This window comes from Cajanus cajan, chromosome 2, assembly GCF_000230855.2.
Source record: "Cajanus cajan strain Asha chromosome 2, NIPB_CcT2T_4, whole genome shotgun sequence".
In the NCBI taxonomy this organism is placed as follows: domain Eukaryota; kingdom Viridiplantae; phylum Streptophyta; class Magnoliopsida; order Fabales; family Fabaceae; genus Cajanus; species Cajanus cajan.
The window spans coordinates 49671812-49734719 of record NC_138518.1 but is presented as its reverse complement, the minus strand read 5'-3'; the positions used below and the strand labels follow the sequence as shown (position 1 = coordinate 49734719).

Genomic DNA, 62908 nt, shown 5'->3' with positions numbered 1-62908 from the left:
AACCTTATCGAAGAAAAACGACTGAACGCCATATGCCATGGTCAAGCCTACCAAAGGAAGATCAAAAAGGCTTTTGACAAGAAAGTCCATCCTCGAATCTACCATGAGGGAGAGCTGGTGATGAAGAAATTGCTACCAGCTCAAAAGGACAAAATCGGAAAGTGGGCCCCAAATTACGAAGGACCATACGTGGTGAAGCGAGCCTTCTCCGGAGGAGCATTGATTCTCACAGACATGGACGGAGAAGAACTTCGATACCCAGTCAACGCTGACATGGTAAAGAAGTATTATGCTTGAAGACGTTGCTTGCATCAGCCCGCTAGGATGAAAACCCAAAAAGGGCATCCTAGGCAAAAGTTAGGGCAAAACAAAAAGCCCGCCAGTACAAGGGTACTAGGCAAAACAAAGGCAAAATTATCCCCGCTAGGACACGTCCTAGGCAAAAATTAGGGGAAAAAGAATAAGATGCAAAAAGTAAAGCAAGCAACGATCACGTGAACTGAAAACCGAAAGGCGGTTCAAGTGATAATCTTCTAGAAGCAAGCGTCTTGCAGTATCTACACTCCTGGCTCAGGCATCTCACCCGAAACAACTAGGGAAACGGGAAGAGCAGCAATTACAAATATAATTGTTTAAGCCAAAAATGTATAGCCCACCTCGGCCAGCCATTCTTCAGAAATTCCCTTTGTAAATCTTTCTGTGTAAACATTTGTGAATATCAATAAAATATCCATTTGTTTCTTTTCTTTCTTGACCTTGTGATTATGCCTTTAAATTGATGTTTCTAAAAATTGTACGAAACTCTTAATAATCGGTCAATAAAAGAGGGGTTCCTGTAAAATCCATAATCTCCTGCATAAAGGCTCACAAAAATACTCCCTCGCGTCAATGACAGAAAGTCCTCCAAGAAGAAGAGGATAGGGAGAGCCACTCACTTTTCTAAATAAATGAACAAAAATAAAAATTGTATTGCATTTGTGCGTCACACACATTAGTTGCACATTCAAAGACCTTATCATGAGGCAACTGCATAAAATAGAAAAATAGAAAATTGCTTGTGTATGACAGCAGCAAGCAAAATACAAAGATTCAGAAAATCAGCAGCATCATACAGAATAATTGAGCCTGGAGAGGCTTGCCGAAAGAATACTCTCAAAATAACTGAGCCTGGAGAGGCTCGCCGAAATACTCCTCATCCTCCACACCAAAGAATAATTGAGCCTGGAGAGGCTCGCAGAAAGAATACTCCCTCAGAATAATTGAGCCTGGAGAGGCTCGCAGAAACAATACTCTTCCTTCAGAATAGTTGGGCCTAGAAAGGCTCGATTCCCCAGAGATATCTCAAGCTTACACTCACGGGCCAAATTCCCCAGTGAAAGCTATCAGAATGCGATCAGCGAAATCCCTAAAGGAGGCCTGATCATCCAAGAAAAATGTCTAAGGACTTTAAACTTCCCCAATGGAGGATAGCTTTCCAACTCAAAAGCGATGGGTGAAGCTAAGCCTGAAGAGGCTTTCTAAATAATACTCTGGGATGAATAAAAACTTCAAATCCCCAATCGCCTACTAAAGAGGTATTTCTACAAAAGGAAGACCAATAAACTATTCCCCAAGTGGAATTTGGCTCTCAGCCTAACAAATGAACGTCAAGATGATCTGCCTAACAAAAGAGGCCAATCAGCATCAATCCTCAGTGGATGATCGCCTATCCAAGAGGCATCCCCACAAAAGGGGAAGAAAATCAAAAAGATTAATAAAATTCCCCAAGCGGAATTTGGCATCCCGCCAAAACATCGAACATCAAGACTATCTGCCTAACAGAAGAGACCAGTCAAAAAAATCAACATGTCAACATCCCTAGCGGATAACAGCCTACACAGAGGCAACAAAATCCAAAAATTAAAAAGAGTTACCCGAATAAGGATAACCGGGATACTCCACCTACGTCAAAAGGACGTCAGCCAAACATAAGGCATCGCTCAACTCAGAGAGAAAGAGCATCTGTGTCTACACCCCAAGGAGTCAGAAATTCCCCATGGGTACCAACAATGCAACGCAAGTTGGGGCACAGGAACCTGTGAATGACTGCACATCCCGTAGACGGATCCCTGCATTATCCAGCCCTCAGTGGCACCAAAATCAAAATCAACATCCAGAATCCCCAGCGGATAACAGCCTACACAGAGGCAGCGAAAAATCAGAAAATCAAAAAGAGTTACCCGAACAAGGATAACCGGGATACTCCACCAACGTCGAAAGGACGTCAGCCAATCATAAGGCACCGCTCACATCAGAAAGAGCATCTTTGTGTCTATACCCCAAGGAGTCAGAAATTCCCCAAGGGTACCAACAATGCAATGCAAGTTGGGGCACAGGAACCTGTGAATGACTGCACATCCCCTAGACGGATCCCTGCGTTATCCAGCCCTCAGCGGCACAAAAATCAAAAAACAACCGTCGAAGCAGCATCGTGGACTGTGGAGACAAAATCATCACCAAATCCCTGGAAAGGAGATATTCACGCTACCCCGTCGTCACAAACACGGAGGTATGTAGCTTCCGGCTCGGGCAATGAGCGAAGCTATCTCTGGAAAAGGGGTACTCACCGCTTACCGTTGTCACAAAGGTACTTAGTTTCCGGCTCAAACAAAGAGTGAAGCTAAGCCTGGAAGGACGGTACTTACAGCTTCCAGCTTGGGCAACAAGCAAAGCAAGGCCTGGAGAGGCAAAACTCACACTGCTTACCGTTGTCACAAGGGTACTTAGCTTCCGGCTCGAACAAAGAGTGAAGTTAAGCCTGGAGAGACGGTACTCACAGCTTCCAGCTTGGGCAACAAGCAAAGCAAGGCCTGGAGAGGCAAAACTCACACTGCTCACCGTCGTCGCAAAGGTGCTTGGTTTCCGGCTCGAACAAAGAGCGAGACTAAGCCTGGAGAGGCGGGTACTCAACCATCAGCGTCATCAGAGGCGCGTTGATGTCCAACTTCCGGCTCGAGCGTCGAGTGAAGTTGACCTTGGAGAAGGTAAACTCAGCTACCGAGGATGTCAGAAGCGCCGAGGTATGCACCCACCTGGAGAGGCTACTCAACATTTTCCCACCGGAAGACGCTACAAGTCAGAAGGTCGGCACAATACCCGGACAATTGGGTCAACTCCTTTACTTGTCAGCCGATACACCAAGAGGCCGTCCGACTAAGTAAAGGGGGGGCAGCTGTAGACCCCTAAAATTGTCCGGGTCGGAAATAAAGCTTGAAGACTCTCGAAGACTGAAGGATAATCAACCAGAAGGACTCCTCGAAGGCCCTAGGAGGGTTCTCTGTAGGTCCAGAGGTCTTAGAATAGCTCAAAATAAAGAAGTGGAGGGAAAAAGCCCAATACGGCCGTACTGAACTTAATACGGCCGTATTGAAGCTTCAATACGGCCGTACTGAAGTCAGTACAACCGTATTGACACTTCAATACGACCACTGCGAACTCAATACGGGCGTATTGAAATTTCTGACTTTCAATACGACCGTATTGAACTCCAATACGACCGTATTGAAGTTCAAAAATTTCAATACGGCCGTATTGGCCCTGTAGGCCGTACTGCGCCTATTCCCTATAAATATGACGTCAATTGGACGTCATTCCACACTTTTCAACATAGTTTGAACCCTCTCCTTGAGTATTCTGGGGTTTTTGAGCAGTGTTCTGCCCTAGAAATCACTCGGAGAGTTGATCCGACGAAGTTCTTGAGCCCCGAGCCATTTTGCTTGAGGATCGAACCTAGTCGAGGGGAAATCTTTTGGATTCCCTTAGTTAAAATTTTGTTCTAGGAGAGCGAGGAGCGGGCTTGTAGAGCGAGGGAACGCCAAAACGCTTCCCAGTTCATTTTTTATAAAAAGCACGCTTCAAGAGGTTTCCCTTCAATCCTTCCTTTTACTGCTTTCTGTGTGCATATTTAAACTGTCATCATGTAGATAGTCAAATCATAATTGTTTAGAGTAAATAGGGGTAATTTAGTAATTTTACGCTGTTATTTTAGAAAATAATCTGTCATAGGGAACCCGAAAGGGGCGCTGTGGGGTGCTAACACCTTCCCCACGCGTAACCGACTCCCTTACCCAACTCTGGTTGTAGTGGCCAAAGTTGATTTTTAAATCAATTGCCTTATCCCTTTTTCCAATGTTTTGAGTAAAACATTGGTGGCGACTCCACGAACCCTCCTTTTATGAAAACCACTAGTCCATGGAGGGTCCCGCTTGGGATTAATATGGATTAGTGAGCCTTTTAATAAAATTGCTCGTTTGACGAGGTCTCAGTTTGAGAATAAGTCATTCTAGCAATCCACTATTTTTAAACAAAATAAACGAGTCCAACCATCCTTCGCGAATGCCGAAAGCCCGTTTCGGGCCGGTGGCGACAATAGGGCCACAAAATACATGCAAATGGAGGAATTGGCCGCGTTTCGGAGTCAAAACCGACCCGACCTTTTTTACGGAAAGAAAGAAAGTGATAAGGAGCCCCCAGATCCCGCCCCCGCAATGTGCCTGACCGCGAGAAGAACAACAGGGGGCCAAGATACATGCACTACGTGCCACTGAACACCAGCATGGCCAAGGTGTTGGAGCAGGCCTTAGCCACAGAAGTCTTGGTTGTACCCCGAAGAGCTATGACTTTTCCCCATGCGGATAAAATAAAAGCGTGCCATCACCGAAATCGAGGGCACACCACTGAGGAATGTTCTGCACTTTGAGACCGCATCGAAGACCTCGTCAAAGCTAGACATCTTCAAAGCTTCGTTCGACCTTCGGACAGAAGAAAGCATGACTACCATTCTAGTAAAAGGGAATACAGAAGAGAGAACTGAGACAGAGCACCTCCGAGGGATAGATCTCGTGAACGAAGCAGGTCTCAAGAAAGAAGCAACCGACAACAAGACCGAAATCAACCCAGGCGGGTGATAAACACCATTGCGGGAGGATTCGCATGAGGAGGAAGCACGTCCTCAGCCCGTAAAAGACACTTAAGGGAAATCAAGTCGGTAAACGCCGTAGGCCGGGCAGCTTCGATCCATATGTCACCTATTACATTTACCGACCGTGATTTCCAAGGAGTCGACCTAGTGCAAGATGATCCCATGGTCATCAGTGTGGAGATCAACAACTGTATTGTGAAAAAGACGTTTGTTGATCAAGGAAGTGAAAGAGTAGACACTCGGGGGATGATAGACCTATACACCTACTTCGGGGATGACCAGCAAAGGCGAATGATTAGAGTGAGGTACGTGGTGGTACATGCTAACACTTCGTATAACATCCTATTGGGTCGACCCTCCCTGAACAAGCTACGAACTATCGTCTCCACTCCACACCTAGCGATGAAATTCCCCTATGAAGAAGGAACTATAATCACTCTGCACGCAGATCAAAAGACGGCCCGCGAATGTTATCTCGCCATCTTAAAGATGCAGCCAACCTCGAAGCCGAAACGGGAAGTCAATGTCATTAGCGATGTGTGCCAACAGAAACTGGTCATAGACCTGGAGCTTGATCCCCAGATAGAAGACGAGCACCGCGTTGAGCTGATTGAGACGACAATCTCGTTTCAAATCGGGAAAAATGAAGAACATGTCACATACTTGAGTTCCCAACTATTGTCGGACGAAGCGAGAGACATTAAGCAAATTCTGGTGCAATACTCGGACCTGTTTGCCTAGATGGCGGCCGATATGCTAGGCATCGATCCAAGTTTCCATTGCCATCAGCTCTCCGTGTGCCGAGACGCTAAGCCCATCACCCAAAAGAAAAGAAAGATGGGGGGAGAAAGGGCCCAGGCGGTAAAAGAAGAGACAACCAAGCTACTTCAAGCGGGATTTATTAGAGAAGTTAAGTACTCTACTTGGTTGGCCAATGTGGTAATGGTCGAGAAGGCCAATGGCAAATGGCGGATGTGTACCGACCACACAGATCCGAACAAGGCATGCCCGAAAGATGTTTATTCCCTGCCACACATAGACGCATTGGTAGATGGGGTAGCAAGCCATCAAATACTTAGCTTCCTTGATGCTTATTCTGGGTACAATCAGATACCCATGTATCCACCGGACGAGGGGAAAACAACATCCATCATAGACTCGGCTAACTTTCATTACAGATTCATGTCGGTTGGTTTGAAGAACGCGGAGGCAACTTACCAAAGACTCATAGACAAGATCTTCCACTAGCAGATCGAGAAGTGTTTAGAAGTGTATGTAGACGACATGGTGGTAAAGTCTGACTCCATGGACGATCACATCAAAGACCTAAGGCAGGTGTTCGATGAGGCTATCATCGACATGAGGAGACCTCGCAACGTCAAGGAAGTGTAGCGCTTGGCTGGGCAGATAACATCACTGGTGCGTTTCTTACCATGCATGGCGGACAATTCTAGGCCAATAATGTCGCTGTTGAAGAAGGCCCGCAAATTCCAATGGACCGAGGAGTGTGAATTATCATTCCAAGATCTTAAAGCGATGCTTGCTACACCACCACTCTTGTCTAAACAGAACCCTCAGTCAGACCTCATAGTCTGCATAGTTGTCTCTAAAAAGGCCATTAGTGCCGCCTTGGTACAAGAAAGGAAAGAGCAAGTTCTGGTATACTTCGTTAGTAGAGTCCTGCAAGAAGCAAAGACTCGATACCAGCAGCTCGAAAAGATAATCTTCGCTTTGGTACATGCGGCTCGCCACTTATGCCACTACTTTCAAAGCCATAAAATAGTCTTAAGGACGGACAATCTGATAGCCGAAGTCTTGAGAAAGTCCGAGCTCGCAGGTAGAATGGTAGCATGGTCAATAGAGCCATTGCAATTTGACATTTAGTTCGAATCAAAAGGTCATATCAAAGCTCAAAGCATGGTTGATTTATTAAATGAGTTTCACCCTGAAACCGTGTCAAAAAAGGCAGTATGGACATTACACGTAAACAGGTCATCAAACCAACAGGGTAGAGGAGCCGGGATCATACTTAAAGGACTGGACAACATGGTGGTAGAACAATCACTATGCTTCAACTTCAAGACTTCCAATAATCAAGCCGAATATGAAGCCTTGCTAGCCGGTTTGCGTCTGGCAAGAGAATAAGGGATCACGAGAGTTAAGTGTTGGAGTGACTCCCAGGTAGTCACGGAGCAGATAAATGGAACATTTCAAGTCAAGGAGCCAATATTGCTCAAGTACTTCCACGCCTTCCAGAAACTCAAGGCTACCTTCGAAGAGGTCCACATAAGTCATACCCCTAGAGAGCTCAATACGAGGGCCAACCAATGGGCAAAGTTGGAAAGTAGTAAGAAGACGAACCAACTCTGTAGTGCAATACATCAAGAGCTACAAAGTCCAAACATTGTAGAGTCTAAGTGCTTAGAAATTCGGCAAGGAGACAAAAATTGGATGACTAACATCACCAATTATCTCTTGACGGGAAACATTGGCCGACCCACACAACAATTCAGTCCAATTTGGCCGACCCCCACAAAAATTGTAGAGCTCGAGACACCCGAGTAATGAAACACAATTCAGTCTCATTTACTTGTGTTCCCCCACAAAAAACTAGCACTCAAACTTGTCAGATAATAAATTCCCTCCCGAGTTCCTCCACTCAGCTAAGGACGAAAAAATGATTCCCTCCCGAGTACCTACACTCGGCCAAGGAAGTTAATTCCCTCCCAAGTGCCAACTTGGTCAAGGAAGAATACATAATTCCCTCCCGAGTTCCTTCACTCGGCTAAAGACGAAAAAATGATTCCCTCCCGAGTACCTACACTCGGCCAAGGAAGTTAATTCCCTCCCAAGTGTCAACTTGGTCAAGGAAGAATACATAATTCCCTCCCGAGTTCCTTCACTCGGCTAAGGACGAAAAAATGATTCCCTCCCGAGTACCTACACTCGGCCAAGGAAGTTAATTCCCTCCCAAGTGTCAACTTGGTCAAGGAAGAATACATAATTCCCTCCCGAGCTCCTTCACTCGGCTAAGGATGAAAAAACGATTCCCTCCCGAGTACCTATACTCGGCCAAGGAAGTTAATTCCCTCCCAAGTGCCAACTTGGTCAAGGAAGAATACATAATTCCCTCCCGAGTTCCTGCACTCGGCTAAGGACGAAAAAATGATTCCCTCCCGAGTACCTACACTCGGCCAAGGAAGTTAATTCCCTCCCAAGTGTCAACTTGGTCAAGGAAGAATACATAATTCCCTCCCGAGTTCTTGCACTCGGCTAAGGACGAAAAAACGATTCCCTCCCGAGTACCTATACTCGGTCAAGGAAGTTAATTCCCTCCCAAGTGCCAACTTGGTCAAGGAAGAATACATAATTCCCTCCCGAGTTCCTGCACTCGGCTAAGGACGAAAAAATGATTCCCTCCCGAGTACCTACACTCGGCCAAGGAAGTTAATTCCCTCCCAAGTGCCAACTTGGTTAAGGAAGAATACATAATTCCCTCCCGAGTTCCTTCACTCGGCTAAGGACGAAAAAACGGTTCCCTCCCGAGTACCTACACTCGGCCAAGGAAGTTAGTTCCTCCCAAGTGTCAACTTGGTCAAGGAAGAATACACAATCCCCTCCCGAGTTACCCCACTCGGCTAAGGACAAAAAAACAAAAAAGACTCCCTCCCGAGTCCATGCACTCGGCCAAGGTTGACAAACACCAATCCCTCCCGAGTCCACACACTCGGCCAAGGTTGACCAACACCAGTCCCTCCTGAGTCCACACACTCGGCCAAGGTTGACCAATACCATTCCCTCCCGAGTGCATATACTCGGCCAAGGAGGACTATCTCATTCACTCCCAAGTCTTCACACTTGGCTAAGGACGAGGAGAAGTATACCAAGGTGCGAGGAGACCTTCATAAATGCTTTCTGGGTATGAAAAGCCAAACGCCACACCTCTCCACCAAGGCACGAAACCCTAGGGCAGCACATCATGCAACGATCACAATCGGTTACTCAAGGGACGCAACTCTCGAGGGTAGTACCATGTTTCGCCCTCCGACACATCCCCTCATACAAGTCAAATCTTTTCTAATACTTTGAATCCCTTCGTCTTTCATCCTCGGGCTTGGGGGGGCAGTGTACTGGGACTACACACCACCCGGTCAAAGTCAACACTAAACACACCCCCTCAGGCCGAGTACCCATCAGGCCAATGAATAGGCCGAGTACCACCATGGGCCGAATACCCCCTTCAGGCCGAATACCCATCATGTCAATGAATAGGTCGAGTACCACCATAGGCCGAATACCCCTCCGTCCAAGGGGAAGGCCGAACAACCCTTCGGCCAATGAACAGGCCGAACACCCCTTCGGCCAAGGAAAAGGCCGAATACCCCTCCGTCCAAGGGGAAGGCCGAATACCCCTTCGGCCAAGGAAAAGGCCGAACACCCCTCCGTCCAAGGGGAAGGCCGAATACTCCTTCGGTCAATGAACATGCCGAATACCCCCTCGGCCGATGAACATATCGAATGGGTATTCAGCTATAACGAATTTCCATGAGAAAAAGAAAAACAGATATTAATTACATTAAACACATCCACGTCAGCTGTAATCAGTGTGCAAAACCTTGTGCACTAGCCCAATAATCCAGAAAGCCCACCAGGCCCAAGAACGTCACTATAAATACGGTATTGATGGGACTGATTGAACAGGTATGGTTTATCTAGCATAAAAGCTTTATTGCTCTATACCGAACACTTACTTGATCGTCGGAGTGCCTTTACAAGTACCCTCCCCACCCCTTGGAGGCAGTATTCGGTCGACACCGAAGACTTGGAAGATCATCAAACAGGAGCGACAAAAGGAGTGTTTCTATGCAGGAACATAAGGTAAACATAAAAATGATGGCCTAATATGGCATTTACTCTTTGCAGCAGAAAATGTATTTAACACTGCGATTGCATCCTAGGATCAAGTAGTCCTTCTAACCAATTAGTATTCATATTCTATATTATTCCTCACCTGATTAATATTTATTTTTATTCTAACTAATTAGAGTACATACTATTTGAAGAGCTTATAATTAATATATTTTATTAAATTAAGATGACACACTTTAATTAAAAGTATTTTAGTCTAAAAAATTAATATGAGACAATATAAATTGAATTTTAAATAAAAGAACAAACAATTATTCTAAATAAATAAGAATGTAGCCATGCAGGTAATATTATTGTTTTCCAAACAACTTCTCAAACATTATTTGTGTCGCGATTTTCCATACCAAAAAAACATTAATTATAGAAAAATAAAATTTTAACGACATAATAAATTAAAATATTGATTATATTATTTATGAACCATTTTAAAATAAATAGAGACAAAATTTAAAGGAAAACAATTCTGATAAATTATTTCCCTCCAAACAAATAATTTCTAAAATATTACTTTTATGAGGTTTTCCAAAAAAAATATTAATTATAAAAAATTGAAACTGTAATAACATAATAAACATTAATTATATTAATTATTAATACAGACAGTTTTAAAATAAATATAAACAAAATATTACACTAAAATTTATTTCACAAAATTCACATAAACAAAATTTTACGTATAAGACACCATAACAAAAATTCACATAAAAAAATTATGTAAATCTCCCTCAAAAATAATTTTAAACTACATTAGTTATGTCTTAATTAGGGAAAAAATATATTAAATTTAAATGGTGTTACAGTGAACATTAATAAATATTATATAAGCTGCTATCTTAGGCCTAATGAAATATTAATTATATTAATTAATAATTTCTCAGCTTTAAAATGATGATGCGTTAATGGAATGGCCTATTAAGATAATTAATATTTGATTATATATTTCATGTCTTTATTTATTTTTTATAAAAAAAAAATAAGAACTTTAAAACCAATTGTGTAATAATTTAAAATTATATTAGTTATTTTTTAAAATAGGAAAAAAAATATATTAAATTTAAATCGTGTTACAAACATTAATGAATATTATAAAAACTAGAACGTTAATAGACATAACATATATTAATTATATTCATTAATAATTTTGGACAGTTTTAATATGATGATGCGTTAATACAATAGCCTATTAGGAAAATTAATATTTCGTACTTTATATCACTATTTTTCATAAAAAATAATAATTTTGGAAGTATGCAATTCTGTAATGTATAATTATATAATGAAAGTTTTCATTTACAACACAAATATAATTTATAATTATTTTAATATAAGTTTTTATTTGAAGGACAAAATAGTCCAATTAAAAATGATGACCAAATACGCTTGAGGGGTCAAGTATTTCTTTTATTTGTAACGTCCTGTTTTTTGAAATAATAATATTATTATATATTTATATTTTGGTCATAATTATTTTTATTATTATAGGGGAAATTATTTTAAATTATTTATTTATTTATTTTGGGGAAAAGAGAAGTAGGTCGAGAAGAGAAGTGAGTTGCCTTGACCCGTTCAAGTAAATTTTAAGAAAGAGGTCAGACAAAGTTATGAGAGAAAGAAAAGAGAAGAAGGGGAGTTTTGAAGATGAGTGCTCAAGATCAACGAAAATGGAATTGTTCCGATTAACACAACAAGGTAGGGGAAAAGAGAATATTCATATGTGGGATTACGAGAGAGAATGGGTAGTGGAAGAAGTCTTTCAATTCTTAGGATTTTTCTACTTTATTTTTGTCTATGAATTTGATAATCTAATTATATTCAGTGTGGATGTATGGTTGTAATTTTGGTATTGTTTGTTGAAAACTAATGTCCTGATTGATAATTTAAATCCTTTTGAAATATCTCTTGGGTTAAGGTTTATGAGGGATTGGGATATTGTTAATTGATGGATGATTTCGTGAAATTGATGTTGTATAATGTGTCTTTGTGTGATAATAATGATTTCTAGTCGATTGGATTAGAAAAATGGTGATTAATTGTATGATAAATTATGGATTTTGGGATGTTTTGTTCGTATTTGGATTTTCTGGAAATCTTGTTGGCGTTGGGCTTGTACCCTTCGCACTGGGCTCATATTCATACTGATGAATATGAAACCTAGAAGGGGTTGCGTTCACGCCGAACATAGTCTCTACCAGGCCTTAGCATTGGTGATTAATAGTGTGGCAGTGTGTGGTGGTGCCTGATGTGACACCCTCTACCCCAACATAATATACAATAATTATAAGATAAAATTAGAATGAATAAAAACTTTCTCAATTAGATAAGTCTCAATTAACAAAGAGGTGAAGGATTCACATTCGCATACATAATCATAATTCACTAGAAATAAAGTATAAAGGTTTTTTCAAAACAAAAGAAAGAAACTAAAGTCCTAAACTAGTTCTAATTATACCCTGATGTCAACTATCATATCAGAGAATTAATAATAAAGATTTGAGTATGTATTTATAGACTTGTAGGTAAAGTTTTAAAATAGAAAAAAGTTAAATGTGCATTATAATAATAGTAATTCAGTTTCAAATAATTGAAATACAAGAATTTAGTCAAATTTTAAGTAAATAATTTTTAGTCATAAGAAATAATATAATTATATATATACATATATATTAATAAAATATAAGGTGTTTGAAAAATAACACTTTTATAGAAGGTAAAAAAAGACTCAAATCTTGTACATTAATTTGAAAACTCAAGTTTCTGAAAAATAGAAAAACTTCTAAAATAATTTATGTTTAGGTATGAAATTACCTTCACATGCTCTCAAAAGAAAATCCAAAGATAAAAATATGGTTTGCACCTGTAAGTGATGTTCATGCCATGCGAGAAAGACAACACAACAAAGAGGAATGATAATGGATCCTACACATTTATAGGCGCGAACAAAGAATATAGATAGTATCAAAACAACACAACGCATCTCCTGAATTAAACGCAAACCAATCATAGATCAATGTCAAACTCATATATATATACACCTCCACATCACGAGAAACAAAAGACTCGTGAGGAAACAAGCTTTTTATTCTATATGCATGTGGTACCAATCACACTTCCAACAAGGCGCGCACATTTGGAGTAGTATAGGAGGACACAAACAAGAAAAAAAATGTCCACTCAAAATGGGTATCTAACACTGAGTCCACTCTAACTAAAACAAAACTTATCAAAAAGCAAGCAAGGTATGAAGGTTGCGCATGGTTGATTTCGATTCCACATTAGAGGTTTCCAACCATAACACCCTTAAGGCTTAGGTAGAAGACCTTGGGGACCCTGCCAAATAGACTCATAATTCACCTGAAAAAAACTAGGCATGAATACAAGGACTCCAAACATAGGATAGGAGGGAAATGAAAAATTTGAATCTTTAAGTAGTCCATTATCCCTATTACATGTTGGGGGAATTTCAGATGATACGAATGTTGTTATTGCCAAAGTGTAAGCCATAATAAACATGGCAAGAGCCAAAACTTTCTTCTTTCCCATCTTGTCTTGAATGTCTACGCAACTCCGTTATCGATTTATATTATCAGTTTTGATCTTTGATAACACTACAAAAAAATCAAGTTTTAGCTACCACCAAAATCGGTCGCTATTTAGGTAAATTCAGTCGCTATTTCATTCAGCGACCGAAATAGCGACCGAAAAATTCCGTCGCTAAAACCCTGGTCGCTATTTCAGATAGCGACCGAAATTTTTTCCGTCGCAATTTAGCGACCGAAAAATCAGTCGCTAGACAATACAAATCCGTCGCTAAAATTTTGGTCTCCTAACTTCTGGAGACCAATTTTGCGACCGAATTTTTTGGTAGCAATTTCCGTCGCTATTTTTTGTATTTATTTAATATAAACATTTTATGAATCAGTCGCTAATTCGGTCGCTAAATAATTGATGTAGCTACGGATAAAATCAGTCGTTATTTCGGTCGCTAAAAACTGATGTAGCTAAGGATAAAATCGGTCACTATTTCGGTCGCTAAAAAACTGATATAGCTACGGATAAAATCGGTCGCTATTTCGGTCGCTAAAAAACTGATGTAGCTACGGATAGAATTAATCGCTATTTCGGTCGCTAAAACACTGATATAGCTACAAATAGAATCAGTCGCTATTTCGGTCGCTAATAGCTGCTTGAATTAGCTACGAATTATTTTAGTCGCTATTTCGGTCGCTAAAATATATCAGTATTTTTAAATTCTTTTTTAATTATTAATTTATAACTGTTAACGAATATGAAATTAACAATATATTTATTACACAATTTATAATAATAAACTAGAACATACTAAAAGACATAATCTTATCGATGAAAATTTATATTATAGTGAAAACTAAATAAAATATAAGTATGTCAATATAGTATGCTAAAAACACAATAATAACATAAAACGTTTAAACTTCAACAAAGTAATAGTGAAATACAATAAAATATCCTGAAACAAGTAAAATAAAGAAGCTTAATTAAGGATCTTCTGCTATGTCATCAGGAGCATCATCAACAGCATGGTCAGGATCATCTGGGGTAGTACTCAGTGCAGGAGGGGTTGGCCTTAAAGGGTCAATGTTGAGATGACGTAGTATATACTGCATCTGCTCATCATGCTGTCGTATATGCTCTTCCAATGCTTTTTCCTTTGCTTCCTTTGCAGCAAGCTCAGCATTTAATTTAGTTATCCTATTTTGCATTTCTTCAATCACCCCTGCAGTGACTGGTGATGGCTGTGACCTAGAAGATTGTGGAAGTGTTGAGCGAATGAAATCATCGGTCAATCCAGCAAGCCCATACAAGTTCCCCTTCGGATTCTTTTTAACCACCTGCAAATAAACTTCATTATCACTAATACAAGTAGAAGCAGAGCCCTCTGTGTCATCCTGTGTAGCTTGTTGCTTGACTTCAATTAGACGCTCGTTATATTTCTCCTAAAAAAAATAAAAAATATTATTTCAACAAAAATTTTAAGACAATATATTCTTTGATTTTAATTCAGCAAATAATTGTTATTTTACAGCAAATAATTCAGCAAATAATTCATCCTAGTCAACGTCATGATATTTTCTACAGAATTAACCAATCACACAATATATATCCTTAAAGCAAATAATGGTCTTTAAAGGAATCTGACAAAATACATATTTGCTATGTGTTTCTTTTGCTGTTTGCTTCCAACTGCAGATATTATCACTGTCACTGCTACCAATTGTGTGGTCAATGGCAAATTTCAGTTCATATTAATCACCATTGTAGATTTGTTTTTCTAAAGTAATTTCTTATATGTGGCCCAGATTTGGATGTTAGTAATACTATGGAGGAAGCAAAAAGCAGATGGCTTCGTCCCAATGAGATTCATGCCATACTCTGTAATCACAAATATTTCAAGATCCATGCCAAGCCGGTGCATTTGCCGGCCCGAAAGTAATCATATGCAGCTAATAACAGCAAATTTACATTTTTAATTAGATATGCATTATCGTATAGATTGTTTCTCATATTTGTTCTTGTCTTTTTCAACTTATATTTCTTAATTTCCATGAAACATTTTGGTTTTCTTGCTCCTGAGCATTTCATGTTTTGTAGACTGTTATAAATATTGTAAACATGTAGATCCTTCAGTTCTTGTTGAAGCATGTCTTAACTAAAATTAAAATATGTAAAAGAAGAAAAGTTTATATGCAAATATATGCATTTTTCAAGTGTATATGTTGTGAATATTATGACTATAAAGCAATATAAAACCTCTATAATTGATTCCTGGCATTCTTCCTTCGCAGATCTATTAAATGGGATTTTAATTTAAGTAGTATTTTTGCATCTAACTGACAAAGTGTTTGCAGTATTGAGAATTATATGATGTCCAACAGGATTCCAATCATCAGTGCTAATGTTATATTATAATTTTGTTTGTAAAACAGGTGGTACTATTGTACTATTTGACCGCAAGATGCTTAGGAATTTTAGAAAAGATGGGCACAATTGGAAAAAGAAAAGTGATGGGAAAACTGTTAAAGAAGCCCATGAACACTTAAAAGTGAGGGTTTTCATTTAATTGGTGTTTATTTGAAGTTTTGTGTTAGCAAGTACCCCATTGAATATTCTTGAACATGTATCCAGAGGGGGTTTTTAATGGTTTCTCCTATATTGAATTTGATCTTTTTAATGGTTTTGCACTTTTGCCTACTTTAGTAAAATTGGTCTTTTTTAATAGTCTGCAATGATTTGTTATGCCTTTCCTTGATCCCAATTGATTGGACTGTCTAAATAGTTTCACAAAATCTTTGGTTTAGAGTGGCCAATGGCACCAGTTGATCAAATGTAGTGTTTAGTTTAGCAAGATAAGCTAGCTTTTAGCTTATTTGACTAGCTTAAAAGCTTGTTTGGCCAAAGTAGAATTGTTTGGTAAATGAGTTTATTTCACTAGCTTGTAGCATTTTTTTAAACACTACTTTGTAGTGTTTGAGCTGTTCTTTTCTTTACCCTCACTATCTTATTAGAATTATTTCATTAGCTTTCTTACTTTCACTCTCATAAAATATCATTTCTTTATAATACAAAATCATCATAATTATAATATAAATTCATTTATATCATCTGATTTCATTTAATAGAAAATATTTAAAAATGATAATAAAATTAAAAAATTATAATCCAAATTTTTAAAATGATAAATTATTTGAATTAAATTAAAATTTGGAAAGTGATAATTTATTTTTTTTAAAAAAAATTTACATAGTTACCACCAGTAATTAAATGTCATTTTATAATTCTAGTTAATTCAATGGCTAGTTTTACCAAACGCATTTAATTCAATCCACTTGCTTATCAGCTTTTAGCTAGCTTATTTATTTGATTTGTCAAACTAACCTGTGGCTAACTTCAAATGATATATGGCTCTGTGGTTGTTTTCTCTTATATCTAGAGGGGATAATTTATCATGTTTATGATAATGAGTAGTTATTATAATATAGTGGTGATCAATATAAAAATTAATATAAATTATATTGTTTGTGAATTATATGATATGAAAGAACGTGCATAATTTTGAAAGATTGAAACTGTAGATTTGATATTATAAGAGGATAAAAAATGTAATTAGCCAAATAAAAAATAAAACATGTTTTTTTTAATTGAAGTAAAAACAACAAAACAATAGAAACTTTGAATTCAATAGGAGTGTCAGGTTGGACCAGACTTATTCAACCCAAGTTTTTAAATAACCATTTTTCAAAATCCGAATCTAATCTAATCAAGACTAAAAAAATCTTAAAAGTACTCATAGTCGTATTCTAAAATCTTAAAAATACTCATAGTCGTATTCTCATAGAATTGGGTCCCTATTTCACAGGTTAGTCAAGTATGTTAAACAAGGCCTAAATTTTATTTATACACGACTCACCCAAAGGAAAAGGGAAAATGTTAACGCAGCTACATCCCATTTCTGGGTGTACGATGTAAAAAGAACAGAAGAAGAAATAAAGATAAATTGATAAATGGAACGAATCATATGACAAAATAAAAATTGATCACAAACAAAAAGGAAAGTCAACAAAAATTACAGAATAAAACAGAACATGGAGAGGAACTTACAGCAATGTTGCGGGCTTTATCACTGACCCATTCTCCAGTCTTAAGTTTTTTTGTCTTTTCCACTAATTCCCAAGCAGTAGGGGGACGATTTAGCTCCTTCGCCTATATAAATTTAAATATTGCAATTCAACCAATCAATTATATTAAATTGAACTAAATATAAATAAAAAATTGAAATAAACTTGCCAATTTTTCAAAGTGGGCTCCTGCAGATATGGAGCCACCCGTGTAAGCTGTTGCTCCATTCTCTACAGCCCGATTCCCTTTAGCAGTATTACTTTTGTTTTGAAATTTTTCAGAAGCCCAATGTTGATCCAAAATAGCTCGAGCATTTTCAGGGATCCAATTTCCCTTATCGACACCTAGTCTAACCTTATGCATAGCATTTTTCAGAAGAGTTGATCCTTTATGCTCAAAAGTCTTTCTTATGGCTCGATCATGTTGTGGATCCCACTTATACTCTTTCTGCATTAAAAATGAATTAGGAAACATACTAAAAAGTACATGCAACACATTTTAAATTAAACAAAATTTAATTACCTGAAACTCTCCGAACCACATATCCCGAACTGATTCATCCACAGCCTTCCAAGTGGGCCATGCTCCCTCAAATTTTTGTTTAAAGATCCCTGAAATGACATCAGCAGGGCCTTTTGCAGGAACAAATCTATTAAAAAAGATATTGTCAAAATCACATTTAAACAATGTTATATTAGAAAAATCATCTTTAAATTAAAATGTACGTACTCTTTGCCTTTCAAGGATAGCCAAAACCTTTGGTCAGATGAATCCCCAGACTCAGGAATGGGAGGAGGTGGGTATTGTGGAGTTAATGAACATTCTTCTGTTAAAGGTGTGTCCTGTCTAGAATGAGTATTAGGAATTGATTCGCCTACGAAGGTGGGAATTGGTTCTTCATGAACTATAGGGAGTGGATCTCTTTGTGTGGGTAACAATGACTCAGAGCTCGAAATGTGAAGGCCAACACCACCATGGCCTCGACCACGAGCTGCTTTACGACCACCACCTCTACTTCTACCTCTACCTCTATCTGCCATCTGAATGTAGAAATTATTACATAGATCACATTTAAGAGCAAATGCTATTTTTTCATCCAATAGACTTGTAATAAACAACAAAATAGATGTTCTACACATAAAATTATATTTAAGTCATTCTACACATCAAAAGAATTATACAAATAATTATTTAATGTATAAATTACCTAAGGTTCATCTGTATCATTGAAATCACTCTCATTCTCATCATCATTATCATCCTCACTTGATATGTATTTATCTTCAATAAATTCATCCACCATGTCTGGTTGATCAAATGATTGCATATCTACTTCTTCTCCACCAACATCATTATCAACTAGAGAATCATCAATGACATCTGAGTCAATATGTAACATGACTTGAAGCCCTACAACCTCATCATCCTGGTATGGAACCTCTTGCTCAGTTTGAATTAATATATTATCATTTATTCTACTACGAGCCTTTGTCTTGATTATGGCTAGCCAATCATTATGTCCCTCAGGATATGGTGTGAAGTAAACTTGCTCAGCTTGTTGTGCAAGTATGAATGGGTCATAAGCCTTATTATACCTCCTTGATTGCCTTACCTCAACAACCCCATACTTATCATTTACTCTTGTTCCGATATTAGGAGTATTATCAAACCAATCACACTTGAAAAGAATTAGTTTCATTATTGGTAAGCCAGTATACTCCAATTGAATAATATCAGTCAATTTTCCATAAAAGTCTGATTCTAATTGACCACTAGTTCCTCGTACCCAAACACCACAATTAGATGAATTCATGCCTTGACCCCAAAGAAGAGTGTGGAATTTATACCCATTTAAAGTGTAAATAGGCCATGATTCAACCTTTAGCTTGGGCCCCCATGCTAAATTACGCAACTGTGGATCTTGAACATTATTTTCAGAATTTAGAACCTAAAAAATGTAACAATTAATGTTATATATAAAGGGAAAATAAAATTTTATGTAGGAAAATTTGATGTTAACCTACATATTCTTTGAACCATGTAGGAAAATTTGATGAAATTTCCTGACCAACTTGAGCGTCTGAAGCAGTGGGGTTGAGTTGCCTTAAATATTTGACATAAATACTAGAATGGTAAAAAACAAATCAATCAAACTACACAATATGACAACATTAACATTTATGTGGATGTTATGTAAGGACTGAACATTGTCTTACTCTAAATATGGCTCAACCTCTTCACAATTTTGAAGAACATACAAATGAGCAGCTTTGAGGTCTAGTTGGTCCAAGAAATATTTTGTAGATTTTCCACTCGCTTTACCTGGGTAGTTAAAAATTGAAAAACAAGGAGTAGACATAGAACCTTCATCTACATCAACATTACGAGGCATTCTGGTCCTTCTTGTATCAATTTCAGAAGGATAGTAGTAGGAAGCAAAGGTTGATGTTTCCTCAACTAAGTAAGCTTCACATATCGAAGCCTCTACCCTTGCCTTATTTTTGACTTTGTTTTTTAGGGAATGTAAAAACCTAGAAAGGTATATAGATGCATTAGTTAAAAATTTGAAAAAATAATAGGAAAACATATAATTGATTATCAATTTTATACCTCTCAAAAGGATACATCCAACGATATTGGACTGGACCACCAACCCTAGCCTCATAGGGAAGATGAATAGGAAGATGCTCCATTGAATCAAAGAAGCTTGGTGGGAATATTTGTTCCAACTTACACAACAACACAGGTATGTCATTTTCCATAACTCTTAATTGCTCAACATTTAGTGTAGTAGAAGTCAATTCCCTAAAAAAATGGCTAAGTTCAACAAGAACCTTCCAAATAGGTTTCGGTAACGAGTCGAATGCAATTGGAAGCAATCGTTGCATGAAAACATGACAATCATGACTCTTCATTCCATGTAACTTTCCCTCCTTAATAACAACACATCTACCCAAGTTAGAAGCATATCCATCAGGTAACTTTAGTTCTTTGACCCATTGACAAATAGCTACTCTTTGGGATTTAGTCAATGCATATGTTGCCTTAGGCTTCATAAGTTTACCACGACCAACATCTTTCAACTCAAGTTCCCTTCGATTGCATATTTCTGCTAAATCCAATCGAGCATTGTTAGTATCCTTTGTCCTCCCATTAATGTCCATCACAGTGTTAAACACATTCATAAACACATTTCTCTCTGTGTGCATGACATCAATGTTATGGCGTAGAAGGTGTGTTTTCCAATATGGTAAGGTCCAAAATATACTTTGCTTTGTCCAATTATGTTTGTCTCCATAATGTGGAGGGTTTTCATCTCCCCTATCTTGGGCAAGCGGTAAATGAGCAACTTGCTTCCATATATTAGGACTAGACAAACGTGGAGGAGGGTTTGAGGTCTCAATAACCCTCTTCTTAAATGAATTTTTATTCTTCCTATATGGATGATTATGTGGAAGAAATTGACGATGGCAATCAAAATAAGAAACCTTGCGACTATTCTTAAGGGAGAATGCCTTTGATTTATCCATGCAAATAGGACAACCAAGTCTCCCAGCAGTCGACCAACCAGACAACATTCCATAAGCTGGAAAGTCATTAATTGTCCACATCAAAGCAGCCTTCATCATGAAATTCTGCCTCAATGACACATCATAAGTTAGTGTGCCATCATTCCATAAGGTGCACAACTCATCTATAAGTGGCTGCAAGTACACATCAATCTTGTATTTTGGATTTGATGGACCTGGAATTAATATGGTCAAGAACATAAATTCTCTCTTCATGCACATCCCAGGTGGAAGATTGTATGGAGTTAAGATAACTGGCCAACAAGAGTAAGTTTTTCCATATTGACCAAAAGGATTAAACCCATCTGCACATAAGCCTAATCTGACATTCCTAGGCTCTTGACTAAACTCCGAATGCACCCTATCAAAATGTTTCCATGCTTCTCCATCAGATGGATGACACATGATAGTTGAGTCCCTTTCATTCTCACTATGCCATCTCATATGAGATGCAGTGGCCATTGAGGAATATAATCTTTTTAGTCTTGGAATGAGTGGAAAGTACCACATTTTTTTAGAAGGGATCTTCTTTTCAACACCCCTCTTATTGGTTGTCTTGTATCGATCTTCCCCACAAATCTTGCAATTTGTTATATTTGAATTTTCTTTGTAATACAACATACAACCTTTGGGGCAACAATCAATTTTCAAACAACCCAAACCTAATTTTCGCACCGATTTTTTAGCTTGATAAAAATTATTGACCATTTCATTGTCTTTTGGCATCGTCTGACCCATAAGTTCGACCATTCGATTAAAACACCCTTCTGACATATTATAATCAGATTTTAAGCTTAAAACTGCCAAAGAAGCTGATAATTTTGAATGATTCTCACATCCATCCCATAATGGTGCTTGTGCAGCTGCAAGCATATCAAAGAATTCTTGAGCTTCAGGATTTGGATTCTCCTCCATGTAGTCTAGCCCATGTTCTATGCGTTGGCCGATTGAAGGTCCAGCATGATCCATGACCAGTTGCTCATAAGGATTCAACTCTTCCCTTTGCTCACCACTCCCATAGTATGAACCTTCAACCACCACTTGAGGAATTTCTGGTTCCAACTCACCGTGATTTGTCCACCAATAATAATTAGGCATGAATCCTTTGTCATTAACATGCCACAAAACTTCTTTCACAGTCCTGAAAGTCTTACATTTGCATTTGACACAAGGACATCTCGTGACATTGCCTTGGTTATGAAATTTGTCCTGACTAGTAACAAACTCTAGGAACTCAGCTACTCCGTTTACAAACTCAACCTTCAAACGTTTAGTAGCATCCAATCTATTATACATCCACCTTCGATTCTCGGGAATTTCCATTGATGCAAACTACCTACAACTTATCATAAGTTGAAACTTAATAATAGAGTCAAAATAATGAGTTTAGACCCTATGTACTTGAAATTCAAGTATGAAAAGTGAATACAATCTCCACTGACTACTAAAATTGGCTAAACTAATATATATACAAAAAAAAAACTATACACACGAGCACGGTTGTACGAGCCAAAACGACAATATAGCCCCCAAAAAGTTAATAAGGCATTTCAATAACGATAAAATTTAGGTGAAATTACTTTTGATTAGAGCTTCGTCTTAATACCTTTAAATTGGTGTTGTCGTTTTATATCAACCTTCGTTCGATGAGTGATTATTTTGATTAAAAAATATAACAAAAAAAAACTCAATTACTACACTTAATCTTTGTTTTTTAACTAACTATACAATTAAGTAGTAATTAAGTAGTAATACAACAAATGAAGTTTTGTAAAAAAGGAACGAAAGCAACAAGATGGGAACAAGAAATTAAGCACCCTCAAATTCATCTAAGATTTCTTTTATGAAATAAAATACATTATTTAAGGGGTGCCTATATATATAAAAAAACAGGATGGTGGTACTGAAGAATGCACTCCTCAATTTTCACAATTTCCTTTCTCAGCCATACTTGTAGAAACAAAGGGGGAAAAAACTAAGGAACATAGCATTGCTGTTAATATCCTAAATCCAAAAAGTTTATTAATAGTGTTAAATGTCAAATAGTCATACTCATACATAATCTTCACATTTATTAATAGTGTTAATTTTTTAATGTTACTCACATTTTTAATTTTTATGCATGTTTAGATAAAAGTTTAAAAGAACTTTTGAAAATTTCTTATTGAAAAAGGATCTTCATTTTTGGTAAAAAATAAAAATCCAAAAACTCTTTTAATTTTGTATCTAAAGAACCTCTTTATCTTTTATTTGTTAGAGTGTTCAAATGAAGACATTTACTTAGCTGGATTGCATGCAATGTCAATACTTAATAAGTGTTGTGCATTAAATGTAATATTTTATCCTCCCTTGAGCAGAGGATAAAATAACTCTTTAAAACGAGGGCTGCATATATTAATGGCTTGATTTATTGCAACATTCATTTTTTGGATTCTTCGTAATTTATATCATAGCTTTGATTTCAATTTCATAACCTCAGGTATGATTTGCAATTAAAAGCATATTTAAAAAGTCCTTTGGCAAAAAAATTCAACAGAAGTAGAGAATATAAAATATTATTCTACAAACCTTAATTGCAAAGCTTTATCTGCCTTATCCTTGAGAGCCTTAGGAATTGGACCAGAAAGCTTGTTCCCTGTCAGATTACTGCAAAGACTAAATCATAAATTATATGTTATCCAAGTGTCTGGCTGGGAAAATTAATTATTAATTTAGTAGTTCTAAGAAAGATTCAAACTTACAGAACTTTTCCCTAATCTTTGTTCTGTTATTTTCTTGGTTTCTTTTACTGCAAAGCCTTCGATTCTGATCAAGGCTTTGGAACTGTTTTTCTGGTTTCTTAACCCAACATGTTAAAACCTGAAAGCAGTGCCAATTGGATCAAGAATAAGAGTATAATATAGTCACCAAGCACAACACCCCAAATTAATTTCAAGCAGGAACAATAAAATAATAGAATAAGAGAATGATAGTTCTGTATTTTAAGATGGGTTAAGAGTTTTCAAACAATGAGAACACAAAATAAGATTTTAATAAGTCCAATTATTTTTGGAAGTACTGCAATATTTCAACAATATATAACTGTCGCGCTTAGCCAGATTTAAGCAAATTTGACACTCAGGTGACATAATTATAACAACAATCCTTAATGGCTAAATCCTAAAATTTGGACACATAACCATACTCATACTCATAAGTCATAACCACAATCTTGACTAATTACATTACACCTGTCCTAAACTTCAAATTCATAAAATAACTCATGATAATTTCAAATAACCTTTAAGAACTTCATACTTTGCCTCTCAAAGAAATCACTTGACTTGAAAATCATTAAAAATCTCCCAACTAAACAGTGGGCAGGAGAACCCAAATTATAAATTAACACATGACAGAACTACTAAGCCAGATATGAGATATCCATCAAATTTCAAGCATGATTACCAATCAGTTATAAGGCTTTGAAAATTATAATTAAAAACAAAAACAAATGACAAAGCAGCTTCTTTATTAGCTGGCCTCAAACATTTGGTTGAGCTAGTAACACATTCACCATAGTACTTGTTCCCCCTTGATGAATTGACTGAGAGATACTTGTAACATGAACTAAAATTGCAAACTTGACTAGTAAAATGTCGAGCAGTTGTTTTTCTTACCATTTACATCAGCAGGGCGAATGTTGTGTAAATCAGTCAAACATGGACCATTAGTCAGTCCATAAGAACGAGGCCATAGATGCTCCCCTGTAAAAAAAGTATATAAATAAGTGAATCTCTCACTCTCGGTGTGGGTCCCATAAACTTAACCTTAATCCTGCTACAATACAAGATACCCTAGGCAAAATATAAAAGTCTCTCTTCCATCCCATTATATGATTAACGAGATTAAATACAAATTTAATCTCTAGAGGTTAAATACAGTATGTTTCCTTATTAAATACACATTGCATAATCTCTAGAGGTTTACTTTAATATATAACATTTTCTGTCCTTATTCCTGAATTTAGCGAACCTCGCCTGTTTTGAATATGTAACAGAAATATACTTCATTTTTGGCATAGACACATAACACTACATAATGTGAACAAAAATAAAAATTCAGAAGCCCAATTTACTCTTCTCAAAATTGGACAAAATGTACAAATACCCAAGAAAATGAAGAGAAGAAAATTGCCAGGATGCTACTTCACCATGAAACAAACAGAGGGTATTGATTAATCAACTTAAAAAAGTATATATAGATGTCTGCACAGCCAACAGGATTGTATTTGTAACCCAATTGGAACCAACCCAAGTCAGGCTCTATCCTCCAGGAGCCCACTTATTCCCCTACCCTACCAAGGTGCTTGCATTTTCCGTCACGAGTCACAACACCAAACAACTCTTGATCCCAAGTGTGGGATTTTGGAAAAAGGATGAATACTCTAAAAAAAATCACAACATTTAAGGAGAATCTTCAACTAAAGGTCGTCCATTCTATATATTTACCTCAGACTTAGTGAATTCGTATGGTAATTCCTTAGCTTCTTTTCTCAAACTTTGCCTATTGGATCCTGGATTTTGGACTATGGTACTTGTGATCATACATACACAAAGGGTGCGTTTTGTGAAGAAATTTTTTTTCATGTCCGAAAATCATACGTTAAATGCCCTCTTAAGAATTTTTTTCCAACTGTATAACCAGTACACACACACAGTCACACATGCTCAAACAACAAAGTTCAGTTTTCCTTATACTTTCCTGATGAATATCTATGACTAGAGTTAATTCATTAAGACAGCAGCCATTCACAAATCAAAAGGAATGTTAACAACAACACACACACACAAATAAAAAATAAATAAAATAAAAGATTTAAAAAAATAAAAAAGAAGAAGATTGGTTTGCTTTACCTCTGCAGATATTTCTGGACCCTCAAATGCTCTTGTTACCTGCAATACCCAAAGAGAAAGGCATCCTAGTTAATACCCCAAACAATGCTATAGCAGTGTAGCAAATAGCGAGATGACCACTATTTTGATTTTGTTAACAACTCACCGCCGGCAAGAGAGTGTTGGAGCGATTTAACGGAGAAGGAAGCGTAGTGGCCGGCGTTGGAACAGAAAAGAAATTAAGGGAGAAACGGAGAAGAAGGGCTCTGCTAGGGCAAGAGTCACTCGTATCACTGAGAAGGAGGAAGGTTTCACAAAACTAAATTATAAAAGTAAAAAAAATTAATTCTTTATAAGCATTTTTTTAAATTTTAATTTGTGCTTAGTTTATTTAAAATAAATAAATAAATAAACATTTATTTTAAAATTTTATTTGAATCAAACATGTTATTATTGAATTAGATTAAAATAAAGGAATTATTTTAAATTTCATTCGAATAGGGTAATCATATTAATTTATTATCAAATTTTTAATTAGTTTTACATCCTATTAATATAATTAAATAATTATGTTAATAAATAAAGTTTATAAATAATTAAATAATATTTATCTTAAAAATAAACATTATTTTTAAACGTTAAGTTGTTAGATTATGAAAATTAAATCATAATAAATCAAAAGATTATAAAAATTATAATTCAAATCAAAAGAAATGAAAAATATTAAATACATTAAAATATTATAATTAAAAAAATTCAGTATTAAATCAAAAGAGTATAAAAATCATAACTAAAATTATAATAAATATTCTAATATTAAATATTTGTATCAAAGAAATGCTATAGATTTTAAATTTTATTTATTATGTTTTATAATCAAAAGATATCTAATATTAATTCAAAAGATTATAATAATTATATCTCAAATCATAATAAATAATTTGATATTAAATTTATTATATATTAAACCTAATTAAATATTTTTTATCAGAGAAACTGATACAGATTTTAGATTTTATTTACTATATTTTATAATAATAAAAAAATCTAATATTAAATTACATATAACTAAAATCATAATAAATTTTCTAATATTAAATTTAATATATACTAAAATTAATCAAATATTTGTATTTAAGAAATTGTAATAGATTTTAAATACATATTTTAAAGTTTTTATTTTATTAAATTAATTGACAATAAATTATATTTTATCACTTTTTATTAAAGTAAGTGAATGATAATAAATTAACTAAAATTTTTAAATATATTTTAATTAAAAATATTTTTTTATCAATACAATGGCTAAAAGTATTATAATAAATAATGAAATTAAATCTTATAATGGTTATTTTTTAATAATACTAAATTAAATATTCTAGTTATTTTATAATAAATTAAAATAAAAAGATAATAAAATATTTTAACTGGTATTTCAAATAAAACACATTAAAATATTATAATCAAAAGAAATTCAGTATTAAATCAAAAGATCATAAAAATCATAATTAAAATTATAATAAATATTTTGATATTAAATATTTGTATAAAGATATTGCTACAGATTTTAGATTTTATTTATTATATTTTATAATCAAAAGATATTTAATATTAAATCAGAAAGATTATAATAATTATAACTCAAATCTAGATAAATATTTTGATATTAAATTTATTATATATTAAAATTAATTAAATATTTTTATCAAAAAAACTGATACAGATTTTAGATTTTATTTACTATGTTTTATAATCAAAAGAAATCCAATATTAAATTATAAGATAATAAAAATTATAAGCTTCTGTATTATATATATATATATATATATTACTTTCTCAAGAATACTAAGAAACCAAGTTGGTATAACGGTATGGCTGCTGGCTCATAACCCCCACACCAGGGATCGAATCTTGGCTTTGTAATTTTAGTTAAAAATTTAATAAAAAAAATTTAGCTACCGAAATTGAATCGGTCGCTAAAAAATTCAAAAGTTCAGTATTAGCGACCGAATTAAATTCGGTCGCAATTGTTTGATAATTATTTTCAAAATTGGTCGCTAATTCCGTCGCAAACTATATTTTCATAAAACACAAGTAAACAGCGACCGATTTAGCGACCGATTTTCTCGCTACCACTCTAATCCGTCGCTAATTCGGTCGCAAAACAGTGACTGAAAAATTTCAGTCGCTAAATCGGTCGCTAAACAGCGACTGATAAATTTCGGTCGCTAAATCGGTCGCTATTTTAATCGGTCGCTAATTCGGTCGCTAAATAGCGACCGATAAAATTCGGTCGCTAATTTCGGTCGCTATTTTGTATTTTTCTTGTAGTGTAAGTGCTCAAATTTCATATTTTTATGCTTAATTTGGCACTCTTTTTGGGAGAGATGTAAGTAATTTTAGTTGTATTTGACCCTCCAAATAGATAAACTAAGATTAATCTAAGGAGTTACAAGAGTGTAGTTTCTTTGGTTGAAAATATTTCCTTTTTGTGTAGATTTTGATGAAGTTGCAAATCCAAGGCTATAGCTCCAAAGCCAAAGCTGCAGCCATGAAGCCTGAACCAAAAAGAAGTGTTCTAGAGAGTTAAAGCTATAGCTCCAGATTCAAAGCTGCAGCCACGAAGCCTGAACCAATTCCAGAGAGTTGAAGCTTCAGCCACGAAACAAGAGCTCCAGCTTGGGAACATTCTGGGCAGTCCAGAAATTCAGAGCTACAGCCCCCATTCCAGAGCTGCAGCCTTGGAGCTTTGTGCGTCTTGCAACACTTCTAAAGCTACAGCCACACATCCAGAGCTGCAGCCTTGGGTTAAAAATCCCAACTTTCACCTGGACAGAACGTATTTTAGAGAAAGAAAGGAAGGAAAAAAGAGGGGAATCGAAACGGAATGAAACCAAAGAAAAATAGAGAGAAAGATCACCCAGGAGAAGAGGAGAGCTTGAAGATTAGATTTGAAGATTGGCTTGCTTGGGAACGAGGACCCATCTTCATTTCTTCTCTTCTATTGTGTAATCTCATCTTTTTATTTGCTATGGCCCTCACCATGAGTGGCTAGTTTCTCTTGGGTTGGATTCAATGTAACTACTAACTCTATTTCTTCTTAGATCTATATGATATTCAGTTCTATTACTTGTGCTTGATTCTTCTTTTAATGCTTAATCCGGTTTGATCACCCGTTTTATGATATTAGGTTTTTGAACTTTGTTGGAAAATATTTTCAAAACCCTGAACTGAATCATTCACCTAATAATCTTTTGTTCTAGGAACAGACTTGATTTTGTTAGCCATTTTGGTTCAAGTTATTGTCTTAATGCAAGGTGTTAATCTTAAATCATAAAGAAATCATGTTTAGGGTTAACCACCTTAAGGCTCAATTTTGAGGAATCTGGTTGAGCTAATTATTTAACATGGAAGTGATAGAAGTGGAATCATATTTATCTGATGAAGATTAAAAGAGTTAGAAAGTACATTTGAATCCAATCTCTTTCTCATATAAGGTTTTCTGTTACATTCATACTTTTGCTGTTAATGGCTTTAATTCAAACTTAAATCAATAATTCACTCATGTTCTTTGTAAACAAGAAAGGAAATTACTAGTATCACCAAATTTCTGAGGACGATATCAAATTACTACAACAAAGCTTGGTTCGCTTGCCAAGAGTGAAAAATCCTTCACCAAGTTTCTGGCACCGTTGCCGGGGATTTGACACGGATATTTAGCAATTTCCATTTCTTGTGATTTGTGAATAGTTATTTTGTAAATATTTATATTATAGTTACAATTGTCTTGTTTCTTGGACTCACCCATCTGTGCAGACTTCTTGTACTTGTATGCGAGGGAAAACTCCAGCCGAAGAATTACACTTTGATCCTGAAATTGAGAGAACGACAAGGAGAAACAATAGTAGGACAAGGAGACTTAGGCAGTTGGAAAGACTCCAGAAGCAACAACAGGAATTCTTTGTTCCATCTTCATCAACTTCTTCCAATCAACCGTTCCTTGAAACAGAAATGGCTGAAGAAGGAGAAGGTACTCACAATGGTGGACCTAGACCAACTAGGCCTCCTAGAAGGACTTTGGGAGATTATGCTCAACAACAAGGTCCAAGGCACTTCTCTAGTATTGTAGCTCCAAACACTTCTAGAGCCATGGAAATGAAACCCGCTTTTCTCAGCTTGGTTAGCTCACAACAATTTGCTGGACTTGACCATGAAGATCCCTACTCACATCTTTCCAATTTTTATGAGCTTTGTAGTACAATGGGCATTCCTGAAGGTGATGAAGACTCTGTGTACTTGAGATTGTTTCCATTTTCGTTGATAGGAAAAGCTAAAATATGGCTACAATCTCATCCTAATCAGATTTTGACAAGCTGGAGTGATGTGGAGAACAAATTTGTGAATAGATTTTATCCTTCATCCAAGTATATCAAGGCCAATTCAGAAATTACTACTTTCAGGCAAGGTATGGATGAACCATTTTGTGAAGCCTGGGAAAGATTCAAATCATTGCTCAGAAAATGTCCTAACCATGGGTTTGAAGATATAGCTCAACTCAATTTCTTTGTTAATGGAATCAAACCTGAGGTGAAGATGTTATTAGACGCAGCAGCTGGTGGTACTATGATGTCTGTAGGCCCAGAGGAAGCTACACAGATCATAGAGTCCTTGGCTTCTTCTGATCATCAAGCTGAGCATGGTAGACATCAATCTCATAAAAGAGGAATTATGGATCTGAGCACCAGTGATGCAATCTTGGCTCAAAACAAGTTGTTATCTCAATAGATTGAAGCCCTGACTAAGCAAATGGCCAAGATACCACAACAACTTCATGCTATAAATTCCCCTCCAGTTCAGTCAAACACTCCTCTTAGATGTGATTTTTGTGGGGGAGAGCACCCAAATGGTTATTATGCAGAAAATTCTAAAAGGAGGTAACTTTAATTCCCGCAATTACAATACTAACAATTATATGCAGGGAAACCAAAGCTGGAGAAACAATGCTAATAGCAACCAAGGTTATGGGTGGAGGAATGAAGCTGGACCATCTAATAGGCCACCACCACAACAACAGCAACATCAAACTACTTATCCCTCTATGCACGAGAGAGCTAGCAAATCGGAGGAGACTCTAAACCAATTCATGCAGGTGTTTATGAACAACCAAAAAAATACTGAAGCTTCCATCAAGAATTTAGAAGTACAGGTGGTCGTCAGCTAGTTAAACTATTAGCTGACATGTTTGGAGGCCCATTCTCAGCAAACACAAAGATAAATCCCAAGGAGCACCGCCAGTCCATAACTACAAGAAGTGGGAAGGTGGTAGGTAGTGATGTTGGGGTGAGTGAAGAAAATGAGAGAGTGGAAGAAGAAGAAAATGATCAGTTGAGGGAGGATGAGAAAAAGAATGAGAAGGAAGATGAAGAAAGCAATAAAGATGAGAATGTAAATAAAAAGGAGGAGAGTGAAAAAGAAAGTGAAAAAGAAAAAGAACAAAAAAAAATGAGTAGAGAAAGAAAAGAATAAGAAGAAGGGCAAGGAGGTAATTTCTACGGTTCCTATCAAAGACCTACCTTACCCTCATACTCCATCTAAGAAAGAGAAAGAAAGACAATTTGCAAGGTTCCTGAACATCTTCAAGAAGCTCCAGATAAATATTCCCTTCACTGAAACCATGGAGCAAATGCCCACTTATGCTAGGTTCATGAAGGAATTGTTGACTAAGAAGAGAAAAATTCTTGAAGAAGAGACTGTGGAGCTTGAGGCAGGATGCAGTGCTATTATACAGAAGTCTCTACCTCAGAAGTTTAGAGATCCAGGCAGTTTCACTCTCCCTGTATCAATTGGTAATTTATCAGTGGGTAAAGCACTCTTAGACCTTGGAGCCAGTATTAACTTGATGCCTTTATCTATGCTGAAGAAGATAGGAGAAGTGGAAGTAAGACCTACCAGAATGACCTTGCAGTTGGCAGACAGATCCATAAAGCTTCCACATGGTATAGTGGAAGATATGATCGTGAAGGTTGATAAGTTTATGTTCCCGGTTGATTTCGTAGTCATGGATATGGAAGAAGATGTAAAAGTTCCTTTGATATTGGGCAGACCCTTTATGAAAACAGCTAGAGTTATCATTGACATGGATGATGGAAAGCTGAAGGTTAGGGTCCAAGATGAGGAAGTGAGTTTAAACGTATTTGGGGAAATGAAGTTTCCAAAAGCCAACAAAGATTTCTTTAGAATTGATGTATTAGATGATTTGTACTTGGAAACTCAAAATGATTTCAAGAGTTCATCGCCACTAGAGAAGTCTTTGCTTATCTCTAATGAAGAATTGGATAAGGTCATTGGTAAAGCTTGTCACTTGCCTGTGAATTTGGAGCACAAAGCATTTTTGGCCTTGAAGGCCTTGAATTTTGATATGAACGCAGCTGGTAAAAAGAGAAAAATTCAATTGCATGAACTAGAAGAAATGAGGTTGCAAGCTTATGAGTCTTCTAGATCTTACAAGCACAAAGCTAAGCTATACCATGACATGAAAATTCTGAACAGGAACTTCCAACCTGGCCAACAAGTGTTGCTGTTCAATACCAGGTTGAAACTTTTCCCTGGGAAACTCAAATCTAAGTGGTCAGGCCCATTTGTAATTAAATCTATCAAATCATATGGAGCAATTGAACTTGAGGAACCTACCACTGGAAGAACATGGACAGTGAATGGTCAAAGACTCAAACCTTACTTGGGTGGTGAAGTTGAGAGGCTCACTACCATTACACATCTTCAAGAGATTTGATCATGAAAAATGTCAAGCTAAAGACATTAAATTAGCATGTTTGCATAATTAGTTATAGATTTAGCTTTTGCATGTTTTTGTTTTGCTAAGTTGATATTTTGGTTAATGCTTGTTGTGTTATTTTGGCTTCATGAGTAAATGGTATGATGTTATTAATGTATGTTTGAATATGTGGTATCCATGTTTCATTGCATGTTTTATGTTATATAGTGTCATGTTAGTTGCACTTCGTTAGTTGTGTGATTGTTTTGTTAATTGGGAGTTCATTATAGTTGTTAAAAATGTGGCGGTGAAGGAACAAGTTTTAGAGAGGTTGAGAGCTATAAAAGAGTGAAAATGAAGCAAAAATTTTGTGGTTCAAGTCTCGGAGCTACAGCCCTCATTCACGGCTGCAGCGGATTTAGCAGAAAAACATGGAAAAAATTTTCTGATACGAGGGCTCAAGCCCCGGCTCCAAGGCTCAAGCCTTCACTCTCTGTCTCACGTCCAGGGGTCTAGAGCTGCAGCCCTCACCCAAGGCTGCAACCTCAACTCTCTGCCAAACTCCACATGGGTTCTATTAAAAAAAAGTTCAAAAAAAAAAAAAATGAAGCTGCAGCTCATGATTCTAAGCCCAAGCTCAATAAATCTGCCATCCTCATGGTTGCTGCTCTAGAACCATGGCTGCAGCCCCAGTTTCAAAAACCCATTTTTTTAAGTCACTTTAAGACCTTGTAGCCAACTTCAAAGCTACGAACTCCTTCTCTTCACTCTCTTTTTGTGCTCTCAACTCTTAAACCTTCCACACTCTCTTCTACTCCTATTCTCTTCTCACGAGTCTCTCTTGTTGGTAGGAGATTATTGAAATATTTCATAGTTCTCTTCTCCTCCAATTCACACTAAAAAGGTAATTTTTCCATAGATTTTTCTCCTCTTGTGGGTTTTGCATGCGATTCTTTCAAATTTCTTCTTCCTCTTGAAGCACAATGTGATTTTTAAATTACAATTTCTTAAAAGAACTCTTAAATTGTTGAAGTGAATGAAACACTTTGTTTGCTTAAAAAAAATGCTTATTTAAGGTGCATGCAAAGTGTTTGTGGAAATGTTTGCAAGAACACCATGTAAAATTCAACTCCATGTTAATTTTTTGGCACATTAATCTTTGCCTTTTGACGTGCATATCATCCACATGGTTAATTGTGCTTGAAATAAACTGAAACAGGAGGTAGCCTCTATCCATGGCCTACTTTACAAACCTTTGTTGACCAAATTTTATGGCTTGGGGACAGTCCTATTTCCTTAGGAGGGGGTGGAGTGCAACAGCCAGGAGTTCATAGTGCACAACCTGCTGATGAGCATGGACAAGAAGAGGAAGTTGAGAGAGATGAAGAAGCAGAGGAAGAAGAGCAAGGAGAAGAAGAGGAATACGAGTTAGAGGATTTCTGAGACAGATTGTGGAGAAGAGTTCATTTTAATTTTCTGCAATTTGAAATTTTAGTGCTTAAATATTGTGTTTTATCGTTAGCTTGTTTAGTTTAAACTATCTGTTTGTTTTGTGTTAATTAAGGTTTGTGTTGGATGTTATACTTATGCATGTTGTTGTTTTGGCTTTTGGTGCTTAGGTCAAGTACTGGTGAACCTTTTGTGTTTTTTGTGGAAAGTCACTAGTTTGTGAATGATCACTGACTGTTGAAGCACTCAGTTTTTTTTTTAAAGACAATTTAGAGTAAAGTCTTGTATATAGTTAATATGATGACAACAGATGATAACAATTATTTTTTTGGGAAATAGGTGACAATTTTTGGGAATCATTTGATAATCATTCTTGGATAGTCAAGTTGTTTCAAATCAACAAGAAGAAAATTTTCATCTTTAAATTCACCGAAAAAAAAGTGTTGTTAATACTCATCTTTTGGTTGCACTCTATCATTTATTCATGATCTTAGAATTCATGAGCATCTCTTTAACTTGACATGAAAGGTCAATGGTTGGATTTATTGAGCCAAGCTGGTGAGTGAGAGCACCCAATACATACACTTATATGTTTGAGAGTCACCATCAAAGCATATGTGTTTGCATTAATTGATTCTTGAAATTGTTGCTCTTGTAAGAAATTTTGGAAAAGATCAAGGCATTATATTGTTCATATTGAAAATCTGTTGAGCCTAGAACCAAACAACTAACCTTCATTTGAGAAAAATCTTTGTTTGAAACCCATTGGAGCATTACCCTTTATTCAACCCTAAAGCCTATACCAACTGTAAATTCCTCACCCTGACCAAACCTTAGAGAGCATGATGAAAATGAATGTGGGTTAAGTTGGGGGGAGTGAAAATTGTTAAGGTTGAAGAAAAAGAAAAGAAATACCATGTTGTGAAGTGTTAAAGTGAGAATTACCTCTCTAATGTTATCATTGTACTGTACAACTCCATTCAAAATAGCTTCATAAAAAGTTAAAAAAAACAAAAAAGAAAAAAAAAAAGAAGAAGAAGAAGCTAAGTTAATGTACAAAAAGTCTCAAAAGAGGTGGAATTCTTGCAATTGAGTCAATAAATTATGAGGGTAAATATGGGAAAAATGAAGGTAGAAATTGGGCTGAGAGATGTGGTTGGAGTTGAAAATTGAAGAGTGAACAAATTTTGAGTCTTGTTGCTTATGTTCATTGTGCTCTCTAGAGTTTGAACCTTGTTTAACCAGATAAACCATATTTCTTTGTTAACTAAGCCCCATTACAACCCTCAAAAGACCTTGTGATCCTTCATCTTCTTTTCAAAAGTGGTAATGGAGAGATGATATCAATGCTTATGTTCATAGAAATGATGTGTGTGGTTGAGAGAAACACTCACCCAAGGAGAGATACACCGGTGAGGAGTATATATTCAATCACTGATTCATAGTGCTCAAGTTAGTGATTTGTTTTGTGAATTCTTTGATTAGGTATGGTTGAAAATGTGAGCACCTCAAGTGAGTAGGAATTAATTTGGTAAAGGTGAATTGATTGATGATGTATTCTCTTATTGATATAGAATCAATTTGTGAATTGGAAAGTGTTGTCAGTTTGCAGTCACAGTGGAACCTTTGTTTGGGGACAAACAAATGAGTAAGTTGGGGGGAGTTGATAAGTGCTCAAATTGCATATTTTTATGCTTAATTTGGCACTCTTTTTGGGAGAGATGTAAGTAATTTTAGTTGTATTTGACCATCCAAATAGATAAACTAAGATTAATCTAAGGAGTTACAAGAGTGTAGTTTCTTTGGTTGAAAATATTTCCTTTTTGTGTAGATTTTGATGAAGTTGGAAATCCAAGACTATAGCTCCAAAGCCAAAGCTGCAGCCATGAAGCCTGAACCAAAAAGAAGTGTTCCAGAGAGTTAAGGCTATAGCTCCAGATTCAAAGCTGTAGCCACGAAGCCTGAACTAATTCCAGAGAGTTGAAGCTTCAGCCATGAAACTAGAGCTCCAGCTTGGGAACATTCTAGGCAGTCCAGAAATTCAGAGCTACAGCTTCCATTCCAGAGCTGCAACCTTGGAGCTTTGTGCGTCTTGCAACACTTCTAAAGTTGCAGCCACATATCCAGAGCTGCAGCCTTGGGTTAAATGCTTAATCCGGTTTGATCACCCGTTTTATGATATTAGGTTTTTGAACTTTGTTGGAAAATATTTTCAAAACCCTGAACTGAATCATTCACCTAATAATCTTTTGTTCTAGGAACAAACTTGATTTTGTTAGCCATTTTGGTTCAAGTTATTGTCTTAATGCAAGGTGTTAATCTTAAATCATAGAGGAATCATGTTTAGGGTTAACCACCTTAGGGCTCAATTTTGAGGAATCTGGTTGAGCTAATTATTGAACATGGAAGTGATAGAAGTGAAATCATATTTATCTGATGAAGATTAAAAGAGTTAGAAAGTACATTTGAATCCAATCTCTTTCTCATATAAGGTTTTCTGTTACATTCATACTTTTGCTGTTAATGGCTTTAATTCAAACTTAAATCAATAATTCACTCATGTTCTCTGTAAACAAGAAAGGAAATTACTAGTATCACCAAATCCCTGAGGACGATACCAAATTACTACAACGAAGCTTGGTCCGCTTGCCAAGAGTGAAAAATCTTTCACCAATCTTCAATTTGTTGAAAACTAATATTTATAGACTTGCAGGTAAAGTTTTAAAACATAAAAAAGTTAATGTGTATTATAATAGTATTAATTCAGTTTATAATAATTGAAATACATGAATTTAATCAAATTTTAAGTAAAAATTTATTTAGTCATAAGAAATAATATAATTATATATATACATATATATTATTAAAATATAAGGTATTTGTAAAATAACACTCTCATGGAAGGTAAAAAGAGTCAAATCATGTACTTTACTTTGAAAACTCAAGTTACTGAATAACAAAAAATTTTTCCAAAATAATTTATGTTTAGGTATGAAATTACCTTTACATGTTCTCAAAAGAAAGTCCAAGCCTAAAGACATGGTTTGCACATGTAAGTGATGTTCAAGCCATGCGAGAAAGACAACACAACAAAGAGGAATGAAAATGCGCATCTTGCACATGTACAGGCACATACAAAGAATATTGATAGTATCAAAACAATACAACACATCACCTATATTAAACGCAAACCAATCATAGTTAAATGTCAAGCTCGTATATATATATATATATATACACCTCCACACCTCGAGAAACAAAAGACTTTTGAGAACTCAAGCTTTTAATTCTATATGCATGAGGTACCAATCACACTTCTAACAAGGCGCACACGTTTGGAGTAGAATAGGAGGATACAAACAAGAAAAAAGGTCTGCTCAAAATGGGAATCTAATACTCAGTACACTCTAACAAAAATAAAATTTATCAAAAAGAAAGCAGGGTATGAAAGTTGTGCATGGTCAATTTCGATTCTATATTAGAGGTTTCCCATCATAACACCCTCAAGGCTTAGGTAGTAGACCTTGGGGACCCTACCAAACAGGCTCGCAATCCACCTAAATTATACTAGGCATGAATACAATGACTCCAAACGCAAACATGCATAATATGTAATGCACCCATCGTATGTATAGCCCTTTATGATGCTTTTGGCAAAGCCTGAACTTTCACCTTGCTAGAGAACCCTGTCTAGAGACTTTACAAATGACAAAGATAACTTGGATTTCACACTGCTACGCTGCTACTTAAAGTTGCTCGTATCTCAAATAAAGTTCTCACGCCATGTAAATTACGCATATGCATCATAAATCATACACGCACAACGTTTGAAGCACAAGATCTCACAAACACAATTTCACACCTTCATTATAACTCATTCATAAATATTGTCGGGTTAAAGGACTACCCAGGACTCTTCAAGAGTTATGTTTTAAAGTTAACGAACTCGTAGGCTTTTGCAATGATATAAAAATATCATTAATCAAAGGCAATACTGTGAATCATGTTACACCCCAACTTTTCTAAAATTAGTAAAATTGAAGAGGGATATTTTCATTAATTAAATTGGTTATATATTAGAGACTTTTAATAATTATAATTTTCTTGACCCAATAATAAATGTTTGCAAAATTATTTGGTATAATATTTAGTGGAAAAATATGTGTTTTTATAATATCTTGCTATAATAAATATTTAGTGAAAAATATTTATTTATATGTTTGTTAGGAAAAGGATGTTTATATGTTAATGTAGGATACGATGAAAATGGAAAATTTGAATATTTAGGAAGAGCAGAATATATTGTACTCTTTGATTTATTTTTTTAAAATAAACATTAGAAAACTAATGACCGATTCGTTATATACCCTATAAGAGAGAAACATTTTGAATAAAATATCTTTTAATAAAGATATTAATTACATTTCTTTTAGTTTTCATTCCAACTTTAAATGACACTCATCGACAACTTTAATTGATAAAGCGAAAATAGTATTTTATTTTTATCCCCTGTTTGTCTACTCTATTAGTGAATTTTGTCTAATTTTAAGTGTTATATTATAACATCTTTTATCGTTTTTGGTGATGTTAAAATATAAAAATAAATAGAAAAGGTGTTATAGTGAATCCACTTATTAAAAAAGCTTTTGAATTATATGTCAAAATTCACGAAATACTATATTTTCATATTTAGAAAAGGAAAATAAAAGGAGTATGGTGTATTTATTTAGTTGTCTTTTGAAAATGAATAATAAAAAACTAATGATTCATGTTTTACATACCCATACAGAGAGAAAAGGAAGAAGAATAAATAATACATAAATTTATAAAAATATGTTAGAGTGTTAAGTAAAATGACAAAACAAAGGTATAGTTCCTTTTGTATTGTTCTCCAATTAGAGTTAGAGTTTTACCTTGGTACTATGCACTTGTATTTAATGCATGTCTCATTAATATGCACTAACCTAAATTGTCAATGTCAAAAAAGAATTACAATAGGGACTGAAAGGATTAAAAGACTACAACTATAAGGAATAAAAAACTACAACTATAAGGAATTACAATAGGGACTAAAAGGATACACTTGGTTAAGTTTAATTAGTTAAAGCGATTATAGAATTTGTGGTCACATTCGATCAAAAATGATTCTCAAATCCTCCCTTAACACTCATCGCTCGGCATTAAAATGTAACAGACAAGTCCTTCATTAAAGTAGTAATGCATTTCAGTGGAATAAGGGGCTCTACTGTCCTAGAAAGAACAATTAAACAAAAAAGATTTGAATAGCCACCAAAAGGCTCGATCGACTCAAGAAGCACAACAAAAAGGAGGCTTTATCGGCCCAAAAAAACAAAAACTTAGTTATCTTGATCCACAACATCTTCCTCGTCCATCTGGTCATCACCTTAAGCATCGCCTTTGGTGTCCGCATAAGTATCCTCAGCCGCTATTGGCTCGGTGAAAGGAGGTGTCGAGGCTTCAGCATCGGGCTTGGCTCCTTCAAGCATTTCTTGGAACGACATAAATGTTCCTTGATAAAAATCTTGCCCTATGTCAAACTGAAAATCCCCGTCCAGGTTGCTAAAGAACCTAGCCTGCCGAACAGCCTGGTTGAATCCGACTTTGTGTTGTGTAATGATACGCTCCTTTGTAGCCTCCTTGAGCTCGACCAACTTGGTCTTAGCCTTCTTGGCCTCCTCCGATCCATGCTTCACCTCGGTCCAGACCTTTCGAAGATCCAGACAAAAAATGTTGTTGTCTTGACAGAGCCTATGGAGCTCGGCCGCAAGGTCCTTGTTTTTCGCAGACAAAACTTCATTTGTCGATAAGGCCTTGACAACAACCTTGTCTACCCCTTCCACTCAATCCCTCATTTGCACGAGTTCTCCGATCGGCTCCACAGCAACGTGATGAGCAAGCACAAGGGAGAAAGCCTGTACCTCGCAAAAATATTTCCATTTAAATACGGTATCCAACCGATCTAAATATTCACGTCCTTGGGCCAACACAGAGTCCGGTTGGATCAGCTTGTCAGCCGAAACATCTTCACTCAAAAACCCTTGTGTCATCAAGTGGGGGTACCACAATGGTACTTTGAGTCGATTCGGGCATGGTGGGCTACTTCAACTTCTTCGGTCTGTCTGAACGCTCTTCTTTTCTTTTGTGTCCCTCCCTATGGACATCCGATCCCTTATGCACTTTTTGGTGCTTCCGATCGGGGGAGGGAGGCACACGGTCATCTTGATTGACCCTAAGGATGGGCGGGTCTCTTGATTGGGTAGATGGACCCGGGTCCGCGGACCGGTCCGTAAGTCCGCGAATTTCACGGATAACGGACCCATTTTTTTCAAATTCGTATGATTATGTCTAATTTTTGAGCCCGGCCCGTTAAGTTCGCGGACTTGGCAGATTTAATCCGCGGGCTCGCGGGCTAGTCCGCGGACTTCACATTTAATATTTTTAAATATTATGATTTTAATATTAAGTTGTGTATTTATTTTTTTAAAATTATTATGACATTAAAATTACGTTTAGTTGATATATATTTGTCATTTGAATGATTTTTATGACATTTTGATGTTTTTATTATTGAAAATTTGCTACTATTATTTAAGTATTTGTAATTATTTTTATTTTAATATTTTAATATTTAGTATTTTAAATCATTTTAACTATTGATAAATTTTAGTATGATAAAATTTAGCTTATAAATAAAAAATATTTTTTTTTCTAATTTTATGTATTTTTATTTTTAAAAAATTTATTTTTTTGAACCATTATTTAGGCCCGCGAACCGGTCCGTTATCCGCGGATTTTGGCGGGCCGGATACGGACTTAAAAAATAAGTCCATTTATTTTACGGACCGGACTTATCTGGCCCGTATAAAACGCGGGTTTTACGGACCGGGCCTTAAACGGGCCGGACCGGTCCGTATACCCACCCCCTGCTACATTCAGCTAGCCAACAGGTTTTGGATGTTCAGTTCGTTAGCCTCGCTTGTCACCATAATTCTTGCAAAAACAACCAAGTCAACATCAATATGAATTTATCGAACTATCAAAATAAGACCGATAACACGCCTATCATATCATTATCCCATTTAGGGGATTCGATCAAGTTGATAAGAGCCCTCATCGGCAAACACCGAGGGAGACAGAGTAGTAGCTTCAAATCTTCTTGCTCTTCAGCCATTAGGAGCTCCTTCGAAACTTTGTCATATGGCCGGGGCACGCGCGTCCAGTAGAAGGGGAACAAAATCTTATCATATCCTCACCACAAAAGAAACGTCGCCCGTTCGGTCGAATCATCACTCGAAAAAATCCAACCTTGAAGTTTTTGTGTGAGGATGTGAAGCTGTCCAAAAGTTGTTGATCGCTTACTCAGCTTAGTGACAGCCACTTCGCTCGGTCAGTCGACCTCAATGAAAAAAAGTGTAAGAAAGAAGGGGAGAAGGCTTGATGTTGAGGCATCATCACAAATGATTAAAACCCTACATTTGTGCCCAGTTGTTCAGATGCAACTAGGTCGGGGCCACATTCAACACCTTCAATACTCCCATTGTGAATTCATCAAACAACAACTTCACCTTGAGGTCTCATAATAGGCAGTCATAAACATAGAACGAATCCATATTTCGTGCATGTTTACCCAGGCAAACCATGTCGGGATTAAGAAATGTGTTGTTTTGGCAAGCCCAAACGCCTATCCGGTAGGGGTCCTCCAACGCATCAAACGTTAGGCAATTCGTATACTTCAAAAGATTCATGATCATCAACATGTCTCGGTAACGAGAATTGTATGATGTCACCTCTCCATTCACCCAAGTGAAGTTGGGTACCTCAGACGGTCCACACTTCTGCCAGTTGAAAACATGCTTGGATTTGGGTCGGACCATTGGGCTTCCACTAGTGGACGCTTCTTCAGAGTTGTTCCTACTACCCTTGGGCCTCTCAGCCTTCACAGGGGATAATATCTCCACACTTGGAGAACTACTTGACTCACTAGACGATGACCCCGGTAACGATGACCCTATCCGAGAGTCGCTGGTCGAAGAGCGATCAGATACCTCAGCCATGGTGAACACGTACCGTGAGGTAACGATGTCCCTATTTGAGAGTCGTTGGTTGAAGAACGATCGGATACCTCAGCCATGGTGAACACGTACCGTGAGAAAAATGCACGTCCTTTAAAAGTTTGAATGCTCGCTTGAACTCGCTTGTTTACCGCACAAAACTCGACCAGTCTCAAACTCGCTTAGCTGCTTGCACCACTTGTTCGGTCTTAGAGAATACGCGTAGTGGGCTCTACCATCCCCAATTATTTATAGCTCAAAAATGGGCGGGAAAATTCAAATTCAAAAATCATAACCGTCAGATCGCATAGATCCAACAGCGTAGATTTCACGACTCTTCATCTCAACCGTTTTGGAATGCCAACTGACGCGACAGTTGCAAAAAGACATTAATAATGCAGGAAACTTGTATCGTCATAACCCTTGGATTCGTTCCTCTCTCCAAGGCTGGGGGCAAGTGTGCAGGGGAAGACCTTTCGACCATACCTTTCGGCAGCCTAAACCCGTTCGGCACTCTCGACAGCCTAAACCTGTTCGGCACGCTCGGTAGCCTAAACCCGTTCAGCACGCTCGGTAGCTTAAACCCATTCGGCATCCTCGGCAGTCTAAACCCGTTTCACACCCTTGGTAGCCTAAACCTGTTCGACACCCTAAACTCGTTCGGCACCCTCGGTAGCCTAAACCCATTAAGCAATCCTCGGCAGCCGAGGGTCAATAAACTCCCTTAAATGAATGTTAATCATCTTTAATTAGCGGTCAAAGGTTGATTATGACCATAAAGTTAATTACCAAGCACATTACCTAATTTGGTAACTCTAGCATAGGGCTCATTGAAAATCAGGCCCATAAATATCAATATAAATAATTCGTATATATCTTGAGATAAAGTTATTATTCATTTATTACTATCAATATTCGAGCTTATCCTGACTTTAACGTTTGAGTGCCTTTTGCAGGTACCTCCTCCACCGAAATATTTGTTTGAAGTTATCGTTCGGCCTTCAAACTACAAAAAGATTACTAGTGTGTCTCTCGATAGGTACACAAAATTTGAGCATAACAAACATAAAAAAAAAATTACAATCACCAAGATCTCATGTTCATTTCAACAATTCAAACTACATTCAACAAACATATTGAATCCAACATTAAACACTACAGAAAAATAACTGTTAATGACAATTTTGTGATGAGAATAATGTAATCGTTATTAAATCAATAATAAATTATGTAATTTTGTTTTATTGAAAATTTTGTAATGACAATAATGTAATTATTATTAAATTAATCATAAATTATATGATTTTGTGACTAATAAATATTAGCTGTTAAATAGTGTCAATTTATATGATCCTAAAAGATAAAACAATAGTTTAAAAAGTTAATTTAATGTAGTAAAAGTGCAGATGATGTGTACCTTAAAATCGTTGGGATTAAGTTCGTTACTCCCACTCATTGGAAATATTAATAATAAATTCGCAAAAATTTACAAAAATTTGTTGCAGATTTTTTTTTTCAAGGAAAAAACACACTTCTATATATATGGCCATTTTATACTAATAATGAATTCTTACTACTAATGTTTTAAAAAAAATTCCATACTATAACTCTTTAAATAAGAAATATCATCTCTGATACTATTAAATAATTTTTCAAATTTATTATTAAATTACAAGTTAGTATTATTAACTGACTATATGTCTAAAAATGTTTTTATATATTTAACTTATTTAGTTTTTAAATTAAAATTCATTGTAATGAAATATTTATAAATGATTTAATAAAATAATATTTTATTAGGTAATATAACTTTAATATTTAAATAATTTGTTTTTTTTTATGTGGATTTTATTTCATAAGAAAATTCGTTAGAAACTTTACTTGCCGCTTTTCCTGCAATTTAAATTATTATGTAACATTACCTACAAAATACATTCACAACAAAATTCGTAGAAAAAAAAATCCTATCATTTTTTAAACTTATTTTTAAAAAAATATATTTTATATTAAATAAATTCGCAACAAAATTGGTTGAAATTTCCTGCAAATTCATTTTTGCAAAGAATTTAGCAAGTATTTCCTATAACTTTTAATTTGTACACTACTAGAATTTTTTTTATTACATGCGACTTTTCCTGTGAATTTTTATGAAAAATTTGCAGGAAACGTTGTTCCTGCAAATTTTTCTTCGAAATTCTATCTGAAGGTAATACTTTTATGGATAATATATTTTTGCGAATTTTAAAATTCGCAAGAGTTTTTCCTGCGGAATTTCTTGCGAAAAAAATTTGCAGGAAAGTTTCCTGCAAAAAAAAATTTCGCAGGAAAGTAACCTGCGAATTTTTTCGTAAGAAATTTTGCAAGAATATTTTTACGAAAAAAAATTAAAGAAATTACTATAAATTCTATCAATAATTTTTCAACTTTCAAATGCTCACAATGAATTCATCCAAAGCATTTGTTTTCATGCCTCCAACATGTGATACATAATCTTTTAAATTCTAAGATTGTAGATTATAAGCTTAATACTCAGTCATACAAATCAACTTGTGAGGTAAGTGTTGCCCCAACTTATATACTCTTTAATTGTTTTATTTTCAATCGATGTGGGACTTGAAGTTTTTTTAAAATATTAAACTTATAAATTTAAATATATTTTTCCTGCGGATTAAAATTTGTTGGAAAATCCGCAGGAAAAGTTACTTGCAAAATTTTTCTACCAATTTAGTAAACATTACTTGCGAATTTATTTTTGCAAGAAAATCTGCAAGAAACAAAATAAAATTCTTACTATATTTTCTGCAAATTTTTAAAATGGAAAAAAATTTCTATGATTATTAAAATTGTAGCAAAATTTGTAAGAAATATCTGTAAATTATTTTTCACAAATAAATTCGCAAAAAATTTATGCGAATATTTTTTGTAGGAAAATTCGTACAAAATTTCTGTGAATATTTTTTTGGAAGAAAATTCGCAAAAAATTTCTGCGAATATTTTTTTGCAGGAAAATTCGCAAGAAAATGACACTTTTCTAGTAGTGGTAGAAATATTCATAGAAATCCCATGCCAATTTTTATTTGCAAAAAAATTCACAGATATGTCCTACGATTTTTTGTTTTTAGATGCTGTCAATGTTGTTACCGCCAAACCATAAGCCATAAGAAACATCACAAGACTCAAAATTTTCTTCTCTCCCATTTTATCTTCAATATTTATGCAATTGTTTTCACTGTATGAAATTTTGATCATCCATTCTTTCCATGCATTTCGCAAGCCAAAAATTTGCGATCTCGCGACCTATGGTTTAGGCATCCTTTTGAAAATCTCATTAATTAAAGAATATTCGGACACAAAACTAATCCTTAATTAATGATTTTGAAAATAGGTTCATGGAGTCGCCACCAATGTTTTACTCAAAACATTGGAAAAAAAAGATTTTTAAAAGTCTAATAATGGCCTCGATAACCAGAATTGGGTTCGGGGGTCGGTTACGTGTAGGGAAGGTATTAAGCACCCCTACAACGCCTTAAATCGGTACCCTATGATGAAGATAACATAATAATTAATAGTTTAAATATTTAATTCCTTTTATTAATGATTATTTACATGAAATTTAAATTACACGATAAACCCTAAGATGTCTACATGATTGCATTTATTATAGCAATATATGAAACAAAAGAAGAGAAAGATGGAAGAAGAGATTGATGAATAATACCTCGTAGCAAGCTTTATTTGATCTTCAACTATGGAGATTTTAGGTGCTTTGCGGTAACCTTTCACACTATAATATGCCTCACAAAACTCAAGAAATACAATAAGAGAGAGAGAGAAATTTCGTGCTCTAAGGAGTCTTCGACGAAATTTTTGAGGTCATGAGAACTGTGCCCGAGCTGTCTATTTATAGGCATCAGAAGAGGGCTAGAACGGCCCATTCCGGATTCAAGACGGCCTGTTCTAGGCCAGTCCGTTACGGGTAAAATAAGAATTTGAAACGGTCCATTCTGGGTTTGAATTTTACTTACAATAAGGTATTCCGGAACGGCCCGTTCTAAACTAGGGTTTTAGGCCCATTTGATGATTTGGAACGGCCCGTTCCCGATTTAGAACGGCCCGTTCTAGGCAAGTCTATTATGGGTAAAATAAGAATCTGGAACGGCTCGTTCCTAAAGCGGAACGACCCGTTCTGGGTTCAAATCTTGCTTATAACAACCTGTTCTGGAACAGGCTATTCCGTTTTGGGAACAGCCTGTTCTAGTCTTGGGAACAGCCTATTCTGGTCTTGGAACAGCCCATTGTGGGCGATTAAAACCAGCTTATTTAGGCTTTAGGTCTTCTGATGTCATGTCCTGTTGTTTCCATGCTTCGGGAGCTCCTTTCCTTGATAATAAACTCTATTTCATTACTTTTGTGAGCCCGGACGAAATTGAGTGTCTACAATGCAAAGAAATTAATATAACTGGATAAAAGTTTTGATCACATGCAATCACACTTCACTATGCTGTGCTCAATTAATTTTTTAATTAATAAAAAAATGATGATATTAAATGTGGTTTAATTCAATATTTTAATGTACTACTTTTATTACATTTTATAATTTTGTACAAGAGATAAAAAAAAAACCAAATTTGTCACCCAAGATAATAGATAAGTCAATTAAGTATATTAGTCATATATTTAAAATATCTATAATAATTTATAAACATTAATAAAGGGACCATTTTTTTTTTACTTTTTTACTCCTAAAACTAATTTACTTAATTACCTTTTTTTTTTATACTTTTAACTAATTTATTTAATTATCACGCTATTCTAAAGTTAATTACATGTTTTACTTTTAATTTCACCATTTTTGTTTTTTTTTTCATTTTTTTATGATCAGGTACAAAGTATCTCATTTTCACTAGTAATCTATACTAATATATAAAGGGATACCCTTTTCAATAACTACCCTGGTTTCCATATTTTTTTTGAGCATTCTACCCTTCTATTTTTAAAAAATTAGTAATAAATAAAGGGGATATCTTTCCTCTCAACTCATTTTATCTTTATTTTTAATAGAACCATTTTATCATTCAAATAAAAACTTTCATTAAATAATTGTACATTATATTTCTATTGCAATTGAAAACTTTTATTAAGTAACTATACATTATGAGATTATTTCGGGGACCTTACTAGTACTAATAAAGTCAAATATTTAAAGCAAATTAAATTATTCAAATATTAATTAAATATTTATGTTATTAAATAATAATTTCAGATACTAATTTAACATTTCGGATATTAATGTTGTTGGATTAAATATTTATTTGGTTATATATTAATTCAATTTTTAATTTTGTCAAATATTACTTTGAAATTATTAATTTAGTCAAATGTTAACAGTCACATGCACACATATATATGTTAACTTAGATATTTTCGAATTAAGAGCATTACATAAAGATGACTTTAATGAAATTTCTTTATATTTTAGTCCAAAAATATTAACTTTTATTTTGTTTATATATGAGGGAAAATATTATTTTTATTCTTCATTATTATTTAAATAAATTTTTCAAAATTTTATCAAGTATTCTATATTTATTTATTCTAATAACAACGTCACATACTAATTTAGTCAAATATTAAAGTAAAATATTATGTTCTCTTTCCATGAATTAAATATCATAGTTATACTAAGGCTAACCACTTTCCTGTAAATTTATATATATATATATATATATATATATATATACGGACCTGTGTGGTGATTAATTGTGTATCTATGCATGGTGGTGGCATGGCATGAGCATTGGTGGATGTGCATATGCATCACCCTAGCCTGTGTGGTGATTAAAGGGGAATGCATGATATATATGTATACGCACCCTGACCTATATGATGATTAACAAGATAATGCACTACCTTGGCTTATGTGGTGATTATCAGGGAATGCATGTTATACATATATACATGGCATGTGTGGTGATTAATAGTGTGACAATGCACAGTGGTGCCTGAGGAATTTGATAAGGTCTGTCGATTGTGTGACGCTCTGACTCAATACTTCTTACGAGATTGTAGTACATAAGCATTAGTGTCAGCACGATCATGATGCATAATTATGTTATAATATGATGATAATATTGGATGGATTCAGAATGGATAATATAATATGTGATTGAATGATATTGTTAATTATATATGCTTATGGATTGATTTTGTATTGAGTGAAATTCCTTCCTACAACGTACATATGAATGCTCACTACAACATTTGTTGTTTATGACAACAATAAAAAATCGTTGTTGAAAGCCAAAAAATCGTTCCTGAAAGTTTAGGGAACGGTTTGGCAACGGTTTGTCAAGCATGGATTTATCAACCGTTGCCTATTCCAATATGCAACGGTTTTTTGGCCTATACCCACGATGTCAAAAAAAATCGTTACCTAAACTTCCTGGAACGGTTTTCATGATCTTCATTGGCAACGGTTTTTTTTTATATTTAAGGCAACACTATAAATTTTTAAAGAACGGTTTTAGAAATGTAGTCTTTTTTTATAGGCAACACTTTTATGACCATTGCTAGTGACATTATAAATTTTTTTTTAAGGTTGTCTATGAGATAATATAGGCAACAATTTAGACTAAATTTAAGCTATAATTTTGTAAACGTTGTCTAAATAAACGTGCAACGATTATTTTTATATTGACTTATAATATTGGTAATAAGACACCATTATTTAATCAATAATCTTCACCATATACTACTTTTAAATGGTTATGAATGTAATATATATATATATATATATATATGTATATATATAATAAAGAATTGATTTCATCCTCAAAAAATAATAAAATAAATTATAAAATAAAATTCAAACACATGTAAAATTCACTTGCATTAATTAGTTCCAAGTATATGACAATTCAAAAGCATAAAACTCCAAATAAAATCATCCAAAGATGTCAAAGTTTACATAAAATTTCTAAATTTCAAAATAAAGTGTCATCTAGGAATATTATGCATAGCTAGTCATCCATCCATGTAAATAACATCATTCAGTCTCTTCATCATCATAAGGTTGATCTTCATCAAGTCTTTCATCATCAAGTCTTTCCTGCATATAAATATATTTTTTCACTTAGAAAACTTATAAAATTAATCCCCAATCAATCTCCAACAATTAACATAAGTTAAAGCTAGTTATACTGAAGAAAACTTTCATAACTGGTTTGGTATATGCAAATGAAATGAATTAAAATATAATTTAGAACTCGACAAAGGCATAAATTATACCTTACCATGACCAGGACTATGGGTTGAGGCAGAAGAAGGAGGTGTCCCAGTAATACCGCTTGTGACACAAGACAATTAATCAAAATCATAAAGAGAACTAAACCTATATCTGTCAAACCTCTACAATAATTTATCAAACAAATACACTATTACATTCTAAAGTAATCTATGAAACCAATAGCATTGTTGAGAGCACACAAATGCCTTAGGAGGCCGTGCAACAACAAAGGCATGGCCATTTCCCAGCATTTCCATATGAGCCTGAATTATGTAACAAAGATTTTTGCAGTCACCAGGATCTTGAAAAGGTTGAAAACACATGGTATCACCCATTAAAACCCTGACCATACAAATTAAAACATCGCCCATTTTGGAAAATTGCTTAACTAAAGGATAAGAACTATGAACTGGAGGTAACAGTAAAGTTGATTGTTTATCCATGGCAAGTAGCCGTGAACATTTGTTGCACCACCAACAAATTGAGTTTAGTAATTTGACCAAAGGATAAGAAAATCTAAAGTTCTAGAAGCTGCAAATTGAACCTGCATGATTTTGAAAATAGAGTCTCGTAGTTGCAAATCCAGTGCTACAAAAAAAGGCAGAAATCTAAGAAAACCCAGTGTACATCTAGAATTAATACCTTCTAATCAAAAGAAGTTCCACGATTTGAAAAAAGAAAGAAAATTACAGTACCAAAACAGAATACAGACACGTTTCAGTTTGGTTCCCAAGAAAATACTACAAAGCTATCGCTGCATACTCCTGCAATGTAAAACAAAAAGGATCTATAATAAGAAAGACTTTAAAGAGTAACTAAAAGAATCAAATGAAAAATAATAAGCAACAAAGACTGTTACCGTGATATGTTTAAACACATGATGAACAGAAAAACCCCTTGCATGCACATAGCTTCCGCTCTGTTAAGTAGTGCACAGTTAAATACACTAAGCCAGATGTATTAAGGAACTATAAAACTGAAATATGTAAATGTAAAGTTCAAGCAAATTTATTAAGAAATAACAAATTTAAGTCTCCTTATTATTATCATTAAAAAACAAGTCATATACACATTCGAGAGAAAATAAGTGAAGAACAACTAGGGAATAAGACATTCTCCAAAATCAAGTAAAAAGTATGAGAACACCATCTGTCTCTATTAAATCAGAAATAGAAACTCCCTTGAAACAGCCATGGGCTGGGCACCAAAGCTACCATCATCACAAGATTCCCAACACAAAGCTACCAGTGGAAAAGTGGGACTGTAACCATTTGACCATTTTCTTTTTTAAATAGAACCTAAAAATCCACAAAAAAATAAAAGGATATCAACCAAACATCCACATATAACAATACAAGTTACTATGATGCAACGAAAATCTGATCTATTGAAAAATCAACTGCATAAGTTACTTTCTTATTAATTAATTTCTTGGTTAAGCTTACCAAAATAAGTTACTTTAGTTTATTTCAATAAGTTTCATGGTTAAATTTATGAGATGAGCTCTCACATTAAAGAATCTTATTAATTAATTACTTGCTATCATACGAATAATACTCAGTTGTCAAAAGTTTTAAACAATCTTGGACAAAAATAGTAGAGTATACTTTATTGACCAAAATGTCAAAGAAAACAAATTAATCATGGTTACAACTATAAAAATGAATCCATAATAACTAGGAACATTCACAATTATTAACAATAGATTCTAACACTAATTAAAGGTTCAAACTATCATGAAACAGAAAATACATGGAAATCAAATTTGCTTAGAGAGCTTAGCTTATGCCCTGTAAGCAGTTTTGGGTAAAAGTCATATCCAGGCACAGTCAAGTCAGAAATTAAATCTTCTTTAGCTAGGATAACACACTTTGAATAGAATCTTAAATCACTTTGGATTTGTGCAAATTAGTGGCAGAGTTATGTGGAAAAAGAACTAAAATGTCATGTTTGTTAATTAGGTATGCAAAATCTAAAACAAATCCTTGTATGCAAGGAAGAAAGCATTTTAAGTTTTGTCCCAAGTGAAAAACAAGAAAGAATGAGATGGAATAGACCTCTTGGAGCAAGGAACCATCGAGGGTGTTGAAGAGCCTAACGAGGGTGCCCTTGGAGCTGGCAGTGGCGAGCAAGTTTCCATCGTGAGTGAGGGCGAAGGGTCCTCTTGGAGGCGTAATGCTCAACCCTAACCTGGCCCTTCTGCAGGCCAGGGCACACCAACACCATGGTGGCGGAAACGTGAGAGAGGTTGCAGAGGCCCTTAGGGTTAGCAATAGTCTCAATCTTGTGGGCCAGGACCACCGCGATGCGGTCACGCCAGAGACGGACGCCCTTCACCTCCGACCGGAAGGAGAGCTCGTCGATGCACCGGGACTGGTGGTCATCCCAGACCATCACCTTGTTCGGAGCCGCCGCCCACGAAGGTGAGGATGTTGCATCGAAAGAGCATGTGGACCAGGCCCATGCCGCCGTCGGGGCCGAAGTCGCGGTGGAAGATCTCGTGGAAGGGGTCGCAGTTGTAGATGCGGAAGCCGTGGTTGGTGGCGGCAGCGAAGCAGCCGGAGTCCTGGTTGAAGGAGAGGTGGAGGAGGGTGGAGAAGTGGGAATCGGGGGTTTGGGTGGCGGTGGCGGTGGGAGGAGCTACCTCGTTGGAATCTAGGGTTTGTAGCGGTGTAGGAGTGGAGAAGGGTTTGGGGATTTGAAGAGAGGGGGAGGGGGTTGCTGATGAGTGAAAGGGCAGCGTGTAATATTTTTGGAATTAAAGGGAGAAGTTTAATTTTTTTAATTAATATTTCCCGCGAGCACGAAAGGGTGGGTATAATATTAAGCAACGTTTTTTATTGTGTTGCATGATATAAAATAAGCAATAATTTATAAATTGTTGCCTAATATCAATTTTAATAACGGTTTTTAAACTGTTAGGTAGAAAAGTGGCCACGATTAGAAATTTGTTGCTTGTTTCATATTTCAAGAACAGTTTTGTTAATATTGAAAAGAGAATAGTGCACGCTTTGATCAAGTGTTGCCTATATGTGCTTTTGGGAACGGTTTTATAATTGTTGTCAAATAAAGTGCCAACAGTTTACAAAGTTGTTGCCTATTCCATATTTCGAGAACACTTTTTTAGGCGTTGCCTAAAAACTCGTTGCCTAATATAAAAAATGTTGTAGTGCGCTTGCTTTTCTCACCTTACATTTTGTGGCTTGTTTTAGGTGAAGATGAACTTGATGTGGGTGGCACTCAAGGTGCCGAGAATTGAAGTATAGGTTGCTCTCATAGTGTGACACCGGGACAATGGGCTTAGAATAGGAGTGTACAATCATTTTTTTTACCTTGTTTAAATTACAATTTGCAAACCTTTTATTTTATATTTGGTTTTTAATTTTATTGGTTCTTAGAAATGTTTTGTATGTGAACCTATTTTACTCAAGATAAATGGTTTTCTTCCTTATTTTAACTGTGTTATATGTTGGGGTACAACGAGTCTCACGTTATCTATTACTAGGAAAAAGATGTACTTCGTGTCTCTAAATATTTTTACAAGTAATATATATATATATATATATATATATATATATATATATGGGGAATGCTAATATACTCCCACCTATTTTTTAGTGGGAGTATATTAGCAACCTACACCAAAATTTTAGGACAAAAAAATCACTCATTTCTTTTAATTTGGTTAATTTGTATAGATAATATTATAGTAATTTAATTTAATTTTAAATGAAAATAAAATATTTTCCCTCTTATTAACTTCATTCTCTAAGTCATTTCTCTCTCCTATTAAATTCCTTCTCCAACTCATTTCTCTTTCCTATTAAATTCTTTCTCTAACTTATTTATCTCTCTCCTATTAAATTTCTCTTTTAACTCATTTCTCTCTCATCTCTCATGATATCTCCCCCCTCTCTCTCTAACAAATAAAAATTAATTAATAGAAAAAATAAATGAATTGGAGAATGAAATTAATGAGAAAAAATATTTTATTTTCATTTAAAATTAAATTAAATTACTATAATATCCTTTGTACGAATTAACCAAATCAAAATAAATGAGTGATTTTTTTGTCTTAAAATTTTGGTGTAGGTTGCTAACATACTCCCACTAAAAAATAGGTGAGAGTATATTAGCATTCTCCTATATATATATATATATAGTCTGAGCATATTTATTTTAAGGGTGTAATCATCTACAATTATGGAGACGAAAAACATTTACGGGAAGAAGTATTTTCTTTATCTATTAGTATAGATTAATAGAGTCAAAATTTTCATATCTTTATGTATTTTGTTTAAAAATAATAAAAAATAAAATAATAGAAGTTATAAAAAGTAAATCAAGTGAGATAATATATAATTAAAAAAAAAGTAAAATAATCTTAAAAGATTTGCAAACCACAAATAGTTACAAAATAAAAGTGTAATTTTTATAAATATAGTGGATAATTAATTTTTTATACATTTTTTTATTTCACTCCTAAGAGATGTAATAATAAATAAATAAATACATATAAATAAAAGGATATACATGTCTAAAAAAATGTAAAAACCAAATAGAAGTATCTTATTTATATTAGTAAAGATCACTAGAAAAAAAAAATGAGGCATTCAGTGCCTGGTTAATTTTTCAAAAATTAAAAAACAATAAAATAATAGTGTCCAATTAGCTTTAGTAGTAGAGTGATTGTAAATATTAGTCAACAGTAAAAAAAAGTACAAAATAATGCGAACACCGAAACAACCAATTATCTTTATAAATAGTTGTGTGGACACCAAAATAACCAATTTTCTTTATAAATAGTTATGGACTTTTATATATATTTTAAATATATGACTAATATACTTAATAGACTTATCTATTTTGGTTGGTGAAAAAATGGTATTTTATCTCTTACATAAAAATAATATATGTATTAAAAGCAGTACATTAAATATTAGATAACACATTTAATATCATTTATTTTATTATTAATTAAAAAATTAATTATGCATAGTACGTGACATTTTACAGTTATATAAATAGCTCTGCAACATATGGATGATCAAAATTTCATATAGTGAAAACAAATTGCATACAAGTATTGAAGATAAGATGGGAGAGAAGAAAGTTTTGAGTCTTGTGATGTTTGTTATGGCTTATGGTTTGGCAGTGACAACATTGACAGCATCTGAAGGTAGGTCAGAATGCAGTGGCTATGAACCATTAACTTTCCAATGTGGTAGTTATTTGATAAGCCGAGACCCCATGAGTACTCCATCTGATTATTGTTGTGATGGAGCAAGGGTAGGGTTTCAATTAGCCAACACTCCTAAAGCTATCAAAAATCTTTGTACTTGTTTTGTGAAGCTTATACCATATGTGCACTTACAGCCTCAGAAAATCGTACAGCTTCCAAAAGCATGCAACATCACACTTCCCTTCGATATAGAGAAATGTATACATGGTCAAACCATTTAGTAGCTTGTTCTTCCACCATTGAAAACATAAATTCATGGTTGTATGAATAAATAAAGATTAAATTATATTTTTTTGTCTTTTATTTTATTTTTTTATATTAGTTTTGATTTTGTATTTTTTGAAATGTTCATTTTAGTCATTTATTTTTTAAAATTTGGATTTATTTAGTGATTTTGAAACGATGTTTATTTTAATTTTGAGACATGATTTTTGATTTTCTTTTGACTAATTCAAGAATTGAAGCTTGTCTCATTAGATTTAGTTATATGAAAACTAACAAATTTGAATGACGTTCAAAATAAGAAGTGTTAACATGGTGAAAATTGTACGAAAATAAGTCTAAAATGTAACAAAAAAAATAATTTTATAATATTTTTTAGTTGCTCATTGTGATATATTTTTACAAAATTGATTTAAATTTGTATTGTAAAATTAAAGATATATATTATTGTTTTGAAATGATTAAATTGATCCAACTTTAAAAAATAAAGGATCAAATGAATAAAGGAACACAAGTATAATTTAATCTATAAATAAATATGTATATTTTGTATCGATATATATGAAGAGGGATTCGTTAACTCTAGGACTAAATATACCTAAACTTATTTCGTTCAATAACTCATGTTTTACATTAAATCTAAAAAATTTGAAAATCATTTGATATTTCATTTTATTAATTTAAATTGACGGATAATCATAAAAAAATTTATACATTAATTTGAATTGAAAAGTAGTATTAAATGATTTTCAATTTTTTAAAAAACTTGCATATTTAATCAATGCATTAAAAATTTTCAATTCATCCGTTGAATTGTTGAGATTTGATGTAAAACATGAGTTATTAAATGAAATAATCTTAGTACACTTACAGATCCCTCCTCTCTCTCTCTCTCTCTCTCTCTCTCTCTATATATATATATATATATATATATATATATGAGGAGGGATCCTTTTATTCCAAGAATAAGTTTACCTAGACTTACTCTGTTCAATAACTAATGTTATACATCAAATTTCAACGATCTAACCGTTCAATTTCAAGTTCTTAATGCATTGATCAAATCTACAAATTTTTAGAAAATTTGAAAATCATTTGATACTTCATTTCATTAATTCAAATTAACGGATAATTATAAAATCATTTTATACATTGATTAAAATCAATTAAACAAAGTATCAAATGATTTTCAAATTTTATAAAAATTTGCAAATTTAATTTATGCATTAAAAACTTTAAATTGAACTGTTAGATCGTTAAAATTTGATGTAGATCATGAGTTATTGAACGAAGTAAGTTTAGGTAGACTTACTCCGTTCAATCATAAAATCATAAAACCATTTTATACATTGATTTAAATTAATGAAATGAAGTATCAACTGATTTTCAAATTTTCTAAAAATTTGCATATTTGATCTATGCATTAAGAACTTTAAATTAAACAGTTGGATCGTTGAAATTTGATATAAAACATGAATTATTGAACAAAGTAAATTTATATAGATTTATTCCTGAAGTAAGAAGATCTCTCCTATATATATAATATTACTAACAATGTTACGTGTGCTTGACTCACTTTTGATTATTGGCTGTTCCTTCTGGCGCATGTTTAAACATAACACGTTTTGACTATTTGTGTATTTATTGCACGTATCATTTAATACGTCATTTAATGTTATTTATTTATTAATGTTGAAACTAACTCCTTATAATCAATTAATAATTTTTAAAAAAATTTAAATTTTATCTTTATTTTTTTGTTCAAATATATATATATATATGTATATATATATATATATATTAAATTTTTTCACAGCATAATTTTAAATATTAATCAAATAGATATCATTAAAATTATTTCAATTTCCTAAATTTAAATAAAAAAGCATAAAATAAATATAAATATATATATATATATATATATATTATATTAATAACTATACTTGTTACCTGTACTTGTATGAGTATATTATATATATATATATTTATATTTATTATTATATTTTTATAATATTCCTTTCTACTATTTTTTTACAGCATACTTTATACTATTTTAAATTATTAATATATTATCATTATAATAACTAGTCATTGAAGCACCTTGTGCCTCTATGTGTTTATATAAATAAAAGATAAAATGTAAAATAACAACCATAAATAACAAAAAGCGAAAAGACAAAATGTTAAGACAGAAGTAACTGTATGCTATTACAAAGAAAGACCGTGATTAATTTACGATAATAGGGTACTAGCAATTGAAAATCAAAATTTAACTTAAGATGTAAAATTGAGCATTAGAAAGTGAAACCAAAAATGTATATTTTTTTTTATATATTGTTATAATTTTTTTTTTAATTTATAGTATTGATCTACTATTAATTTTTTATTTTAATTATAGATATAGTCACAACTGAATTTTTTAGATATTTTTAAAAAAAAAAACTAAGATAGTATCCAAAATAAGAAGAATCTAACACTATTTCAAATTTCACATTTTAACTAAATAACACACACACACAGATTTTCCTGCATTTTTCTCCATTACATGCAGATTTTCCTGCATTTTTCTCCATTACATAGATTTTCCTGCATTTTGATATCATGGTTATAGATCCTTGTAGCAAAATAAAGTGAAGAACAATTGCCATTAACAAACACTCCAACAACTAACAACACAATTTATAACAATGTCCAAGTTCCTTTATTTGAAGAAGAAAATTATGAATTTTAGATTATAAAAATGGAGACTTTGTTCACTACTTTGGATGTCATAGAGCTATAAAGATCAAGCTATTGTAGTTATGCAACATTCAACATTGAAGAAAAAGAAAATCACGGGAGTTCTTAGGATGATTCAAAGATATTTCCAAGGATCATGAGGGCAAAAATAACAAATGAAGCATGAAAAAGTCTTCAAAAAGAGTTTGAAGGAGATTTAAAAGTGAAGATAGTTAAACTTCAATCCCTTAAAAAAGATTTTGAGATTGAAAAAAATGAAAGTAAAGGAAAGTTTGAATGAATACTTCAATATTATCTAAAACTTGGTGAATCAAATGAAGCCTCATGGAGATACAATTAATGATCAAAGAATTGTTGATAAAATTCTTATTAGTTTGACTAAACAAATTGATTTTGTGGTGATTGTCAAAGAAGAAACTAAGGACTTGTCAACCATGAATGTTCATAGGTTGATGGGATCACTTAGATCTTATGAGCAAGATTGTTACGAATACGTTGAAATGTTAATTAAAAGTGCGTTTCAATCCAAACTCGTGGTATCATCTCAAAATGATAAATAAAAGAATGGTATAAAAGTTAATAGGAAACACATTTTCTATAGAATTTACTATGAACTTTAGTTCCCATTTAATACTCTCTTGGATAACCATTTTTCTAGATTTTAAACTTGTAGGAGATTTCCTGCCAATTTTCTGGCGGATTTTCACATGTGATACAACCTATTTTGATACAAGGTTAAAAGTACTTTTTGAAAACTTTTTACTAAAAATAACTTTTTATTTTCAACAGAGAAGCTGTTAAAAATACTTTTAACTTGTATTTAAATAGGGTCATACTCATAGTATCATAAAATTTATAAAGTTGTTAGTAGTTTGATTCAACTGGTAAATTTCTATAAGAATCAGATCACGATATTTTCAATGGCATGCTTAGGCTTATAAAAATCTACGGATATTATGCAAGTATTCAAAGCATATGTATATGTAAGACAATCATCAAAGTCGAAATGATATATTATAATAAAATATATCCATATAAATTAGAGCATACAATCCTTTTGCCAAAATCAGAGCATAAGATTTAGAAACAGAATCTACTTATGCATGTTTATCATAGCAAAAGATTATATTTGACAAAGCATACATATTTATGCATATTTATTAGATCATACAATGTTACTAAAGCATTCAACGTATCTATATATCAGAGCATTAATAATAAAGATTTGAGCATGTATTTGTACTGAATAGAAATACTGTATAAACATAAGTAATTATAGCTAGCTCCCTCTAAGTTGGAGCCATTGCTCAAAAGACAGTAAACTTAAATGAAATAAATATTCAAAAGCAATAATACTACTCCCGCCTTTTGAAAAAAAAAAAACAAAAAAAAAACTAGCTAGTCCAAATCAATTAAAGTCCTTGTCGGAGCTAATCTCTATATTGAGCTTGGCAAGAAGCTTATGGAATTTGCACTTAAATCGACGTTGTCTTCGAATAGAGGCAAGGAGGGCTCGAATGAGAAACTAAACCAATAATGTCAAAGTGGGGCTTCACAATCATATTGAGTTAGTTTAAGTCCATGTGGATTGAGATGGGGAACCTTCAAGAAAAGTATAGAAGAAAACAACATCTACATGTAAGTGAATAAAAAATTGAAAATTAAAAGGGTGTCATAATGGAATTTGCGTTGTGGTTGGTAGAAAGTGTTTTTGTTAGAGGGTAGAATGACTAGAGGAGCTACAATTTGTTGAGTAAAGCTTCGCATGGCATACAAAGGGTAATCCTTATCTATGTTGGAGAACCCAGCCTAATGGCATCAAACAAACCTCACATACCTCCCATCCTTGAGGTAGTTGGCCTTCTTCACTTTCCCTTCACTAGTAGAAAATAAGCATATTACGTCACCTCTTTTACGTTGGAAATACGAAAATCCGACGTAAAACAATCGCGGTGGCATTTTTGTAATTTTTGCGAACTTTTTTACGTTGGACCTGGTAAGGACTGACGTAAAAAGTCCAATCTACGTCGGAGGTATGTTGTGTCCGACGTAGATTTTACATTTTACGTCGGACCCTACCAGGTCCGACGTAAAAAATCCGCATCTCCCCTTTAAAACAAGCTTTACACTAGCGATTTCAAAAATTCCTTCTCCCGCGCGTTGTGTAAATCTCTCCGCCTCCTACTCCTTCGGTCTTTCCTTCCTTATAATTTTTCTATCATTTCAGTCTACATTCATACGACAAAAACAAGCAGTTTCCGTTCATACGACAAAAACAAGCTTTGAGTAAATAATCCGCATCTCCCCTTTTTTCTTGCTAATAGTGTTATAGTAAATGTGTATTTTGTACTTATTATGTGTGTTTCTTTTTATATTTTGAGTAGGAACAACCAGTGGCTGAAGCCAAGCCTGAAGAGAACAGAGAAAAGAAGCCAGAGGAAAAATCAGAAGAAAAGCGAATTCTGGGAAGCAGAACGGGCCGTTCTGCTTGGAGAACGGCCCGTTCTCCAAGCAGTACGGGCCGTTCTCCAAGTAGTACCGGTCGATCTCCAAGCAGCACGGCCCGTTCTACTGCATTCATTTTTCTTTTTTTTTTTATTTAAATTTTTATGACTTTTTTACGTCGGACCTTGGCATGTCCGACGTAAATTTACGTCGGTTTTCGCGCCTCGACGTAAATTTACGTCTCCCGCTTCTACGTCGGAAGTTTTTCTGATGTAAAAACCCCTAAAATGACCGACGTAAAATGTGTATTGTGTACTAGTGCTTTGTAGACGGAGTGCTAAACAACCTTGGTCTTGTATTGAGCAATGAAAAATTTGGTCCAAGGTTTGATTATGTATAGTTGTTGGGCTCCACCAATCATCAAAGGAAGATTATGAGGGGTTCCTTAATAACTCAACTCTAAAGCAACCTTGAAATAACATTTGTCTTCAAGTTTGGGGCACTGCTGATTAATTAGTTGCAAGGTTTAGGCAACTATATGATATCGACCATATAGATGAAGGGGCCAAACTTTAGTGATGATGCATGCTCTAGGATGGAAGGTGATGGATTGCTCATCATGGTAGCATTTCCAAAGGTACTCCTTCATGTTGAAGTATGAGAGCAATCTTGTAAAATCATAGATAAGAAGGTTTGCATACTCTTTGTTTGTTGTTTGTTCCTTCTTCAAATATTCAAGTTCAACTTCCTCCTCTGAGTTAACACTCGAGACTCTTCAACATCCTTTCCTGGTCCCACTATAAAGATGAAAGCCTCTAGGTTACAAGGGTCAGGTAGAACTAGGGAGGTGTCCACACTTAAAGGTATGACCTTTAATGCAAACACTTCAAGCGACATTTGTGCATTTTCATCGGCCAATCTAGTAGTCTCAACTCCTTCAATAAGGGCTTCAAATGATGTGTGTTGGACTATTGGGATGGCTTAAGTAGTTGCTTTTGTAGCCAAAGTTTTAACCTTAGATATTATTGTCCGAGTTGGGCGAGGACTCTCTTCTACGTTAGATGCTCCTATTTGAGTTGTTGACAAGAGTCATCGACCAACCCAGAAAGATGTGTCTATGGTTGAATGGAGATTCTAATTAGTAGTAAAGAGAGGGGGTGAATGAGTGGAAAGATGAATAAGTTCTTCTAGCATCTTTACTTCTTTAGCGGCCAAATCTATGTCTTTTCGCTTTTACTTTTCTACCTCCAATTGAGATAGAAGCTTGGCAAGCTTTGTAATGACCCGCCTAGTCACTACACTTACTATGATCCAATAACAACTAAGCGAAAGCACTAGCGTCAAACGTCAACCTAGGATATCATGTAACAAGTAAATAAACATGTAAGAAGTCATATATGCAAGAAATAAAAAGACTATTATTGAACATATATACATATTTATTACAAAAAGAAGTAACTACATACAAGATAAACCTAGTCATCGGTCAAGCATCTATACAAGACCTAGTTACCGTAGGGTAGTAACATCCAAACTTCTATCTATTGTTGAGCCCAACAATAGGCTATCATTCATGCAACCTTCACCTTCCTAGAGCAGGAACAATTGGAAACTACTCTAAAACTGCCCTTGTGCAAGCTATCCTCTCTAAAGGTTGGAGGACAAGCTTATTCTTCCCTGGCTCAAGAGGACCCTAATAAGTCTATCATTGTTGTAGACAACACCAAGGTTCTCATGGAATTGGCTGCTCAACTAGCATTTGCAGACTTGACTCAAGAAGAGTCATCATCTATAAAGCTATTTTTTCAAAGTGTTTTTGCAAACTCACCAGTTGCAACTACTAAAAAGGAGCCCCTAAAGATAATTATTGTTGTAGAATCGTCTAGAGCACATAAGAATCATCCTAATGGTCCAATTATTGAATATTGGGTGTTAAACGACGAGGAAGTTCCCTCTATGGCCAATAAAGCTGAAGTTGAGGCCTATAGTTGGATTCTGCCATCGAGGTCAACAGTTCATCTAGTACCATAGTTCCCCACTCTTGTAAAATATATGTGTGATAATGATATAGTGATGTCAACTAACATGCTCTCTATTACACCTCTCACTTTTGACAGCTCAATGGTCCAACCCTTTTCCTTTAAACCTTAGGACTTCATCCTTGCCATTCCACCATCATAGGTTGTTGAATTTGGATTTGATAGTGAAGACTCTAAAATAGAGCATATATTGGAGGAGGCAACTAGAGACTCCAAGGGAAGATGGAGCCTGTTTCCCTGACGACTTGGCTTTCATCACTCATCTCATAAATTTTTGATATATTTGAGAGCCAACATTTGTGAGATGCTCCTGGACCGCACATCATTGAATGCCTGCCATCTAAGGAACGTGCCCATGTGGAGGTTGACTTATCTAACCCACGCCTTGATTATGGAACTCTCTTATGGATCTTCTCTGCGTCTACTTATCATGCTTGGCGAGCCATACAAGCCATGGATGGTTCAGCCATGGACCCAATTTTCCATCGAAACTACTCATCTAACGCCTACTACATCAAACAATCAGAAAGGCAAGAAGAAGCTAACCCAATACTTAGAGGATATGTGCTTTCTTCGCTACAGGGCTCGTCATACATCTAAGAGACATTGCATGAAAAATGACCTTGAATGCTACCTCAAGTGTCGGGCAGAATCTTTATGG

At 34.6% G+C, this 62908-nt stretch overlaps 2 protein-coding genes, 1 long non-coding RNA gene, 1 other non-coding gene and 1 pseudogene across 4 annotated transcripts; 1 reads left to right on the top strand and 4 right to left on the bottom strand.

The window, feature by feature from the left end:
• Positions 1–14299: 14299 nt before the first annotated feature.
• Positions 14300–22598, bottom strand: LOC145954330 (uncharacterized). The gene is made up of 8 exons (XM_083068350.1): positions 20153–22598; positions 19759–20073; positions 19567–19666; positions 18750–19490; positions 18272–18582; positions 18065–18191; positions 17525–17989; positions 14300–14862 (listed from the first exon to the last, which is right to left on the bottom strand). The coding sequence occupies exons 1-4, from the start codon at positions 22432–22434 to the stop codon at positions 18750–18752; spliced, it is 3438 nt and encodes a 1145-aa protein (XP_082924476.1). The 5' UTR covers positions 22435–22598; the 3' UTR covers positions 14300–14862; positions 17525–17989; positions 18065–18191; positions 18272–18582.
• A 1198-nt stretch (positions 22599–23796) lies between these two features.
• On the bottom strand, positions 23797–28291 carry LOC145954331 (uncharacterized). The gene is made up of 4 exons (XR_014431535.1): positions 26149–28291; positions 26004–26042; positions 24768–24854; positions 23797–23970 (listed from the first exon to the last, which is right to left on the bottom strand). It is a non-coding gene; the product is annotated as an uncharacterized LOC145954331 (long non-coding RNA).
• A 2123-nt stretch (positions 28292–30414) lies between these two features.
• LOC114915253 (small nucleolar RNA R71) lies at positions 30415–30520 on the bottom strand. The gene has a single exon (XR_003803202.1). It is a non-coding gene; the product is annotated as a small nucleolar RNA R71 (small nucleolar RNA).
• A 20537-nt stretch (positions 30521–51057) lies between these two features.
• LOC145955008 (autophagy-related protein 18a pseudogene) lies at positions 51058–52309 on the bottom strand (annotated as a pseudogene).
• A 2348-nt stretch (positions 52310–54657) lies between these two features.
• LOC109790622 (uncharacterized) lies at positions 54658–55023 on the top strand. The gene has a single exon (XM_020349810.1). It carries the CDS (start codon positions 54658–54660, stop codon positions 55021–55023), a length of 366 nt encoding a protein of 121 aa, XP_020205399.1.
• Positions 55024–62908: the final 7885 nt, after the last annotated feature.

What these genes read in the sequence shown, in the direction of transcription:
- LOC109790622 (XM_020349810.1), top strand. Translation starts at nt 54,658, where the DNA reads ATGGGAGAGAAGAAAGTTTTGAGTCTTGTGATGTTTGTTATGGCTTAT.
- LOC145954330 (XM_083068350.1), bottom strand. Translation starts at nt 22,434, where the DNA reads ATGGAAATTCCCGAGAATCGAAGGTGGATGTATAATAGATTGGATGCT. An exon ending in TGGATGTATCCTTTTGAGAG is followed by an intron (nt 20,074 to 20,152) that starts GTATAAAATTGA and finishes ATACCTTTCTAG; the next exon opens with GTTTTTACATTCCCTAAAAA. An exon ending in CTACATGGTTCAAAGAATAT is followed by an intron (nt 19,491 to 19,566) that starts GTAGGTTAACAT and finishes TACATTTTTTAG; the next exon opens with GTTCTAAATTCTGAAAATAA.